This window comes from Lonchura striata, chromosome 32 (assembly GCF_046129695.1).
Source record: "Lonchura striata isolate bLonStr1 chromosome 32, bLonStr1.mat, whole genome shotgun sequence".
Lineage (NCBI taxonomy): Eukaryota > Metazoa > Chordata > Aves > Passeriformes > Estrildidae > Lonchura > Lonchura striata.
The window spans coordinates 2323630-2385566 of record NC_134634.1 but is presented as its reverse complement, the minus strand read 5'-3'; the positions used below and the strand labels follow the sequence as shown (position 1 = coordinate 2385566).

The window sequence follows — 61937 nt, the reverse complement described above, 5'->3', positions numbered from 1 at the left end:
CATATGGATTATCCTGAGGGCCCCAATCACACATAAAAAACGCATTATCAGGTGGAGACGACCTATTGTATGCTGCACTTCTTACCTTTGTGACCAGGCTGGCTCTACTCCCACATCCCCAGGGGCTCACAGGGTCTGGGGGACTCCACTCCAAGAGTCCCTCTGGGAATGACCCCAGCCCTCCCTCCACCTCGCTGTGCCCGGAGCGGCTCGTTTCGGTACCAAGCCCGGGGAATAAGCGGCAGAGGATGCCAGGATGGGCTGAGCAGAGCAGCCGGAGCCCGGCGGGCTCCGCGCCGCCCCAGCCGGGCACGGCGGTGCTGAAGGGACAGCGCCGGTGGCCGGGCCGGGACCAGCGGGGTCCCGTCTCCCCCTCGACCTCCACCCCTCTCCCTTGCCCCCATCTTCCCTCTTCCCCGTCTCCTCTGCGCTGCACCTCTCTTCGCCCTCTATCTCCGCTCTGCTCCCCACCCTCGCTCTGCCCTCATCCGCTCTCCATCCCCCATTTCCCCTTTCTCCCCCAGCCTCTCCTCGCCCCCATCTCTCCCTTCCTCCCCATCGTTCCTCGGCTCCCATCTCCCTTCTGCCCCCCTCTTCCCTTTGCCCCCCTCTGTCCCCATGTCCCCCTGGTCCCCGTCTCTCGCAGGGTCACTGTCACCCCGGGCAGGAGCACGCGGGGCTGCTCTGTCTCCTCCTCTAGAAACCTGCCCTCAGCCGTAGCCGCCTGTGGCTGCCTCTCCTCATCTCCCGCAGGGAGGAACCGGGGTCTCCTGGCACTGCGGAGGCTTAACTGACTCGCAAGGTCAAGAATTTGGGCTTCTGGAGGTAAGTCCCCGTTGCCAGCTCGTTTTTCCGCCGGTTCCCATATCCCTCTCCCATCCTTATCTCTTTTTCATCCTCTCTTCAATGCCATCCATCAGCCCCTTTCCCCCCTGAGAGGGTCTGCACCAGCGACGCCCCGAACCCCAGGAAGCTGAGTCAGCGTTCTGCTCCAACCCCCCTGACCCAGCTGCGATCCCAGCTGCTCCCGCCCTCGGCTCCGCGGCGCTGGGCAAAGTGAGGAACAATGGGATTCCCGGAGCTCTCCACCATTGCTGGGCTGGGGGAGGCAGGGAGCAGGCACAGAGGCAGAGCCCCTCGCTGCCCGGCCGGGCAGGAGGAGCGGCCGGAGCGGAGGAGGTGCTCGGACCCCATCAGCCTCTGGAGCAGCGAGATCCGCACGCCGGGGAAGGGGAGGGGGAGAGGTGGGTGTGAAGGGAGCTGTTGCTCCAACCTGATCGAGTCCATTTGCCACTTCACCATTCGCATCACTTCCGGAGCAGTCCTCAGTTTCTGCTGCAGAGTGAGCTTTTTTTTTTTTTTTTTCCCTTCTCTCTCTCTCCTTTTCCCTCCCTCCGCATCTGGATGCTGGGAACTTGAAGCCTCCTCCCTTTATTGCAGCAGGATCTGCCCCATCCTTGCTTCAACTTTGCGCTGCATCAAAGAAAGAGAGAAAGCGAGCGAGCCACAGGCTGGCGGTGCCGATGGGGGCAGGGGGCCTGCCGGGCACAGCCCTTTGCAGCTGATGTTGCCGTGTCTCTAGGACCCAGATCCGTCCTTTTTTTCCCTCCCCACCTCTTCTCTCCAAGTGTGTGTGTGTGTGTGTGCGTGTGCAGGATCCTCCTGGTTACCGCTGTTGTTATTCCCCCTTAGCAGGGAGACCACCCCAGCCATGGCAGAGAGGAAGCAGAACGGGCGGCAGGGCGAGGAAGAAGAAGTGCCAGCCTTCTTCAAAAACCTGGGCTCGGGCAGTCCCAAGCCCCGGCAGAAATTCTGTGGCATGTTCTGCCCGGTGGAAGGCTCCCTGGAGAACAAGACCATCGACTTCGACTCGCTCTCGGTGGGCCGCGGCTGTAACAAAGTGGTGGCAAAGCAGAAGGATGTTGCCCACCTGGGTCCAGATGCTCAGTCCGTCTATTGCAAGCAGAGCGGGAAGGGAGGGGAACCATCTGTTGAATTCGGGAGAAAGGTGGAGATCAGGAGTGCCACGGGGAAGGAGGCGCTGCAGAACCTGAATGACAAGGTGGGTGCATATATATAGAGATATATTTATATATATATATGTGTGTGTTGTCTGGGGAGAACTCGGGCACGCGATAGGCTGCAGAGAGGACGGATCCTCTCCACCTGCAGCCGCTGGCTTTTATGTCCCTGCATCCGTGTGGCAGCAGCATCTCTCGCAGAGCCTTCCCTCCGGAGCTGTCCGCTGCTCTCTGCAGGTGTACGAGAGGGGGGCACGAGAAGAAAGAAGATCCCTCCCCACCCCCCCGCACTCGCCAACACCCCGCCCTGCCCTCCTGTCTGGGGAGAAACAGCGACTTTTTTGTTTCTTAGGCAATTCCCCCAGCACGAAGGTAGGGAAATGCCCCACCCAGGCAGGGATGCAGCTCACGGAACAGAAAGGCGGCTGTGAGCAAAAGAGCATCAGTGAGGCTGCACCCACCGGGATCAAATCCCTGCAGGCTCCTTCCAGGGGGGACTCCTGCCCTGCTCCCAGGGGAGGACAGGAGCCGGAGCGACCCCGGCAGCTGCATTTCAGTGCCAAATTTCAGCAGGGCTGCTGGCTGCAGTGGGCATTTTTGACTCGGGAAGATCTGGGACTTTCACAGGAATGAGGCATCCTTGTAGCAACCCAGAACTCCTCCCAGGATTTTAAGACTGCTGCAGATACTTCCCATTCTCTGGCTCTGTCAGGGTGTAATAAAGCCCATTCTCTTCCAGAGGCAAAACCCACTGAACCCATAGATCTGCCTGACCATGCCCATCTGCTTTCCTCAATAGATTGATTTAAACCAGCTTGACTCAGCTGTGAGCCAGGAAATACTCAGTGCACACCTCTGACAATGCTGGCAGAGGCTGGAAGAGCAGAAATGAATGAATGAAGGACCTCCCAGCAGCCTGCTAAACTCCAGCTATAGGGCAGGAGTTCCTCTGAGCAGCCTCCCCGTGGGTACAGAGCAGCCCTTTCTTCTGGGAGCTGCTCCTAGGATTTTAATTCTGACATGGATTGTGCATGCTGGGCAGAAGTCTGCCTGGAATTCAGAATATGGGCTTGTTCACCACTTTCTCCTGCTTTCAGAAACGTGAAGTATTACAGAAGGTAATATAAAATATAAATTAATCACATGTATTAGTTATAAAATATAAACTAGAGGCTCATCCTCCCCAGATCAGACTCTGTTGCAGTGACCTGAGGGCTCTATCCAGCCAGTGCTGTTACAAAGAGCTCACAAAGACAGGCACAGATTTTCAGAATTCCCACACACCAGCCCCAGTGAGGAGGAGGATGTGCTCCACAATGCTCCAAACCTGGTTTCCCAAACCCAAACAAAAATTTGCCACTACAGATGCCTCAAGTTTGCTTGATCATGCTGGAGTGTCTATTAATGGAGTAACTTTCCATGATTAATTAGTCTTGTTGGAACAATCAAGGTGCGTTTCAAGAATAAAGGGCTTTTTCATCTCAGGGAGTCAAAGGTTCTGCAATTCATGATGTTTTAAGAGCTAATTTTGGACTATCTGATGTCCTGTGGGACATAAGTATAAGCAGGATATACATTAACTCTGAAAAGATAAATTATTTTCTGACCAGTATAATAAAAATTTAAGTGCAACATTGTGCAAAATCAGAATCCACTGAGAATATTAATAATACTTTTTAAAGTCTGTTTTTTGTTCTATTTTAAAGATTATTGCCTAAATGTTAACTGAGGGGATGAAATAATGGGATGGTACAAAATATTTGAGCTGTTTCTCATTAGCTTTACTTAACACTGATGCCAGTGGATCGTGATGAGAGGAGTGGTGAGCACTGGGGTAAGTGAAGTCTCTTGGGATAGATGTCATGCTATGGATTGGGAATTTATTGCAGGAATGTTTTAGCTTTGGTTTTCCAGCTGACTGCACCCATAGCTTGAATCAATGGTTAAATCCTCAGCAAGCAAAATTGGCTTTATGGGTTTAAAACTCAGTCATCCTTTCTGTCACATATAGAAAAATCTCATCTTAATCCCCTTTGAAATAGTTAACAAAGCAATGTGGACAAGCTATTTTTTATGTTTTTCTCTGAGGTCTCAACTGTCAAGAGGGCAAAAAAGGGGATGCAATTATTCCACATTAAATTGCAATATTTTGTTTTGTGGGGCAAGATAAGGGCAATCAAATCCCTCTGTGTCTGCCTTGCCTGGGACATTCTGTAGCCATCTATCACGTGCTGCCCCTGGGCTGTGCTGCCTCATAATTCAGGGTTAAGATCATCTCTGGAGGCACCAGGAAGGCTCAGCTCAGTTCCAGCAGCGTTTGCAGCTCCGTCTCTGGTGGCCAGTTCAACAGGTCTGCAGCTCAGCTTGGAGCCAAGCTCTGCTGCTGCCAGGAGAACTGACTGTGCTGCTGCTTCCCTTCTGAACTTTCTCCTCTCCCTCTTGGGGCTGCTCCTGGTTCTGGAGCTGCTGGTTCAGTGTCTGGGCTCAGCATGGGATGTGACAAGAACAAAACCTTCAGATCTGGGATTCCCTAAATGAGGCAAGAGGTCCTTGACCTGGCTCCCAGGAGCTGCTGAGCACCTGGAAGATCAATTTCTGCAGTGGGATTTACCCACAGAATAATCCAGGTTGGAAAAGCCCTTCAGGAGTATCGAGTCCCAGCTGTGCCCAGTCCCCACATTGTCCCCAGAGCTCTGAGTGCCACGTCCAGGAGTTCCTGGGACACCTCCAGGATGGGGATCCAACCCTCCCTGGGCAGTTCCAGTGCCTGAGCTCCCTTTCCATGGGGAAATTCCTGCTGGTTCCACCCTGAGCCTGCCCTGGCCCAGCCTGAGGCCGTTCCCTCTCCTCCTGTCCCTGGCAGGAGCTGTGCAGAGCCACAAGGTCCCCCCTGATCCCCCTTTTCTCCAGGCTGAGCCCCTTCCCATCTCCCTCAGGAACTCTCCAACCCCTTCCCAGCTCCCTCAGGAACTCTCCATTCCCTTCCCAGCTCCCTCAGGAACTCTCCATTCCCTTCCCAGCTCCCTCAGGAATTCTCCAGCCCCTTCCCAGCTCCTCAGGAATTCTCCAGTCCCTTCCCAGCTCCCTCAGGAACTCTCCATTCCCTTCCCAGCTCCCTCAGGAATTCTCCAGCCCCTTCCCAGCTCCTCAGGAACTCTCCAGCCCCTTCCCAGCTCCCTCAGGAACTCTCCATTCCCTTCCCAGCTCCCTCAGGAATTCTCCAGCCCCTTCCCAGCTCCCTCAGGAATTCTCCAGCCCCTTCCCAGCTCCCTCAGCCTCTCCTGGTGCTCCAGCTCCTTCTCCAGCTCTGTTGCCCATCAGCTCCGCTTTGTAGTCAGTGCAGAAGCTGGAAGGTTCCTGGTCCCAGAGCAGGGACTGCTGGAATGCCATCCCAATATTCCCCTTTTCCTTGCATGACAAGTCTTGAGAGAGGGGCATCCATCTGGGGTTTGAAAAACTTTGGCCATTGATTTCTTCAGCTGAGTCATTTCTCCTAGTGTATTTCTCAGATTTCCCATATCTGTACTTGCTACTCCTTCCTCCCGCATTTTTGGGAGAATGACAGTATTTTAGGAAACACCTATAGAGAAAAACAAGGTTTAATTGCAAGAGAGATCACCAGGACTTTAATCTGGTTTGCTGAGAGCCTGAGTAGCTGCTCAGACCCTACAAGGCCTGGGATCCCAGATGTCTCCTTCATTTGCCATCTCGTAGTAACTCCAGTGGTTCAGGTGTTTTCCTTGGGCACCTTTAAATTCCTTTTTTGCCTCCCTTAAAACAGTTCCTGGCCCTTTGGGAAGCACAGAGCACTATGAGTAAACTGCTGGTCTAAACCAACAAAGCCTATTGTAACAAATAACAACAACGAATAAACAGACAGTAGGAAAATGTTTTTAGTTTAGAATTGATAGGAAAGAACTCACTTGCAAAACACTGCCATGAAGCTTGTGACATGACTGGACTTTTTCCTAAAACCTCAAAGCTCTCAGGATCATGGTTGTTCATTCCTGGAGAGAAATAATGAATAACAGGATGTTGTTGAGAGCTCAAATAATCACAGACTCTGGAACATTAATGGAACTGTTGTCTAAAACAAAGGAGCTGTTCCAGACAGCTGGAAATGCAGTCCTGAGTTTAATTTGTTACAATGCCTGCAATTTTTCTAGCCTTGTTTCGACAATCATTGCTTGCAAAATAATCATAAGGGAGGATGACTTGCATATTCTTCCAATGGGTTGGAATGGTTTGTGGAAAAAAAAAACCAACAAAAAACAAGAGTGAGGAGCAAAAATGCCAAAGTCCTCTTAATTTCTTCTCAAAGCCATCATTCTGCACAGCTGCTGTTCCACACATCCAATGGGTGTCTTCTGGAGTGGTTTTACATGCAGAATTTACTAATACCACACTTCCATGCAGGAATGAACAAGGGGTTTTGATCCAGGCACAATGGATTATTTGGGTTAAAGATTTGATGGGAAAATTTAAACATTTGTGGCCAGATCTCCCTGCTCGGCTTGGAGCTGATCCAGGCTGCATCCCAAGGGATAAATGCAATTATTGGCATGTGGGAGTGGCAGTTTGCTGTGCCACCTCCCTGCACACCATTTAACAGGCCCCATCTGGTTTTTAGTAGGTGCTGAGCAGTCATTTAGGGTCTGCCTAAGGATTTTTACCTGCGGGGCCGTGTCTGACTCCTTTATCACCCATCTGCCTTGTGGCACATCAAATCTGGGTGTATCTCTTAGCGTATAAAACAACAGCATTTGGGAGCAGAAAACCACCAAAACCCAAACCTCTCTTCACTTCTGTGTGATTATTCATGTCCTGTCCTGTGACCCCCTCCTAAAGAGCAGGAATGATTCTCATGGTGGGAGAATAGAGGCCAAAATTCCATTTTTTCCCTGAGTTATGATCATCCTGCACTTCAGGGGAAGGCAAAGCTGGCTGGCACAAGCAGGGACAGCCGTGGCTGAGAGCTTGATGCTTTGCCCTCTAGGTTTTTGGGGAAGGAGAAGGGATTATAATGTTGAAAAATTGTACAATCACTAAAACCAGACATTTCTTAGCACCTACCCATGCTTCCCATGGGCCTGGGAGTGCCAGGGGATGAAAGGGAGAGGCAGTGACAGCGAGGCCTGAATGCCCCATGCCTTTATTCCAGAAATTCTGCAATTCCAGAATGTCCCATGCCTTTATTCCAGAATTTCTGCAATTCCAGAATGTCCCATACCTTTATTCCAGAAATTCTGCAATTACAGAATTTCTGTAATTCCAGAATGTCCCATGCCTTTATTCCAGAAATTCTGCAATTCCAGAATGTCCCATGCCTTTATTCCAGAAATTCTGCAATTCCAGAATGTCCCATGCCTTTATTCCAGAAATTCTGCATTTAGCTGTGGTGCAGGTCAGGGCAGGATGTGGTTTGGAGAGAATAGCAGATTTTTTCTTTGAACTGTATAACCCCTGACAGAGCAATCCCTGTCTAGAACCCTGAGGAGAGCCTGGCTCGTTGCTGGGTTCGTGATGGGGAATTGTTTAATTGCTAGGATTGTTTAAGGATAATTCACATCACGGTGCTCAGGACATTTCCTCTAAGAAACACACTCCAACACTAACAGCCTTCTTCAAATGCTATTTTTGAGCCTCCTGAAGGGGTTCTCTGGGTATTAAAAGAAAGAAAATCAATTGTAAGGTTAATTTTATTTTGCAGATCGAATGTACATTTTGATTGACCTGTTTGTGTGGCTAGAAAGTGAATCTTACCCTCAAAAAAAGTGCTAATCTGTATTAAAAAAAAAAAAATCAGGCTATTTCTCTGAGAAGCTGTATGATTTTTAACTTCTCATAGTAACATGTTTGACCCCCATGGTAATTTCTTTGCCATAATTCTTAATTTTCATTTTCTGCTCTAAGATAATAAAACAAGAGATGTCTGTTGTCAAGCACAACTCCCCTCAGTAATTTAATTTGCGATGATTAATGAAGGACAGTTATTTCATAATCTTTTGGGAAGGACAGATGTAACTCCTCCTACCATGTACCAGCCTGGATTTAATCCTCTCTGCACTTCCTAGGATGCAGGATGTTCCTGGATCCATGGAAAACTCCTTTAGAATCATTGAGAATTGGAGCAACAATTGTCATTGGCAGGATCATGGCAGCAAATCAGGGCCTGGTGGGTGAACTCCTGGAAGCTCTTTTGTCCCAGTTTATTTAAATCCATCTCTGATCCCTCTTTTCATTAAGTTTTAAAATGGATATTTCCATTTGCAGGTTTTTTAATTTCATGGCAAAACGCCATTGTGGACACACCTTTAAGTATTCAGTAGGAGTAGAAGCAATTTGAGTGTTGCAGAAATTATGTGGGCTTTGTTGCCATTACACTAAAATTCCACAGAGGAAGAAACTCTTTTTAATACTTCTTTTCCCAACCATCCAGTAACTCACAGTGGGAATAAAATTCTTTTCCAAGTGCTTTATGGTAGTTCACAGAATCCGTGAGTTAAGATTCAGAGCTGATGTAAATTGATTTCCTCTGATGCCTGTGCTGATTTATTTCAGCATGGATTTATTCTGATGATTTTAGCATAGATTATCACTGCACAGGGACTCTCATATTCCTGTGCCATTTTCCCTCTAGACATTTGCAGGATATAAATTTAGACATATATATGTTCCTTTAACATGAAGTAAGTTTTTGCAGCCAAGAGTCTCACGAGAAGTGCTGCAGCAGCTGGGCAGGAAGGGCTGATGAAAAATCCAATACTCCCCCAAATACATGAAGCCTGAGGATGGGCCAGGGACACTCTTGTATTCCCCTTTATTAGCATTGATTAGACAGTGCTCATTAATGTGACACCTTTAATTTTATCCTGTTCAGCCCCCTGTGTGCATTAAGAGACCTGTGGAAGACAAAGTGCATCAGCATTATCCAGAAATCCCATCACTTCTCCAAATATCCCAGCACTGCTGTGGGGCAGCAGGGCTGGATAACTTTCATGTTATATCCTGCCAGGATTTAACATGAAAGTTCAATTCTTGACTTTCAACAAAAGATCCAACTCCTGCCGCTGACATTTCCTGAATAGTTACTTTTCTTCATTTAACTTGTGGGGGAATTTATGCAGAAACTAGAGATTTATCAGAGGAATTACTCCGAGAATCCTGGAATGGTTTGGGTTGGAAAGAACCTCTCCTCTCCTCTCCTCTCCTCTCCTCTCCTCTCCTCTCCTCTCCTCTCCTCTCCTCTCCTCTCCTCTCCTCTCCTCTCCTCTCCTCTCCTCTCCTCTCCTCTCCTCTCCTCTCCTCTCCTCTCCTCTCCTCTCCTCTCCTCTCCTCTCCTCTCCTCTCCTCTCCTCTCCTCTCCTCTCCTCTCCTCTCCTCTCCTCTCCTCTCCTCTCCTCTCCTCTCCTCTCCTCTCCTCTCCTCTCCTCTCCTCTCCTCTCCTCTCCTCTCCTCTCCTCTCCTCTCCTCTCCTCTCCTCTCCTCTCCTCTCCTCTCCTCTCCTCTCCTCTCCTCTCCTCTCCTCCTCTCCTCTCCGAGATTATACAATAGGCAAGTTCCATTCCTCACCTTTTTTTAACAAGGCCAAATAAACCAGTTTTTACTGGTAATTTTTACTGGTAATTTAAAACTACAGTAATTTAGAAGTTACTTATTTTGACGTTTTAGCTCATCATTAAAAGCAAAGAAAATTGGGGCATATCCGTGTGCTGTAATGAAGCTAAGAGACAAGCTTAGGAGCTAAATCATGCTCCTAAATCATGGAAGTTTTAAAAATTTGGTGCTGTGTAGTTGTTGCATTTTCAGCAACTGTGGTTTTCCAGCCCTTTAATCTCTGAATTTACTTCATTCTTGTATTACTTAGGTTCTTGCAACAAGGTGATGAGAAAGACAAGCTAAGTGTCTCCTGAAGATTGGTTATTGCTTTGTGACCCTAGTCACTGCTGGATCCAAGTCATAGAATATATGATTGTGGAATACTCAATGTTCAAGAACTGCTGCTCTGAATTAAGCCCATGTGCAGTAGGATGTATTTTTAAAATAAAAAAAGAAGAAAATTTGGAATAGGTGTGTTTGGGCAGCTGAGATGGGCTCTAGGTGTGTTGGTGATCCACTGCCCAAGGCCTGGGTGCCAGCTCCCAGCCTTGGGCAGTGTGTGATTCCTCTCTGGTACTCTCCTACCTGCAAATAAAAGGCATGGAACCATTCAGACATTAAACTGAGGAGGAAAACAAGCATCAAAGAGAAAAAAATGGAACAGTTGCACTGTCTAAATTTGAGACTTGATGTAGGTTCTTGGTACCACGTTCTGAGCAAAAATATGCTAAGGTTTCAAATCTTCTTCAAGCACACATCAGAGTCTCAGGATAACTCATTCAGGGTTGTCTAGTCTAATCATTAAATCAAAATAAACCCTACAGGCTGACAAATTAATAATTTTGTCACTGTCATAATAAGCCACTTTTTCATTTGTTGCTAATTGGATATTAACTGATTGACACATCAGTTCCTTAAATGTTGTGTGATATCCTACCTATAGCCAGGAAAAAACTACTTCCCTATATTCCTTAGGGCTTCCTGTGAATAAATGAACATAAAAGGTCCGGGTAGGAGTCTGTTTGACCAGATGTTGTCTTTATCATGATTTACTGCTCTCCTAGACCAAAGGTTTCATTTCTTAGTGGCTTTGCGTGGTGTGTTTGGATATGCAGAGATCACAATTTCGTGGCAGGCAAAGATGCAGTTTGTGTGATGTGAAATTCGTGAGTGAGGGAAGGTAAGTCTTTGATCATTATTAGTTGCAACCTTCAAGCAGAAGTGAACTTGTGGCACTGAGTTCTCAAAAAATTGTCCTGTACCTTACCCCAGCACAGCTGATGTGAGAGGAACCGCCCGGCCACGGACCCCACCACCCTTCCCTGCACTGAGACAAGTGCGCTGTCAACAACGAGGAGATATTTATGCCATTTAATGCATTTCTTTCCTTGAAGTACCAGCTTATGGAGTTCAGGGACTGAGAAATTTGACTCCAAGTGTGACTGAAACATGGAACACGGAGTTGGCAGCACTGCAGTAGTAAGGAATGGCCCGGGAGACCATGGAGAGGACAACCACGGCCGGGTGCGTAGCTCTGAGCCCACATTTCCCTGGCACTCAGGTTTCAGGTTAGTGACCACAGGTGGCTGGGGGGGTTGGATCCGGGCTGGATTTTCTGGACGAGGCATGGGAGAAAGGCAGACTGGGAAAACAAAGCGTGGAAGCGGCTTCAAATCTTTATTCCCCCTACCCTCGCCTGTTTGCTAATTGGGAGCGGCAGGAAGGGCGGGGTAGGACAAAGACGATGCAAAGCAGCGAGTTCCCCGCCGGGCATCCTCCGCTTTTCCCGTGCTCGGGGGGATGGAGGCTGCCCGCACCCCGGGAACGGGGGATGGATCCCGCTTCTCCCGGGATGGGTACAGCCTCATGGGGGTGTCGGGAATAGCGGGGTCCTTCCTGCCGCTCCCGGGGGATGTCGCAGGGGAATAAAGCGGGGTGTGAGCATCCCCCGAAGGGCTCCCTTCGCACAGCCCCGCGGCTGCCCCGCCCAGCGCTGCAGCTTACTAGCGCGGGGCCCACGGGAAGCGCTGCGGTGGGAGCGGGGGGCCGGCCGGGCGGTGCTTGGCGCATCCCGATGGATTGCGGTCCGTGTATCCCGAGATATCCCGAGATAACATCCCGACATCATATCCCGACATCATATCCCGAGCTCTTATCCCGACACGTCCCGACGCCTCCCCGCCCGCGACCCCGCAGCCCCGCCCACCGCTCATTTACATTCCTCGCGTCCCCCGCTCTCCCATTGGGTGGAGGCCGCCGTTGATTTGCATCCCGGCGGGCGCTCAGCCAATGGCGCGGCGTGCCGGGCGCACCGGGCCCGGGAGCGGCGGGGGGCGCATGCGCGCTCCCGCCCCGCCGCTGCTGGGGGCCGGGCCGGGCCGGGCTGGGCTGGGCTGGGCCGGGCTTTGCCGGGGCCGGGTTGGGTTGGGCTTTGCCGGGGCTGGGCCGGGCTCCGGGCACAGGGAAGAAAGGGAGGCGCGCAGGGTTGGCTGCTTCTCCCGTTCCTGCCATTGCGGAGAGCCGATTACCTCTCGCGCCGTGCCGCGCCCTCCCCCGCGCTCCCCTTCCCTGCATCGCAGTGATTTGGCCTCGGGAGATTGATTTTTGTTCTGTTAGTTTTTTTTGGTGGTTTTTGTTTGGGTTTTTTTTTTGGTTTTTTTTTTTATTGTTTTGTTTTTTTCCTTGATCTACACACTGGTGGAGGGGGAGGTCGCGGGAGACAATAGCGGTGCAGCAGCCGCCGCGCTTCTCTTTACAAAAGAATACAACACCCTTGAATAAATACATCGGGGCTTGATTTCCCAAGATGTCTTATCAGGGGAAGAAAAATATTCCGCGGATCACGGTGAGTGGAGCGCAGGGGGGAGCAGCGGCGGGGAAGGGGGAGGGGTGCGCGGGGATGGAGCCCTTTGTGTGCCGGAGCGATGCGGGGCTGGGGCAGGATAATGGGATCAGGGATAATGCGGCGCTTCCTGTGCTGCAGCGCCGGGGGGGCCGGGGTCGGCGGAGCCGGCCCCGGGAGAACATCGGGGACCCCCGCCCGGGCGATCGGCGCCGTCGGGCCGTGCCCGGGGAGGGGTCCCGGCCCCTCGGGGTGTGCCCGGAGGGTCTCCCCCATCCCCCGGAGGGTCTCCCCCATCCCCCGGAGGGTCTCTCCCATCCCCCGGAGGGTCTCCCAGCCCCCGGAGGGTCTCTCCCAGCCCTCGGGGTGTACCCGGAGGGTCTCTCCCAGCCCCCGGAGGGTCTCTCCCAGCCCTCGGGGTGTACCCGGAGGGTCTCTCCCAGCCCCCGGAGGGTCTCCCCCAGCCCCCGGAGGGTCTCCCCCAGCCCCCGGAGGGTCTCCCCCAGCCCCCGGAGGGTCTCTCCCAGCTCTCGGGGTGTACCCGGAGGGTCTCCCCCAGCCCCCGGAGGGTCTCTCCCAGCCCCCGGAGGGTCTCTCCCAGCCCTCGGGTTGTACCCGGAGGGTCTCCCCCAGCCCCCGGAGGGTCTCCCCCAGCCCCCGGAGGGTCTCTCCAGCCCCCGGGCTGTGCCTGGCAGGGGATCGGTGCCATCCCGGGGGGCTCCATCCCCGCCCGTCCCAGCCCGGCGAAGGGCGGCGCCGGGCGAGCGCATCCCGGAGCGCCCGGTCCCCGGCGGGCTGGCGCTGGGGATTGTCCGGGATGGGCTTTGCTTGGCCGGGAAGGTTCTGGCAAGGCGCAGGTTTCGGTGCGGTCCCGGGGGACATGGAAGGAGCCGTTATATAAGCCCCTCCCTGGGTCTCCTTGTTGTGGGAGCCGATTTAGGGCAGGTATTGCAGATCCAAGGGTACCAACTTTTGGTTACGTAAGATATCCTCGCCTAACGGGCTGCTGGAGCCGCTTGTTTTCATGGACACGGGAGTTCTTCGTCCTTGGCAGCGGTTCTTCACCTTCCCCACGGACACACCCTTCCCCGTCCTCCCTCCTCATCCTCGGGGGCAGGAAAAGGAGCTCCGGAACGGGGCTTTGACGTGTCGGGTTTGGGCAGGAGTCGCCCGATTGTACAATGGCAGTGTTTTAAGGAAGGGAGAGGATGTGCAAAATGGTTATTGATAAATGGAGCATCCTTCTTTTTATAAATTATTTTTTTCTCTGGAAAGGGGAGTCAGTTTCCCTCCAAGAGTCCAATGGTAGAGAGTTTAAAAAGCTGCCTCTGTTTAAAGGGCAATGGAGGTTCCTGCTGAATCCCTGTCATGGGCCAGGAGTAGCATGACGCATTTTTTCTTCTGGCTGAACGCTCTGATTTATGTTCTGTGCACACAATCCTCCTGCAAAGGAGTAGGAAAAATCAGATTCTGCTTCTGTTTGCTGTTGTGCAAACCTGGGATTATCAACCGAGGCTAATGCTGGAAAAATGAGGATAATGGATGTGTGGCTGCCCTGATTTTGCTGCTGAATAGACACAGATTTGGTGGCAGGCCCTCGCAGGGATGTGAGCTGTGTGTGCTTTTGTCTCCAGGGTGGTTGAGATGAGCAGGAGGATTTGTCCTGATCTCGGAGCCTTCTCGAGAGCCCAGCAGCAGCCCTGGTTACTGCCAGGAGCATCATTAAAATGCTCCAGGCTGCGTTTTTGTCGCCATTTCGCATCTATTTTCCCCCTTCTTCTTCCCTAATTGATGCCCAGTGTGTGAGGACTTGGGCTGTTGGTGGCATCCATGGCCAGGTTTTCCCATTTTAATGGCACGAGGAGCCTGCAGTGGAGGTGAGCATCAACACTGCAGTATTTCTGGAAATGGTAAACATGTAGGATAGTTTGCTGGAGAGGCTGGTATTGAAAGACAAGTGGGTTTTTCACACCCCACATTTATTCGCTCAGGTTTATTGACATTTGCAGCAGCTCCTAAATTTAAATTTTGACGGTTTCTTTGTATTTGAAATCAGTAGCATTATCCAGGGGAACTCTCCATTGCAGGAGGAGGAGGAAGGAGAAGCAGAAAAGGAGGGAGATGGGCTGAACATCTCCTAGATGTTAAGCAGTGATGCAAAAGATGGATATAATGGTATAAATCAGTATCTGCTGCAATTCATTGACCTTTTTGGTGTTAAAAGAGCCGTGTCAATTGAGAATTGGGTGCTCCAACTCTTGGGTTTTATTATGATGAATTTGGGAAAATGCCTGATTGTTCCTTCAACGAGTGGAGTTGGCACTTCAAAATCGGAGCCCTCAGCACCCCCATCACTGTTTTATATGTATTTTTCTATAATTTCTTATATATATTTTCTATAAGTCCGTGGCACCTCTGAGTTAAAAGTCTAGGTTTTGATTCCCCCAGCCTTTGGCTGTGCTGGTATTGCTTTGTTCTCTTTCAAAGATGTTTCTGTGAGAAAGGAGAAAAGAATCAGAGTAAGTACAAGCGCAGATCTGAGGGCCAAAGGTGTGGTTTAAGCCAAAGATTCACAGCATGTGTGTGCTTTGCTTTAAATATTCATCTGCTGTAAAAATGCATCTGTGATGGGGGGAATGAAGGAACCGGGGGTTGTAGCAGCCAGACATTTTTAACTCTCCTCCCCATCAGGAGCTCTGCAGCGAGTTTCACTCTTATTTATGTCTACTGCAAGGAAAAAAAAAACCCTGAAAGCCAACATTTGTTTTTGACCTAAAATCTTGCAGAAGCAAGCTGTAACCTGGGCTGGGATAAAATCACACTGCCTGATAACTGCCTTTTTATAATTGCCTTCCTGTTCCTGCCAAACTGTCTTCTAATTTGAGGAAACTTTAATAACCGTTTTGTATATCCTTCCCTTAACCCTAATTTGCTAAATGCGTGCACGTATTCCATCTTGTTCTGCAGTGGTGCTCTGGATCCCCTGCACTGAAACATCACTGAAGTGGACCAAAGGAGTTTGTTTGTGTTGTGTAACCCCCAGCAACAGACTTTTGGGCCATTTCCCTGACAGCAGCTGACTCACATGGAGCCAAACAGTGACTCCACTGTGTGGATGCATATAGGAAATTCTGCGTATGACCAAAAGAAAGAAATAAGAGATGTGGTTCTGACACATCCCTCCAAGTGTTATTTAGTGCTGCTGCTGCAGGTGATGGTGGCAGGCTTCAGGTAGGAGTGAAGCTGCCAGAGTAGATAACATCACTGGAACCATTTCTTTCCTCATTCTGATTTTTATTTTGTTTTTTTGGATCATCAGTAATGAAAGGTCTTGCAGATGAAATAAAGCATTTTATCTTTCCAGTTGAAAGTGCGGCAGTTGACTGGTGTTTTGATGTGTGCTGGTGAATAATGCAGAGGTTGTTGCCTTCCCTCCTCTTTCATCTCTGGAGTGACACTGCAGACTGTCAGCTCTCCCATTGAATAATTCTGTCTTGTGCTGTGCTTCTTTTGTTGCAGAGCGATCGTCTTTTGATCAAAGGTGGTAAAATAGTTAATGACGACCAGTCCTTCTATGCAGACATTTACATGGAGGATGGCTTGATAAAGTAAGTGAAGCCTCATGGTGGGACTGGGTATGTACAGAAATGCACTGCAGATTGGCTGGAATAGCTTAATCTCTGGGAGATCTATTAAATTACAGTGAAAAATGAATATTTCCACATCTATCCTGGTGTTTAATGAAGGAGCTTTAAAAGTAGGGTATTGAATAAATAAACAACTGGGCCCAAACCCTGCTGGCTCCAAGGAGGTACTTGCATGTGCTTAATTTTAGCCATGACAGCAGCCCCATGCTGAGATGACACGTGTGTTTGAAGTTATCTGTGCTGTAAAGTTTCACTGAGTTATGACTCCAGATATTTTGAATTCAGAGTTCAGCGTCCTAACACAATTCTCTTTTAGGCTTGGAGGCTGGACTTAGGTGACCTCTGGAAATCTCTTGCAGTGCTGACTTCTCTGGGTCTGTGATGCAGAGATCACTCCAACCCCCCACAAGTAAAAAAGGACCCTGTAGTGGAAGAGGTTCAGACCTCTTTCAGGCCTGGAACATGTGTTCTGGCACATTAAATGTGTTACAGATTTCTTTGGAAAATTACTCCTAGGAAAAAACATACAAGCCAGAGGTTACAAACAAGGAATTTTCCTGTTCTGGCTAAACAGTCAGCACATGTGCTTTTTTAATCAAGGTTAAAAGTTAAAGGAGCCAGCCAGAGACAGCTAATTAATAGCATCCACTACTGCACTGCTAAAAATAGGTCTGTGAAGAGTTGGACTGGAGAGACCTCTGAGGGTCTCACCAGGAATTTATGTTTGTGTAGGGACTCTGTAATACTTCCATATGAGAGGAAGGTAGAAAATAAAGAATCAAAAATTCTTCCAGTGTTCCCAAACAATGGTAACGTGGAAGTGGCTGTTAGAGAGCTGCAACAAGTGTTGAGCTGCTGCTTTAAAAAGTCCAGCCCCAGGAAGGCTGTGTTGGGTGCAGTGAGGGGCTCCTTTTCCTTCCTTTTATGTTGTCCCAAAATCCTGAAGAAATCGCACCCTTACCTCACCGTTACACAAATGCTTCCAGGGGAAGCCTACAACACCCTCAGCCCTGTGTGTGCTGATCCTGTGCCCTGCTTTAGATGGGAAAAGACAAGTGCAGCTAGGCTAAGTAGCACAGGGGTGTTTGTTTACAGCTGCTTACCTGGCTGTGCCTGACCTGCTGCTCAAAACCTCTTCCCCAGGCAGATAGGGGAGAACTTGATCGTGCCAGGGGGAGTGAAAACCATCGAGGCCCACGGCAGGATGGTGATTCCCGGAGGGATCGACGTCCACACCCGCTTCCAGATGCCAGAGCAGGGGATGACATCTGCTGATGATTTCTTCCAAGGGACCAAAGCTGCACTGGCTGGAGGCACCACCATGATCAGTAAGTGCCTGCTTTCCTCTTCCAGCAAAGCTGGGCTTTTTTCTTTCCCAGATAAGAACAGGAGCTTTGGGAGTCACCTTGTTCTAGATCAGTGTCTGGCTGGGAGAAGCTTGTGGGAATAGGGGCAGAAAAGCAGGACTCCAGGATTACCCCATCTTGCAGTTGTCACTCATTTAATTTGTCTTCCCTTGCTGGTGGTGTGACTTCAGCAGGTTTTTGGGTCTGCTCCTGCTTGAACTAGTGTCTCTGTGACCTCTGGCTCCAGAGAGAGGAGCAGATCCCCCACATTCCTGTGCCTTGGTCCCTTGTCTGTGGAGAGATACCTATGGTGTTTGTCACACCCAGAAGCCTGACGCCAGTGTTCAGTGTGTCTTTGAAAACTGGGCCACTTACTTCAGGATCTGCTTTAGCCACCAAGATTTTTGTTAATGTAGCTCTGCTTGGGCTCATTTCCTCCTTTGGAGAAAGAGAGGAATTGTGAAGTGAAAATACCTCAAAATAAAAAAACACAGACTGACGGATGTGCTGGCAGCAGGATTAGATACTTTGGGTGTTCCCTTCTGTCTCTAAAATGCCTCAGGAATGATTTCCAGGCTATCTGTCCCTGCTTATGATGGCCACAGGATCTTAAACCACGAGCGAGTCATAACCCTGTAGCTTTGTTTGAGCCAGAATAAAAAACAAACCCCTCTGTTTGTTGCAGGATCAGGTGTAAAAATCTACCATGGTGTCCCAGGCTCTGCATGTGGGAATGAGGGATAAAGGTGTGAAGTGATCCAAAATCTGAGCATCTCACAGTCTTTCGTGTACTCTCAGGTGCTGCCATTGCACAGGACAGGAGTTCAGGTGCAGAGGAATGAAAGCAGCTGGTTCAGAACGTGTGTCAGTGTCTGTTGTTCAGTCCATGGGTACAAAGAGATCTCAGGCACAGCCAGGAGCCAGCTGAACTCTGCTCAGTTCAAGCCAAGCTCTGCACGGACTGGAGCATCCTCATCTCCCAGCCCATGACTGTGAGCAGTCCTTGATCCCTGGCCTGCTGGCTGGACTTGAATTGTTTGACAGGAGGCTGGAAGTAGCTCTGAGTCTGATGCTTCAAAGAAATAAAATAACTCGGGAAATGATTTTTCATAAAATCACCACTTCAGGGTGTGAGGTTTGTGTCTGAAGGTAACCTCACCCACACAGGGGGTGTGGCTGTGGATGGTCCCTTTGTGCACACCAATACCCAGTTCTCCTTCCAATCTTTGCTGTCAGCTTAAATCAGTAGCACTGAAATGGTTTTTTATTTCCAGTCTCACTTCATTGACTTGGTTTCATTGGTTGCTCCTTTGTTAGAGTACCTGGTTCACACTTGAATTATCATTTTGCTCTTCCTTGTTAAGTCGAATTAGATCAAAAGAACATTATCTGTCATCTGCATGTGACCTTTCAGCAGCACTGTTCCCCTCAGTAGCACTTTTTGAAAGTAGAAATTGGTTTGCAAATTTTTTTTGGAGTAGCCCTTTACTTTGGTTGCCTAATTTTACCTCAGCAGAGCTGCCTGCTTCAGAAATCCTTTATGTGTGTAAATATTTATTGCCTTTATGGCTGTAGTACCTGAATACCTCACTAATGATAAGGTAAGACTTTTCTGACTTATGGAGGTGGAAGGAGGATACCTCATTTTACAATTTCTCCTTGTGAATATGAACATAATTTGGATTATGACCATGGGCAAGCCATTTAGAGAAGGCTAGGGATTAAATTTGACCATCTTGAGTATCTCAGATTAAGACACCAAAATACAAAATCATCTCTGAACCACAAAAAATAAATCTTCCTGAGACTGCAGCAAGGACTAATTGGACTAAATAGGATGGTGGAGAGACATTTCTGCTGGGTGGGAGTCAGCAGCTGGAGCAGTGCAAAGCAGGATGAATGACCCAGAGTGGACTTCAAAGCTTCAGAGCCTCTGCCCTGTGTCAGCTCAGCTTTTCTCTGAGCAAAATCTGGACAAGTTCTTCCACAGTGAAGCTCTGGTGAACAGTCTCTTGGTGGGAGTTGTGGTGGATGGCAATATTTTTTTCTCTTTATGATTAACAGGTCAATATTTAGTCAGCTGGATTCACAATATCACCAATTGCAGCCTGAAAATGATGCTCTTATCTCATTGTGTGTTTTAAATGTTGGGATTTTGCAAAGGGAATCTGCTCCTCCCATGGACTTTTGTCTCTGTTCTTCAGTCTTTTTTAGGAAAAAAACACTTCTTTTTGGATGTGAGATTTGTGGGAAAAAAAAACCCAAACAATTTCCTCATTAGTGCTTTAAGCAAACTTTGTATGATTTATTTACAAATACCTTTACTCCATCTGTTTCTCTGCTTTATGCAAAGCCCTCACTTTGGGCACACAAACAGCTTCCTCAGCTTCATGCTTCAATTTATTTCACATTTTTCTGCTGGAGGGCACTTTAAGGCTGTTTACTTTACAATCATTTTAAGGAAATATTTGTTTTGCATGCAGTTTTTGGTGAAATTGAACCAAGAACCTTGGATAGATTCCCACTGATGGTTGGTTTATAAAAATTGTGGGTGAAATTCTGACTTTGGTGAGTTTTGGCATCAACCTGCATTGCCAGGAATTTACCTGGAGGATCTGCTTTGGTGAACCTCATTTTCAGCTCAGATCAAATTCAATGTTTGCCCCTTTAATTCCATGGCAGGCACATCCAAGGAGTGCACAGGAGTGTAAAATGTTGTTTCCAAGCCCTCATTTGCTTGTTCTCTCTAAATTCATCCCTGCAGCATCAGGGAGGGGGGATCAGATGGATGCTGGTGTCAGATGGAAGAATTGTGTTGTTTTTTTGGCACCAGGGGAGATTTATCCTGGTGGGAAGCAGCTCCAGCTCCAATCCAGGGGAAAGGGGCTGGGGGTGAGGATCCAAATCTGCCTTTTTTGTCTCTCTGCCCCTCGCTTTCCTGAGCCTCCCTAGGTTGGTCCACTCAGGAGTTAGGGCTGATTGCTTTTTCTGCTGGCTCCCCTGAGGCCATCTGAGCAGGAATTCCAGCTATGATCCTTCTGTCTCTCCCCTCTGCAGTGCCAAAGGCAAAGTTCCAGCTGACTTTGCTAAGGAGGAACAAACAAGAGTTGGTTTTTTTGCCTGAAATGACGTATTGTGATATCTTTGTTTTTCTGCAGTGGCAATTTGCACGGTCCTTTTCTTGGTCCCCACCTTAGAAAAATATTGGTGTGGGTATGTTAGCTGCAAAACCCTCCCTCTGGGTTTTAGGATAACATTGCTCTGGGAAAAAAAACTTGGATTGTCGCCCTTTTGAAATGTCAGAATGCAGTGTTTGGGCATTAAGTTGAAAGGAGAATTCCAGAATGCTCTGCAGAGAATTTTGATGGAGACAGGAGTATTGAATATGTTCCAACCTGTTCTGGTTGCTTCCCTAAACTTCCCTGTATTCCATGGAAAGGGAACAGTCCTTCCAAGAGCTTTGGAGAAGGACTCTGTCTGAGGTTGCCCTCTCCACAAGGCTAAAGTTTTGGTGAGCTAAAAATGGCATTTTTCAGAGACTGACAAACCAGCCTGAGTTGCAGGGGATAATCCCCAAGGACCACCAAAGCCCAATGCCTAGCCCTGCACAAGACACACCTATTTTTGAGCCCCTGTTTTCCCAGCCTGAGCTAGGTTAATACCCCAGGAAATAACCCAGTCCCTGGAGCTGTTAGAGGAGGAAGAATTCCTGCTAGGAACAGGGTGGCCTCTCGGAGCCTGCTGATGGTTTGGTTGCTGATTAACTGTGATGGGTGAAATCCCCATCAAAATCGGTGGAAAAACTCGCCCTGATTTGAGCAGGGATTGCCTCTCTCTGCTCCCAGCCCTGCAGGAGGGATGAGAAAGTTAAGCTCTGTGTATTTACTGGCTCTCTGATCCCTGAGCCTGTTTCTTGTCCCAGTGAGAGCTCCATCCATCCAGGCCAGCTCCCACACACATTTGAACCCCTCCTCCCAGACTCTGCCTTTTCTCTGGTATCTGCTGGCCTTGGGTGAAATCTCTTGCTGACATTGCCTCTCTTGACTCAGTCAACCACTGCTCTAGAGAGAAATTACAGTGAGAGAAATGATAGCTTTTTCTGGCCTGGTGGCTTGGAAGCCAGCAGCTTTGAACTCAGCAGCAGTTATCCTAAATGACATGGGGAGGGAAGGCTGGGGAGGGCAGCCTGTGTGTCTTGGGAAGTTCAGGAAATGAAGGGGAGCCTCACATGGGCTCCCTAATTCCTGACCCTGCTATTAAAGAGCTCCTGTGGGCAGCTTGGCAGGGCTTTGAGCGGGGTTTGAGCTGCCTAGCCACAATCAGACTCAAAGTGAGGTGACACCAGGTCTCCCAGGTCATCCTGGAGATCACCACCTTGCTGGAAGGAGGTGTTTCTAGTCATGAATGATTCCTCCCCTCTTGGGTTTTGATCTCAGCGTGACAGAGAATGGCCCAAAGGAGATCAGACTCTATGATAGTCTCAGTTTATAGTGGGGTTTAGACAGGATGAGGGTGTGGGATGGTATTTAAAAACCCACCAGTGGAGATTAAATCCTATTCTACCTGACTGCGTGCATTTATTTTGTGTTATCAGGGTTAGTCTTGTGCTGAGTAAATGGTGAGAGGAAGAGGAGGGAAGCAGAGACAGAAGGAAGTGACAGGAGTGGTCAGGCAGGGACTTTTGGCTAAACTGGAATTATAAAACCAAGTGTTTTGCATCCAAAATCAGCGACCACAGAGCTGCAGTGTCTCCCCAGGCCCCTGGCTGTGTGTACACAGCACTGCATTGTTCCACAGGCACCAGCCCCACTTTTGTTTCTCTTTGCACCCAGAGATGAAAGAGGAACTGTGCACTGGGACCAGCCCTGCAGACGGGCTGCCTTGGCTCTGCAACTCATTTCTTTTTCTGGCAGTTCTTCTGCCCCAAAGAAATCTTTAATTCTCTAGAAGCACAGTGAAAACGTCCACATATTATTGGGGATTTTTATGTGTGGGAATCCTTGCTCTCTGTGACTGGAATAATGGCATCGCCACACAGAGGTGCAGAGTCCCTCCTGCCCTGTCCCTCCTCTCTCCAGCTCCCCTTGGTCCTTTTTACACCCCCAAAAAAACAGCCTTGGCCCCGATTCACCCTAAATCTCTTTGCTTCACCAGCTTCCTGCTGCTGTGTTTGCACCTTTCATCCAGGGCAGGCTTCAAATCTGTGATGAGAAAGTGGGGCTGTAAGTAGAGCTGGGCAGTTCCCTGGTGTGAGCTCCTCTTCCTGAGCTTTTAAACCCCTCTAAGTCCATTAGGTTCTGCCTGCAGTGGATTGTGCAGCCTCTGTCTGGGGCTTGCTCTGCTCCCAGCATCCCAATAATGCTGGATGGGCTCCCCCATTGTTCTGTGGGAATTCCAGCAGGGGCTCACGGGGCTCTGGTCCTTGATGTCCCTTGCCAGAGAGCACAGGAGGAAACGGTGAAATTGAACCAAGAACCTCAGAGAGATTCCCTCTGATGTTGGTTTATAAAAATGGTGGGTGAAATTCTGACTTTGGTGAGTTTTGGCATCAATCTGCATTTGCCAGGAATTCACCTGGAGGATCTGCTTTGGTGAACCTCATTTTCAGCTCAGATCAAATCCAGTGTTGCCCCTGTGCAGACTCAGATGTGTTGTGTGTTTCTGGGTGTGCTGAGGGGGCACGTTTGGACCCTTTGGGCTGTAGCTGTTGTTTGTCAGCTCTCTGTGCTGTGAGGAGCACTCAGGAGCTGTGTGGCTGTGCCTGGGGTGATGCAGGAGACCTGTGGTGTGGTGAGGTGTTTCACAGAATCCCAGAATAACGAGGTTGGAAGAGACCTCAGAGATCATCGAGTCCAGCCCATGCCCTGACACCACAACCAGACCATAGCACCAAGTGCCAAGTCCAGCCTTTTTTTAAACTCATCCAGAGATGGTGATTCCACCACCTCCCTAGGAAGACAATTCCAGTATTTTATTATTCTTTCAGTGAAAAATGTTTTCCTAATATCCAACCTAAACCTTCCCTGACGTAACTTGAGGCTGTGTCCTCTGCTGGCTGTCACATACTCAGCTGGGCTGTCATCCCCTTCAGTGCTGAAAGGTGCAATCACCTGCCCTGCTGTTGGGCTGGATCCTGTGAAACCTCTGCAGTCTAACCTGGCTTGTTTCTGAGTCAGTCAGGAGATCTTTCTCTGTTTTCCCATTTTTCCTTCACTGCTGGGGATCCTGCTACTTGCTCCTCTCCCATCCTTCTGCCTCTTGGTAACACTGATTTTTTTAAAGAGCAGGTGAGGGGTCTCTTTCTCTGTTTTGACCTGTTCTGTTCCAGCCCCTCCTTGTGCAGGGAAGGAGGGGATGGAATCAATTCTAATTCTAATCCAATTCTAATGCTATGCATGCTGGAGCTTGGTTTAGTAATTCTATGCATGCTGGAGTGGCAGCAGTTCTGACAGTGCAGATGTGACTGACCTAGATTTTTCCATGCATCCAAAGAGAGGGATTTATTTCAGGAGAAATTAACCTGTGTTGTCTGTTGATGCAATAGCACTTAATGCCTCTTATTCCATTTAGTGCTGGGGATCATTGATGCTGCTTTTCCCACTGCGTGGGGAAGAGTTCTTTTGCTTGAAGAGCTGCTTTGAAGTGCTTTTTTTACAGAATCACAGAATGGTTTGGGTTGGAAGGGACCTTAAAAATCATTTTGTTCCACCCTCTGCCATGGGCAGGGTACCTTCCATACCCAGCTTGTTCCAAGCCCTGTCGAGCCTGACCTTAAACACTTCCAGGGATGGGGAACCTGAGCCAGGGCCTCACCACCCTTCTAATAAAGTATTTCTTCCTAATACATCATTTAAAGATGCCTTTCTTCTGCTTTAGGCCACCTCCCCTTGTCCTATGACTACATGCCCTTGTGAAAAGTCCCCAAAAATCCCCAAATTCTTGTTTTCTTTGTCCAGTGTTCTCATCCCCAAGTTCCAGGCCTTAGGGATGACACAGAAGTAAAGAGCCAGGGGATCTCTCTGATGTCCTGTTTCTCACCCAGCTCCTTACATCAATGGAAAATGATGTTTTCATGGGGGCAGGTGTAAAACTTGGCTCTTCCAGGTCTGCTGTGGATGGAAAAAAAAAATAGTAAAAAACTCAAATGAAATTATCCACCTCACTTCATGTAACATCATTAGCTGCTTGTGATAGGTTTTCAGAGCATGTGTGTTAAACCTTGCTAGATAAAAGTGCCTTAATCACCTTCAAGTCTTGACAAGGTGCTCAAGGAAGCAGCAGGAATTGGTGCCTCCAGCTCTTTTCTTGGCCTGCTTTTCTGGGCAGGGAGTTTTCACCTCCCCAGCAGTGTTGAACGCCTTGGCTGCTTTTGCCTTCCTGTGAGCTTGACTCAGCAGAAAATGTCCTGGTCAGGCAGGACCTTTCAGCTCCCCATGTCAGAAATTGGTTCTGTGTTCCGTGGGAAGTGTCAGAATCTGAGGTATTGATGATTCTGAGATTGTAAAAGTCTCTGTCTGTCAGCCCCCTGCCAAAGAAGAAGCCATAATTAATCTGTGCTGGTTTCCAGGTTGTTTATTCTGTTTTTCTCTCACATGTTCTGCTGCCCTGCCCAGCTCTGTCCTGCAGGGCAGCGTGTGGGGCTCTGCCCTCAGTGGGATGTGACAAACATTCAATACCAGAAACTCCCTGGGCTGCATTTACAAGAACGTGCCAATATCTGTCACCTACGTTGGACAGTGTGTCCCCAGCCTGAACCAACAGAAAAATGCCAACACCACAGTGAGACATGGAGGGCATGAAGGAGGAGAAAAAGGACAAGGCACACCCAATTTCCTCCAGCTTGTCCCCTTTGGACCCCTCATCTAGAATTCTAAAATTTTACTTTTGCACCCGTGCCACACTTAATTATTGCCGATATCAAACCCTCAGAGCTGGTAATTGATCCTGTGAGATTGAAAACTCTTTTCCATGGACAGAGATCACAGCCAGTGTCTCTGGGGGCTCTGTCCAGGGGGTTCCTGAGCCCTGCCAGGGTCCCAGACCTGCCAGGGCAGCCAGAGGGAAGCTCTGGATTCCCACATGGGAAGGAAGCAAGTGGAGCGTGAAAGAAGCAGAGGCTGTAACCAACTGCAGGATTCCCCACTTGGGAAGGATTTGGAGTCCTGCCTGTGCAGTGGGATTTGATGTCTTTGATCAGCAGAGCCTTTTTTCCCCTCTTTCCTTCAACCCCAGTGCCTTTAGAGTTCATAGATCCCATGTGTTTCTTAGAAACTGGATTTTTAAAAAAATCTTTCTGGTGAGAGGAAGAATTGTTTGAGGAATACAAATGAGCTTCTCCTGTCTGGCACACTTTAATCTCACTCAGGAGCTGCCAGTTGTTAGCAGCTTGGGGCTGTGCCTGTGTCTTTTCCCAGCCCTCACTGCCATGGAAGCCCTGTGCATTTCAAGGAATGCAGGGATGGACATTTACAGGTTATGGCTTCTGGGAAAACTCTTTTCTTCCCTTAGTCCCCTGCAGGTGGTGTTGGGACCCTGTCTGTGACAGTGGGAATGTCATTCCATTTCTCCATGCTGCCTGTCTATAATGGGAGATGGCTTTGTTGCTGAGGGGTTGTGGTTTTAATTCAAATTAATTAAGTTCACCTACAGCCTCATATCATAAGTAAAAAGTGATTATTTTTATGGAGAGCTACCTGAGAAGCTGGTCTGGGCAACACTGGAAGTAAGGAGATAATCCCTGTCCCTCCCACTTGGCATCTGCAGATCCAGATCTGCTCTTGGCTTCCTGTTGTAGGTAAAAGAAGGAACTTGGAGATTTCACATGCAGATATTAACTGGGAGATGCTTTGGTTGGTTTTCAGACCCACCAAAAAGGGCTCAGTTTTTGGAAGCTTCTCTTTCAGCCTCTTGTCAGAGTGCTTTTCCACCACATTGCTTTAGTCCCTAGGAGCAGCTACATGTGTGCAGCATGGATATTTTTGGAATCTGGGGGACTCGATGGTAGTGTTTTACATATGAATGAAATTCCCTGGCACAGCTTGCAGGCAGCAGGAGCTGGGGAAGGAGTTCCTGGAGAACCATCCCAAATTATTGCACAGCCCTGAGCTGTGGAGGGAAGGGGGGAAGCTCCCAAATGACAACACCCTGAGTGGTTTGTACCTCCAAATTGGGGTTCTTCATGGGCCTGGCAAGATTCCAGACTTCTTGAAAAGCCAGGCAGGGCCAGTTCAGCATCTAGGGGCTGTGGCACAGGATTCTCTATTCAAATATTCCAATATTGCTTCTAAAAAGCCCTCATTCCAGCGTGGCTGTCAGTTAATGATGCTTTCTGTCCACCAGGCTTTTCTTTACTTCAGATAAGATTTCTGAGGATTAGTATCAGTGTCTCAAGAGAAGAGTTTGGCTACTGATGGGTTACAAAGGACTTTTCAGCCTGATGGGCAGAGACTCTTTCCACTGTGAATGGAAAATGTTTGTAGTGCAGCTGAGAAAAACGTGCAGTGTGTTCTTAAAAGTAGAATCAGGCCGTGGAACCAGGAGCAGAGTCAAGGACTCTGAGGCAGTCAGTCCTCCTGCAATGCAAACATCATAAAGGGGAAGGTGGCAGCTCCCCCTGAGCCATCCTGCCCAGATCCAGGGGCAGTTGTGGCTGTTCTTGGAATCCCAGCATGATTTGTGTTGGAAGGGATTTTAAAGTCCATCCAGTCCCACCCCCTGCCATGGGCAGAGATGCCTCCCACTACCCCAGGTTGCTCCAACCCCTGTCCAGCCTGGCCTTGGGCAGGGATGGGGCAGCCACAGCTTTTCTGGGCAGCCTGTGCCAGGGCCTCCCTGCCCTTATAGTAAAGAATTTCCTTCTAATACATGTTTGAGACAGGAAATTAAGCCTAGGTGTAGAAAGCAACATTTGCCCCTAAAGACTTGGTGCATGGAAAAAACCAAAAATCAGATCTTGTGTGTAGGAGTTTCCCAAACCAGGTTGCCATAGGATGGGTGTCTCTCTTTGGGTGGGCAGCTCAAGTGCTGCCCAGGAGTGATGCTCTGTGCCCCCAACATTGGATTCTTCACAGACAGCTTGTGAGGCCAGGCTGGGCTGGCTCAGAGCTGCAGGAGGAGGTTCAGCAGCTGGGGAACGTGGCACAGGAGTCTCTGTTTAAATTGGGGATAATCTAGTTAGGACCTCCCAGAGGTTAATGATTTTAGCAAGCACAAGAGCTCAATTTGCAGGTGGAGAGAACACCTGCAGGTGTGGCCAGGAGATGGCTGTGCGAGGGGCTGATGTGGTGCTTGAGCCTTGTGGTTTGGTGGAAACCAGGTTCTGCTGCACCTCCCATCGGGATTTCTCCCTAAACAAGGAACTTTTAGGTCTGATTCAGCCCTCACTTCCTTGCCTGAAGCTGTGTGTGAGAGTCAGCAGTGGTTTGAGTGGGAGCAGGATGGGGATTGCTGATATTGTAGCAGAAGTGGCCGTGGCTTGGTGGTGATGGGTGACAGCTTCCACCTTGGAACATGATGTCACCTTGGCAGAGTCATGAGAAGAGGAAGTGTCTGGTCCTCATCCAGGCAGGGGAGACGTTTATTTGACAGATACAGGGTTTTTCTTTTCCCATTTCTTTTACAAGCTGTATTAATAAGAAGTGCTTTTCTAGAATCAGAGCTCTTCACATTTCATTTATATTTGAGGGGGAGAGGAAAACCAACTTTTCTAATCCCAAACACACAAAGCCCTCTCAGAACCACCACAAATTTCCATTGTAAAACCTGGCGTCCTGCAGTCGTGCTCCTCTTCATCTCCAACACCCTGAGACAGGCCATGAAATGCAGGTGAGAATGCAAAACTCGGTGATAAAAATGCCAATCCAGAAGTGTTCCAGCTTCCCAGCGAGTGGAAAAAGCCTGAGGGGCAGGACACATCTGCAGTGACCTGAGAGGGACACAGCTGGCTCGTGGACGTGATCTTTTGTCCTCCTGTGTCTGATCAGCTCTTGCCCCTTGGATGTGTTATTCATTCTTATGTCTTGACTTGAAAGTCATGGCTACAAACCGAGGTTTTTTCCCCATCTCAGTCCCTCCAGGTTTACAGACCAATTCATTTGGAAGCCTTTGAAGTCCTGTGTGCTCTTTTCATGGCCTTCCAGTGTGGAGTAGTGCCTAAAAGAAAGAACAACTCTTGGAACCACTTACATGTCTCTTTTGAACTTGGTTCCCCTCCCTCTCTGCCATGGTGACCTCCTGACATACAACAAATGCACAATAAGCTTTACTGGGAAGAGATGCAGCCTTTTTTTTTTTTTTTTAATCTGACCTTAATATGCTGCCATGCCAGCTGCTGGGGAGGGTTATTAATTATTGTGTGAATTCTTTATGTTTGTGTCCAGCCGGCCTCAAATTGTTAATTGTATTTTGGATGTAATCAGCCAAAAGGACAAGTGAAATATCTGTATGACATCAGAGAGGGAATAAGGGAATGGTGCAGACTGAAAATGTAATCAGTGGAGCACGGATGTGTCTGATTCTTCTGAGCCTGGTCCAGCTTCTGATTTCTCTGCATCAGGTCTTACAAACTGGATGTGAACTGACAGAAAACAACGTGTGGTGTCATTTAGGCTGCCTTTACTGTGAGTTTGGCAGGCAGGTACAGGAGAACAGTCCTTAGGTACTTGTATTAGCACTATAAATGCTGTCCTGTGCAGGGCTGTAGCTCTTCAGAATAATCTCTTTATTCCACTGTTGTAGGAATGTGCCCCTTGTTGATGGAGTAAACAAGTTACCCTTTGTCTCCTTAAAAAGGACAAAAGCCCAGAAGTTTCTCTCCTCAATTTGGTTAAAAGACACCTCATAGGACCTTGGGGACTTCACCTCAAACTTAAGGACAGCCAATTGGACAGGAGCCAAAAAGTCCCACCTAAGCAATTTCTTAGAAAAGAAGAGAACAAAATAATTAAATCTCTTCTGTGAAGTGTTTTAGCAGGATCAAGAACCTCTTGCCCTGGCTTGGTTTTTCACTGTAAAGAGCTTTTTTATTTTGCCTTTTATTAAAACTTTTTTCTTTCCAGCACTGTCAGAGGAGCCATCCTGCTTCTTTTATGCCACCTGAGGCAGCTGAGCTATCAAGGGTGCAGTGCTTGTCTATAAGCCTGGCTCGAATAGACATAACACAGATCTTTTCTTGAGGGAAAGGGGCAGTGGGGAGGGAACAAGAATAAAACACTTTGGGAATAAATCCCTGCAAATGCACAGAGCTGAAAATCTGGTTGCTGGAGGCAGGATGTGAAGAAAATCCTTGGTTTGATTTCTCTTTAGCTGAGGTGCATCAGGTCCATGGAGCTATTTCCTTCCAAGTGATTTTGGATTTTGTCGCTGTTCTTTTTCCCAGATCAAACCCTCTAAACCAGAGTGAGGTTTAGAGGAAGAATTGGGGTGGAATCAGAAAAAAGGAGGTGTGAGGCTCTTCTGGATCGCTTGATTTGGGATTTTTTGAGCTCAGAGAAGGGCTGTGGTCTCTGGATGGGGGCAGGGCTGCTGAGCTGGAAATTGAGGTTTAATGCTTAAATCAGAATTTTTGCTGCTGAAAACAGCTTTGTTACTAGATGAGGCAGCTTTTGGTAGCCCAATTCCTTGACACATAAAAGGGTCATGATGCATAAAGGCAGAAAGAATTGTGATATTTTTCCAGCTGAGAATTGGAAGCCTCTGGATCAAATAAGGTCTGTGATTATGGAATAATCTATGGGTCAGTCAAGGGCCTGACTTTCAGTTCACTGAGGTTGGTTTTATTCCTCTTGCTTTCACAGAATTATTCCCACTTCACTTCAGTGCCAGGAGAATATTCCTGCAGCCACAGCCTGACAGCTTCAGACTTCTAAGCAGGGACCTGTGCAATTACCAGGGCTGAATTTAATTACAGTCTCTCAATAAAATGGCTTGTGACTTGAATGTACAACTCAATAAATTCACCAGATTTCATCACACACAGTTGCTGTGGGGATTAAGTAGTATTAAAAAGGCAGATGTGTTTATAGTGATCAAGCTGCTATTTAAAGTTTTCGGTAGGGGAGATCTGCCTGCTTAAAATGTTAAGGATTTTCACCTTATAAACTCCTCTTAAACAATAGGCACATTAAATGCTGGTAGGAGCAGGAACTAATGTGTACAACTGCAGTCTGTAATAGCAACTGGAACCCTGAGTACATGTTTTTTATTACATACACAATTTTGGTAACATCTGACCCTAATTTATGTTTCTATTGTCCATTTCAAACAGTTTTTCTCCTTCCTGGTAGTGGCATTCATGAGCTGAAGCCCCAGAAAATTGTCATGCATGTTTTGGATGACACTTAATTAAACCAGCTGAAAAAAAATCCTCTGCAGTGGAAAGCTGGAAGCATGGGCTATTAATAGAAGCTCCAGGAGTGGGTTGTTCGCAAGCCAAGGCTTACTCAACTGAGGCAGGATGCAAAAAAGAAAAAAAAAAAATGCCCATGCCACAATGCCAGGAAGCTATAAAACCCATTAATCCCCACCCATGAGCACATCCATCCCAAAAAGCAGAGTTCTGTTTTCAAGGCAATCATTTCTCTGGAGTTTAGCAAGGGGTCAAAAATATAAAGGCATTGCTCTTCATCTGCTTTTTTTTTTTTTTTAATTCGAGAGAGATTCCAAGTGTCAGAAAGAGATGATACGGGGATTTTTCTGGCCCTGGTCTCGGGGTATCCTGCAGAACAAATTCTGCTGAGTATTCCCCAGCCTCTGTGCTGGGTCCCTCTTGCCCATCTCCCTTCTTGCTCAGGGTGCAGATGCCACCCTGCTCCAGGAGAGCTCTTCAGGAGCATTCCTGAGCTGGGAAGAGGGAGCCAAGATGTGATGCAACATTTCCTAAAGCCACCATTTAAAGCTGAGATTGGCACCATTTTCCGTGGGCTGTGGAAGTGGTTTTAAAGTTTGGGAGCAACTGGATGAAGACAAGGAGATATTTCAGGCCAGCATTAACTGTGGTTCAGCTTTTTGGCTGTCCTTTCTGGAATCAGTGGTTGGGTTTGATCTGTATGGGTCCCTTCCAGCTCAGGATATTCCATGATTCTGTGAATTGTGTAAAATGGCAGTAGGAGTGATCTGAACTCCGAAATTACGTGTGTGTGTGTGTGGGATTGTGCTGGGATCTGATTTTAGTACAGCTTTTATGCTAATATATGATAAGAATGTGTTAATAATAGGTATATAGCACTATATAAAGTGCTGCTAGCACTTCTAACCTGTGTAGATTTTTCCATGGTTATGTTAAAACAACACTGCTTTCTTTTCCCCATCCTTGGAGCATTTAATCCGTTCCCCTATTTTTAGTTTCATTTTTGCCTTCCCCTTTCATTTCATACCCAATTATCTCCCCACCAGCATCTCACCAGTTTGGCCCATGAGATACAGAATATTCCAGCGTGGCTGGGGCCAGCTTTGGTGCAGAAGAGCCACATGGATCACCCAGTGCTGGTGTCTCACTTCAACTCATTGTCTGCCTTTAATCCTGAGCTGATTAATCTGCCCAAGTGCCAGAGCTCACCCTGGGTCAGGGGTGGCTCCGTGTGGTGGAAAAGTCTCTCCTCCACCCCGAGCTTCCAAAGAAAGGCTCAGCAGTCTCTGTTGTTGGTCTCAAGGCAGTTTATTGCAAGTTATCTAAAAGATTTTCTCCTTGGGTGCTGTGGTTTGCTCAGAGCTCAGGCAGAGGCACACACACACCCTGACATCCTCTCTGTCCCCGACTGCTTCTTCCCTCCCACCCAGGGCTGCTGCTCTCTTTTATATGGTACATTACGTGTTATATGGTTACAGTTTTTCCCAATGCCTATTACCTATATTAAATGGTGATTTTCTATCTAAACCAATCTGTGAGTGCCAACATCACCAAGAACATGGAGGTGAGGAAGGAGAAAGAGGGAGGACAGGGCAGGCCCAAATCCCAAATCCATCTTAAACCCTCTGACCCCCATGTACAAAACCAAAACCCCCTGTACAGCACTCAGAAATTCTTCCCTCTACTTTGTGACTACTTCTACTCTAATATCTAAACTTTTGTGACTCCTTGTCCTTCCTGCAAGGTTGGTAACTCATTCTATGGTTCAAACCCAAAATCACAGCTGTTTGCAGCTGCCTGCCAGGGTCTCAAATGCTTCTGACCTGGGCCCAGAACATCCAAAAATGTCTGAGGGACATTTGGAGTTCTGACACCCAAGGACCCTGAGCTGAGCAGGGCAGGCAAGAAAGCAGCCCTGGCTGGTGGGGGGTGGCAGCTGGAGCACTGGGAAGCAGGAGCAGATGCACCTTGTAAATCTGTGTATAATGACAGAGAGAGAGAGCCAAACCTGGAATGGGAAGGGTAATTAAGAGTCTGGATGATTAGGGCTGGAGCATGTGTTGAAATCCCACTGCTCTCAGAGGTGAGGTGCGAGCTTGGGTTGTCTGGGAGAAAGACTATCCGGGTATTTTGGAATCCTGTCAGTGTTTAGCAAGGAGAAAAATTAGAATATTTGTAATGTATAAAATAGTTTTTCTCTTTTACAAAGGAGTTCCTTTGGTGGTGTAACAGCCTTGTTTGCTCTCAGGCCTGGGCTGCTGCATTTTGGGTTCTGCAGCTCAAAAGGTTAAAAGATAATTTACAGAATGTTTTCTGCTCTTAGCTGAGAAACCAGTGTAACCCTGAGCTTGGCTTTGCCTTGCTGAGAGTGTGTTAAATAAAGAGAAACATTAGAATTAGGCCTGAATTTCACTCAGATTCAGGGAGCCACTACAAAACCCACAAAGCTATTTTATTTCTTCTTTGAAGATTTCAGCACTGATGAAGTGATTCTTACATTATCTCTTCCTTTTTTTTTTTTTTTTTTAATCTCCGTTTTGTTTCTGTTTTTGGAACAAGCTCTGAGTTTAAAAATGAGCTGGCAACTTCCTTCTCAGACCTCAAGCAACTGAATTAACTTAAAACAACAGCAGGAAGAAAACATCTGGGCTGGGAAGCACAGCAGATCAGGGCTGTGGTGGTGGGGGGAATAGGGGGGTGACAAGAGCCTGTGTCACAGCAGTTTGTCCTCAGTGGGGCAGGACAGGGATTGAACATTCCTGGTTCCTGAGGTGATGGAAGGGAAGGTGGGGCAGTGGGATGGGATTCCCAGGGAGCAGGTTGGGATTCCCAGGGAGAAGGATGGGATTTCCAGAAAGAAGGATGGGATTCCCAGGGTGAAAAATGGGATTCCCAGGGAGAAGGAGCACCGTGGGATCAGGACATCACTGCTTTTTCCCTGGGAAGCCTCCTGGGAATTCTCCAGGAGGGAGATGTGTGTGAGCTGGGGTAGGTCAGCTCTTGTGTCCGTGGTCCTGTGACAGATCATCCCCAGGGGTCATCCTGGAAGCCTGGGGCTGTGGGAACAGAGGAAAGGAGCCTCCATCAGCTTCTTGTGCTGCTCTGGAGCACAGGGACATGAAAGAAAAAGCTTTTTGTTTTACTCTGAGCTCTTGAGCTGCGCGTGAGGGCTGGAAGGAGCTCTCTGAGCTGCAGTTCCTGGCCATCTCAACAGAAGCAGTTGGAGAGCTCAGTCCTTTTAAGAGCAGATAAAGAGTCAGCCTTGACTACTCTCCTTTCCTGGGTCTGGGCTCATTTTTACTTATTTGAGCTCCCCCAAAACCCCACTCTCATGGAGGGATGTAGGCCGTGACCTTACAATGTGTTGGGCCCCTCGCATTGCACAGGGGATGGGAGGATTTGTGTCTGAACTGCCTCCAGGCCAGGATTTGGCATTGCATCCACTTTCTCCATGGCTTTTGTGCAGCATCCACTCCTCCTGCTTGCTCTGCTCCATCCTGGCCAGGTACAGGGATGTCCCTGTCACCCTGACTGTCCCTTGGTGTGCTCTGCTGGGTCCTTCCCTGTGGGAATCCAGGAATTCCCTCTGGCTGCCCTGGGACCTGGCAGGGCTCAGGAACCCCCTGGACAGAGCCCCCAGAGACACTGGCTGTGATCTCTGTCCATGGAAAAGAGTTTTCAATCTTACAGGGTGAATTACCAGCTCTGAGGGTTTGATATATGCAATAATTAAGTGTGGCACAGGTGCCGAAATAAAATTTTAGGATTCTAAATGAGGGGTTCAAAGGGGACAAGCTGGAGGAAATTGGGTGTGTCCTGAGGGTGATGATTGAAGCAACTTTTTATTTTCCTGTGTGTTTTAATGTAGATCAAGCCAGGCCCTCTCCTCCTCCTCCGCAGTGCTTCCCAGTTTGTAACCCCTGAAATCCCACAGGCTTTTCCTATTCTCTCAGTTCAGTCCTGGAGATGCTGACTTGCTTTTTTTTTATTGCACTGTGTCATTTGAAGATCTCAGAGACTCCATGTGCTCAAATAAAAGCCAGGAACACTGACCTTCAGATCCAGGTCCCTTGCATCACCCTTTGAGGCCGTCCTGCAGCTGCAAGCTGCCTGTGAATGCAGTTGTTGCTGGATTTGGTGTGAGGACCAACCTCAGAGGCAGCAGGACCTTCTCAGTGTCAGAGAGCTCTCCCCAAGCACAAATTGTTGGTCCTGCTTCCTCCAGTCCTCTGGAAGGTGCTCCTGCCTGGGATGTGTAGCACCAACACTTGTAGTAAGCAAATTGTAGTAACAACTCGTTTTCTTTCAGTTGCTGCTCCATAATCCACTTCCCTGGCTGCATTCTCCAGAAACCACTGATCAACCACAAACTTAGAAATATCTTAAAGGGAAAGAGGATGCCTTGATTTTGCAGCAGCCTCTGCACAGCTCTGCTTGCTGTCCTGGGCACCCAGGAAAACTTCAGCACCAGCAATTTACCAGTGCTTTTTTTTGGTTGTCATTCCCAGTTGACCATGTGGTCCCCGAGCCTGGGACCAGTTTGCTGACAGCCTTCGACCAGTGGCGAGAGTGGGCAGACAGCAAATCCTGCTGTGACTACTCCCTGCACGTGGACATCACTGAGTGGCATAAAGGTGTCCAGGAGGAGATGGAAGCTCTGGTTAAAGATCATGGTAAGCTCAGGGAAGCCTTGCCCCTCCTTGTTTTTCAGGATCCCCTATTATTTAGGGCTGTTTCTCGTGCAGTGTTTTACTTTTCTATGCCAATAAAGCTGTTTTGGGCCCATTCTGGCTCTTTGAGAAGGTTTGGGCAGTTGGGATTGCAGAGGGCACACTGGTGTTGCAGCCCTGATTTTCCAGAGGTGAATCTCCTGCTTTTCCCATGCAGAGCAGCTGCTGTGCCCAGTGAAGGTCCTTTGGGTTCATCAGTGCCCTTGATGATACCTGCAGCCATTAAATGGCTGAAAACAAGGGAAATTGGAGCCCCAGAGGGCCAGTCCAGCTCTGCATGCAATAAGTGAAGAGCTGAGTGAAATTACCTCATAAGTTTTCCCCCTCTTTATTTCCTTGGCATTTCATCCTCAGGCTGGAGTGATTTTCCATCCTATTTGTACTTTCAAAATCCAGCATTTTATTTGTAATGGGGGCTTCCCACACATGCTGGGTGAGAGCTTTTCCTGGTTCCAAAGGCTGGAGAGGAAAAGCCAGCCAAGGATCAGTGGGTCAGTTTGGACACGTCACAGACTTGTATTTCACATTGTCCTCCCTGGAGGGTGAGTGGGATCAGCCATGCTTCTGTGTGAGATGCATTTTTGCTTTTCTGTGGTTACTCAAAATAAACAGCGAATTCCTGCAGTGAATTAATGGAATTATTGCTGGGGGCTGCTTTAGGGATTGTAGTCCATGGTTTTACCTGCAGTGTGCTCTCTTTCCCCCAGGTGTGAATTCCTTCTTGGTGTACATGGCTTTCAAAGATCGCTTTCAGCTCAGTGATTCTCAGGTAGGAAGGAAGGCTTCATGTTTAATTTGTCACAAATTAGTGTTTAAATTCAATATCCTGGGATCTGACACTCTTACCTGTTTCCGGTCTTCATGTGGGTAACAGTACCTAAGATCAGCAACAGCACCCATAGCTCTGGTTTGAAGATTATATTTTTAATTAAAGATAAAACCCAACCAAGAGCAAACCCTGAAAGACTTGGTTGAGGGAAGCAATAGTAAAACTCTCATTTTGAGAGGTCAGAGGTTTTTTTGTAGCTCCTTTGGGGTAGAAGCAGTGGCAGTTCTATGAATTGCTGCTTTATGCCTCTGCACAGGGCAGGACAGGGAGATCTCTGGGCTAATTATAATTATTCTGTTTAGAAGCTAAAACTGATCCTGGTCCAGGGGTGGTTTTTTGATGGTAGAATCACTGGGACCTTAGAAAAGAATTAATTACCCTCCTGTTTGCTGTTCTGGTGAGCATATTTGGGCATGTTTTGTTCAGAGGGGCAGCTGATGTTTCTGAAGGTGTGGGAGGAGAGGAATGCCTGGGAGTGTTGGTGTGAGTTATCTCTGAGGGCTCTGGAAACATTTCCATGAGGGAACATTGGTGGCACCAGCTGGGGGTTACTGGACCTGAACCCACCCAGGCTGGTTGCTGGAGTGGGAAATCACACTGCTCCTGCCTTCAGATACTGATTTCCATGGAGCACATGCCCCCAGCACTCAGATATAGGGGATGTTTTTTATGCCCGTCACCAGTAAATGAGACATCAAACAGGCACAACTCTGCGAGTCCTTTAAAATCATCCAGTGGTGGGGCTTGAGTTGTTGTTGTTTCTTCCTCCAAGGTACTCCAAACCTGCCACTGGATAATCCTTCTTTGCCACATCAGCAGCATCCAGCTGTGGAATTGGGAAATTCAGTGAAAACGGCTTGCACCTCTCCAGCAAATCACATCTTACATTGCTTAGTGCTTCTCTTTTCTCTTTTTTTCTGCAAAATCCTGTTTTCTGTGGGGATCTGGGGTGTGGCCTCCCTGACAGGTGTGTTCCTGCTGTGATGTTTGTTCTCTGGCCCCCAGATTTACGAGGTGCTGAGCGTGATCCGGGACATCGGCGCCACAGCCCAAGTGCACGCTGAGAACGGTGACATCATTGCTGAGGTATGGCCTGGCTGCTCTCGGAGTTCTTGCCTTCAAATGCTGGCAGGGCGTTAAATTCTGACTCCTTCTTTGCACACTGAGAGCCTCCCAGTCTTTTGAGAGCGTGGCAGGGCTGTGTCGAGGGTGTGAGTAGGGCTGTACAGCAGTTTTTAACCCCTCTGATGTGGGGGTCCAGAGCATCCCTCTGGCTGCCCTGGAAGGTCTGGGAGCCTGGCAGGGGTCAGGAACCCCCCTGGACAGAGCCCCACAATCCCAGAATCCCAGAATGATGAGGTTGGAAGAGACCTCTAAGATCATCAAGTCCAACCTATGCCCTAACACCACAACTGGACCATAGCACCAAGTGCCAATCCAGTCTTTTCTTAATATATCCAGAGAAGGTGATTCCACACACCTCCCTAGAAAGACAATTCCAGTATTTTATTATTCTTTCAGTAAATTTTTTTTTCCTAATATCCAACCTAAACCTTCCCTGACGTAGCTGAGGCTGTGTCCTCTTGTTCTGCCAGTTGCTGCCCGGTGGAAGAGACTGACCCCACCTAAACCTCCCAGAGACACTGTCTGTGATCTCTGTCCATGGAAAAGAGTTTTCAGTCTTACAGCATGAATTACAAGCTCTGAGTGTTTGATATAAGTAATAATTAAGTGTGGCATGGGTGCAAAAAGTAAAATTTTAGGATTCTAGATAAGGGGTCCAAAGAAGACAAAATAAAAAAATTGGGTGTGCCTTGTCCTTTTTCTCCTTCTTCATGCCCTTCATGTTTCACTGTGGTGTTGGCATTTTTCTGTTGGTTTAGGCTGGGGACACTGTTCAACATAAATGATAGATATTAACACATTATTATAAATATAGCACACGTAGTTTCTAGTATATAATATTTATAACATCCCACTGAGGGCAGAGCCCCACACGCTGCCCTGCAGGACAGAGCTGCGGCAGAGCAACAAAACATATTATATATATATTATAACATATAACATATATATTATAAATAAGCAAAAAGAAACATCCTTATAAACCAACACAAACGAATTACAACTTCTTCTTTGTCAGCGGGGCTAAAAAAACAAAGACTTTCTACAATCTCAAAATCATCAATACCACAGATTCCAACACTTTGACACTGATAAAATAGGTTTTTGTGGCAGCCTGCAGTTTGGGGTGGGTATTGGGCATTTCTGCCTCTCTCCCCAAAGGTGAAAAGCTGGGTGTGGCTGTCACTGTGCACAGCAAAATGTTCTGAAGGAAATAAGAAGTGGGGGAGTGGGAAGGGATGTAGTTTCATACAGTACATGGGATGCTGATGGTTGGGGTCTGTTTCTTCTTCAAACAACAGCAAAAGAGAAATGTTAATAACGTATCCCATTTAATCTTATCTCCAGCTCATTTTCTACATTGTGTCTCAAGCACCCAGAGGATTTTCTGGCAAGAGCCTACCCCAGTCCTTGAGCCCAGTTGCAGAATGATTTTTTCCATGAGTTATCATTCTGCCACATCTTAAAGATGATTTTATAGATGCAAATGAGTGCTGAAAGTCAAGGGGCTATGAACCCCATGTGAAGCAAATCCAAATAAAAGGTTTCCTTGACCTCCTGTGAACAAATCAGCAAGGTTTTGTGAGCTCTGGTTATTCTCAGCAAGGGGAGTTGGAGAGGATTTTCTTGCAGGGCCCTTATGCAAAGCCCCATGTGGTTTTTAGCCAGTACAGATGCTCAGGATCTCACTCATGCCCCTTTACAACAGCTGCTAGAAAAATTCCCTGTTGCTTTAAATCTCATCCCTGCTCTTTTTTCTTCTCTGCCTTAGGAGCAGCAGAGGATCCTGGAGCTGGGGATCACAGGCCCTGAAGGGCACGTGTTGAGCAGACCTGAAGAGGTGAGAACTCCCCTGCCTTTGCATTTACCCCCCTCCCCAGTTTATAACATCTCTGCATTGCCAGTAAGTCCTTCATGTTGGGATGAATGTGGCTGGAAACAGAATTTTTCTGCATTTGGGGTTATTTTGGTGGAATTCTGCCATTATCCTTTCTAGATCCAGTGGCTTGGGCTTCTCTCTTGGTTGTTATTTTGTCAGACTTCCAGTGAATAGCAGAATTTTTTAATATATGCCCAAATCGTGACATTGTTTTGGGTACTTCATAGTTTCCATTACTGTGATATTTGATATTTTGATGAAATATTACCAATGGGATGGGGGTTTTTACAGCAATGGATTAAGTGGTTTGCTGAAGGCACAGAAAATATGTACCAGAGCAGAGAGGTCATGCTCAGGCCTTAGCCCACCACTTCAGTATAGCTACCCTTCATATTTCCCCATGGATTTCTCCAGGGATGAGCACTCCAATCCCTCTAAGCTTTTGAAATAAATCCCAGAAGTGTGAAAAAGCCTTAAAACTTTGCCTTTGAGGTTAGTTCCTGTTGTATTCTTCACTCACAGTCCCTCACTCTCTCTAAGCTGGACACCTCACCGTGACATTCCAGTTTGTGGGGTTCATCTGTTCTGTACAGAACAGCTCTTTTTGTTCCTTCAAGATCCTGGGGCTTTGCTGCCTTCCAGATGTGGGAGCTGGGGCTGTGAGATCATCCACACATGCCCCTCGTGCTCACTCTCCATTTCCTCCCCTTGATTCTGACAAGCATCATCCAGAGGCTTTTCAGTAGGAACATCAATCATTCTGTTGCCTGGGGAAAAGAAAAAGCTCACAGAATCCTCACAGAACACAGAATCTGTGTGTGGCTCCCAGAGCTGGAATCTTTTGCTTCCTGAAATTGTGAGCAAGCACTTTGCACTGAGCTTTCCAGTCACCCATCCAATTTGTGGTTTTTTTTAACATATTTTTGGCCTGCATCAGGGGAGTGGGAACAGATGCTGGTGTGACACTTGAGGGAGTTCAGTTTGTGTTGTTTTCAAAGGAACGCTGCTCTTACCTTAAAGGATCTGGACATCAAACCAGCCAAGTTGTGTCTGGCTGTTTTAAAACTCATCTTTCATGGAGCAGGAGCTTTAAATGTGAGTTGTGTGGTTCCAAGGCGTGGATGGATTGTTAATCTGTGCAGGATTGGGCTCTCCCTCTGTGCAGGGAGGAAAAAGGCAGCCTGAGGACACGTGCAGGGTGGAAGAAGGCAGCCTGAGCCACAGATGAGGCTCAGTGAAGCTTCTCCCTGATCTCACACGGGGCAGCCTCTGTGCAGCTGAGCTCAGCTGTGCTCTGCCCAGGCTTGGGAAGCGTTTGCTCCAACATTCTCCTCCTTGAAAGTCATAGGAAACAGAGCAGGAAACAATGTCATCTGGTTCCCTCATCCCCGTTCTGCAGCCTGGGAGTGACTCTGTGCTTCTAAAAACATCCAGCTCCCCTTGGGATAGAGGCCAGATTCCACGGGTGGCAGCAGATCCCTGATTCCTGTTGACTTCAACAGAGTGGATGTTTGTTGTATCTCTCTGGGGTGCTGTTGACACTAGAATTGGCTTTTCCTGCTGTCCCTTAGGGAATGCAAAGCCCATCCTAAGGACAATTGGCATCTGACTGGAGAGCTCCTTAATTCAGACCTCCATCTACAGCAAACCAGCAGAAGCTGCTGAGCAAGTCTAAAATATTTATTAACTCGACACTCCTACTCATTTCAGGTGGAATAAATATTGAGGGAAGCATTCAGGACATGCACTTGTGTCTTGGAGTGCACAAATCTGAATTCCCAGGCTGGCAGGAGGCTTGCACTGAGGCTTGAGTTTCACTGCTGACTCGGGGGTTTGGCTTTGCTCACCTCAGTGTTCTGCACGTTATTCCAGCCAGAAAACAGGGCCTGAGTTAAGACAGCACCATCTCAAGTCAGCCTTACCCATCACTTTCTGGAAAACTACCCCTCACAGCTCAGTTCATTCTGTGATGACTTTTCAGAGCAATCCATCATTTTTTTTTGTATTTTTTCAGCCACAAAAATGCTGGAAGCACAAGCAGTCAAAATGCTCCAGGAAATGTCTGTCTTTTTTTGTTTTGTTTTGTTTTTTTATTTTTTCCAAGAGAACTGCTGTGCTAGGGCTTCTAATGCATCTTGGTAATTGCAAACATTCCCCTTTGGACTACTTGTTAGGTTATTGTTATATGCCTGTCACCATAGCATCTGGGCACAAGGCAGGAATTCAGCAGCCTTGTTCAGAAAATATTCTCCTGCTGCTTCACAGTTGCTCAAACGCCTTCTGCCCAAAAGTCTGGGGGTGTGTGTTGTTTTATCCCTGCTCTGCCTGCGGGGAAACTGAGGCACGGGGTGGGAACGTGGTTCCCAGGTGCTGCAGGGGCAGAGCCGTGCACAGACCCGTTCTAGCGGGGCGTTTGCAAGGGGAGGCCATGGCCTGGAAGTTGTGGCCTCTCTCAGTCCTCCCCTTGTCTCTCAGAAGGGACAGCTGAGCTTCTCTTGGCTCTTCCTTTCAGCCCTTGTGAGCGGTGCTGGCTCCGACACTTCAGGTCCAACATTCTGGAGCAAAACCCTCCCTCAGCCTTTGCCTGGGGCATCTGGGTGAGAAAATACTCCCCTGTGAGCATCCCCTGCCTGGGGCTGTAACCCTTCGTGCCCCAGAGAGCACCCTGCTGGCTCTGGGGGGCTGCTTTGCTGTTCCAACTCCTGGCTGTTGTTTTCCTGGACCATTCTGGCTGCAAACAGGGCACGGGTGGCTTTGCTGGCATGAGCAGAGCTGTTCAGGACACTTGGACAGCAGCCTGGCCCTGGTTCCCCAGGCTGGTGGTTCTTTTCCTCCAAGGACAGTGTTAGGAACCAGCAGTTACAGAAACCCAGAGTGGTTTGGCTTGGAAAGGACCTCAAAGCCCACTGATCCCACTCCTGCCATGGGCAGGGACACCTCCCCCTACTCCAGGATGCTCCAAGCTCCATCCAGCCTGGCCTGGACACTTCCAGGAATGAGACACAACCCCTCTGGGCAGAGTATTCTGGGACAGGTGGTGATGATTTGTGGCACTTGGGCTATCAGCCACTGCAGAGCAGATTTTCACAAATGCTGATTGTGTGCCAACGCCTCCAGAGTCCATGGGAGGGGTTCTGGGAGCCTCTTGCATTGGGAATCTGGTGGGGAATTGCTCTGGGTTTGTTTCCTCTGTTGTTCACTTGGAAAATGTCTGTGGCACTTCTGGCAGCAGGCACAGCTAGCATCACCCTGCTGTTCAGTCTGGCATCTGGATCCTTTGATTAGGACGTGTTTGAGCCATAAAATCAGAGCAATGCCCATCATCCTGAGGCTGCAGTTACAGCGTGACCCTCAGTTTGGCTGAGCTTAATTCTCTGTACACATGCAAGGAAAAACAGTTGATTTATGGGGTGGTTCACACTCTCTCAGATCCCAAGCCAGAGACTGGAGTGGAGGGTGCAATTTAGGAGGCTTGTTTGCAAACGTGGTTTACCAGAGTATGTGGTGCAGCATCTCCCTTCTGCGTGGGCTGCAGCAGGAGCAGTTCTGTTGAGTCAACGTTTAGTTGCTTATTTTTGTCTAGGTTTAAGAAGGGGCTTCATCATTCTGACCCTGAGCACCTGGACTGGTGTTTCAGTTCAGGCAGAGAGGCTCTGAAGCAGCCTGGGAGAAATGGTGGTAATGAAAGGGGACTGCAGCATGATGTCATTTAATTGTTGTGATTGTGCTGTGCCTTTTCAGGCTCAGAGGTGGAAAATGCCTTGGCACTCCTCATTTTTTGGAGAGCAGGGTCTGTGACTTTTGAGGATGAGCAGAGTGCTGTTTTCTGGGAGAGCAGGGTCTGTGATTTCTGAGGATGAGCAGGGTCTGTGATTTCTGAAGATGTTTTCTGGGGGAGCAGGGTCTGTGATTTCTGAGGATGAGCAGGGTCTGTGATTTCTGAGGATGAGCGGGGTGCTGCTGGGTGTCCCTGACCTCCTGCCACTCTGTTCCTCAGGTGGAGGCAGAGGCTGTGAACCGGGCAATAACCATTGCCAACCAGACCAACTGCCCCCTGTACATCACCAAGGTGATGAGCAAAAGTGCTGCTGATGTCATTGCTCAAGCCAGGAAAAAGGGTAAGTTATTTCCTCCTTAGCTCATGCACTTCAGCTCCTGCTGACACCAGCTTCCTCCCTACAGGAAAGGTTTCTTTTTCATTTCCCACACACCAGGATTCAGTGGTTGTGTCAGAGCCTGGAGCTGCTTGTTCTGTTAAGTCCTGAACTTGTCTGTTCACACTCATCCTCCTCCAGCAAGCCATGTGCCTTCATGATACCACCAAGTCATTCCATGCTCTCTCCATGTAGTAAATTCACCTGGAGGCTGCACTGGGCTCTCCTTCCAGCTGCTGTGGTTTTCCCTTGGTGCTTTCTGCTTTCTTCCCGGGGTCAGCAGTGATTCCTGACAGAGCTCTTGACTCCCAAGCCCTGTTGTAGCCAAAGAGGCCACCAGTTCCAGCTGCCTGCTGTGCTTCTTGCTTGTGGAATAGATACTTTCCATGTGGTGTAACTCATAGGGATGCAGGGCTGGGAATCAGCAGGCTGGGGTGGGTTTGGGAATTGTGACTGCCTCTGATAACTCTGCTCGGGGATGCTGCAAGAAGCAAGACTCAGACCTGTTGTGGATGCTGCTGCCCATGTCTCCTCTCTGGCTGAGGCTTGTGAGGGAGCTGAATTGCTCTGAGGGATGCAAGAGCTCCCCCAGCCCGGCCCCTGCTGCCTGGCCCTCAAGGAGTCAGGATTGCTCAGGGAGTGAGTGCTGTCTGCTGCTTTATCCTGTGACTAAACCTTCCACTTCTATTTAAAGCTGCTCAGGTTGGCTGAGTAACCAGGAGGGATGATTTATCTCCTTCTTTCCTCACAAGGCTTGGATTTAAATTTCTGCAGCCTAAGTAAGCCTGGATGGGTATACAAATGACATCACTTTCCATCTGGATGTTTGATGCGAGAGGAGCTGATTTCCAGCAAACAGATTGGTGTTTGTGCATTGGCTCAGGAGTATTTTGGTCCCATGATTCCTGTTAAAGGAGTCGGTGAGGAGGACTGATTTTCAAGGCTGTCTGTGAAAGCAGCTCAAGCCATTTGGAATAAATCTTTCTCTCCCAGCTCCATCGGAGGGGATCATCCTGAAGGAAGATGCCTTGACCCAGCAATGTGGCTGCATGCTGCATCCACAGAAAAGAGCTTGATGTCGTAGTGCAGCTGTATCCTGAGAGCCAGGGAAGATTCTGTTCCCTTTTCCAGATAAAATATCGAAGGCATGTGCCCCATAAAGGTGGAGCATCAACAGAAACACCTTCTTGCTACACTCAGTGTCCTGAGACCACCAGTTGGAAGTGGAGTGGGGCTTTGGGATGAGGGACTACACACCTGGATCACAGAAAGCCATAAAACACAATTTGGCTTGGGTGGATGTTACCCTGGCTGTGAAAGGGGCTGGGATTGTCCCAGATGAATGAGCCACAGGGCTCACTTCACTGAGCCTCTTGAGCGAGCCAGAACATGCAGTTTTTATTCAAAATGTGTTTTCTCCTTATAAAGAGAATTTGGGGTATAAATGGTGCCCCATCCTCAGTTCCTTTATTCAAATAACTCAAGTTAAATGCTGTGCAGTAACCGAGGAGGGCCACACGCACTGGCCTTGCCCTCCCAAACAATAGAGGAAACAACCAAAGACTATCCAAGGCAAAAACAAGCCAGGATTGATTTGCTAAATGGCAAAGAGCAGACGTTATTTAAAGCCAGATGTTCCCAGTGGCTTTTGCATGGAGGAGATTCCCTGCAGACTGTGTTGCTGGCAGATCTGGAACCCGAAAACATCATTCCCTGCAGAACAATATCCCCAGTGTGCTGGACCACAAGCAGCCTCCCATTAACAGCCAGCATGTGTTAGGCCTTGCTTTGATTTCAGAACCTTATTTGTGGGCAGTGATGTCAGGGAGCCTCTTCCTCTGCTCCTGGAAACTCTCACAAAGGCTGTTCCTGGAGCTCCTGTGTCAGCAGCATGGAGCTGGTTAATCATCATCCTGCCTCAGCTAGTGGGCTCTTTCCCAGCTGTTTGAGACCCCAGAGACTTAACAGTAGCTCTGGCAATAAAGTGAAAGAAATACTCTGTCTTTTCACTCTGCATGGTGAGGTGTGAGACCCTGCTGACCAGCTCTGGTCGTCCCTCTGCCCATCCTTCCTGACTGAAGTATTTAGGGTTGGCTTCTCAGCCACCCACATCTTTGGCAGGCAGATCCAAACCCATGCAGCGCTTGGGGAGGCAGGTGGGTGGGCACAGAGCACATTTTGGCAAGGCTGCATTTGGTGAGCAGATCCCTGGGACTGCCAGCTCACGCTGCTTTTGAAGCTGCAGCAGCTGCTTGGTGTGCAGATGGTGCTGGTACATTCCAGCCTGCAGAGTATCCTGGCCTTAAGGATCTGCTGCTCCTTCATGTGGTTCCAAAAACCTTAATGAAGAGGAAGGATGCACTGGTGGTGAGCGCACTGCACAGTCAGGAGATGCAGTTCCATTCCCCAGTTCTGCCACAGTTTTGCTGTTTGGGGGGGGATCAGAGTTCCCTTGTGCTGTGTTTGTGAACCAGGAACTCTGGTATTTCCCCTGTGATGGGTTTTCTTTGTATGCAGAAAAGCTTTCCTGGAAGGAGTTTTCTCCCACATGGTCCCTACTCCAAGAAACCTGGCCTTGTTGGAAAGTCTTTAACTTGTACTATAATTTACAAAAACTCTTTTTAAAATTATTTTTCTTGTACATCTCTTCTAGATCAGACTGAATCTCTTCACTCCCTTACAGTTGCTCTCAGCTTCTTCCACAAAGTTCTTGGTCAAAATAAATAAAAAATAAAATTAATCTAAACAATAAAATTAATTTTTACAGTAACCATTTCAAGGACAATTAATCGGTGCCAACCTCTGCAGTCGTGTAAAGGATTGTGCACGTTGCTGCTCCCAGGTCTGGTCAGTAGCAATATCTTTATTTAATGCTCCAGGGGAAGTACCAGGCAGCCCTGCAGCATGTGTCTATTCCTTCTGCCAGGAAGCCAGGCTGGAAGTGCACATTCCTTGTGTTCACAGAGGGGTTTCTGTGTGTCCCTGTCCCACAGGCACTGTGGTGTATGGAGAGCCCATCACAGCCAGCCTGGGCACCGATGGGTCCCATTACTGGAGCAAGAACTGGGCAAAGGCAGCAGCTTTTGTTACATCCCCACCACTGAGTCCTGACCCGACCACTCCTGATTTTCTCAACTCGTTACTGTCCTGGTAAGTAGTTTTTTTCTGTGTTCAAACAGCATGTGATTTATCATGAGGAAATGGGTGATAAAATAAGGGATGTTGCTGCCAGCAAGCAAAAAACCTTTTTACCTTCAGGAGCATTCCTGTGACAATAAAATCCCATAAATACCTTTTGTTTTTCTTCCAGTGGAGACCTCCAAGTGACTGGCAGTGCCCACTGCACCTTCAACACTGCTCAGAAAGCTGTTGGGAAGGACAACTTCACCCTGATCCCTGAAGGAACCAATGGCACTGAGGAGAGGATGTCCATCATCTGGGATAAGGCTGTGGTAGGTGACACCTGTCACGGGATTGTGTTTCAGCTGGACATTCAGAGTGCAAAATGCCACAATGCTCTGCAGTCTCATGCAGCAGCATCCTTTTTATTGTCCTAGCAGCAGCACTTCTTGGTGACAAGGCTTTTGCTCTGGTTTAGGTATAAGAGCTGGCAATTGTAGTGCAAACTGCTCATTTATTTTCATCATGATTTGTAAATACTATGGAAACAGTCTGTTCCTTGACTTCAGGTATAACTGTCATTGATTTCAGCAGAGCCTGTGGCAAATGCAGTGAGTGTGTTTCAGGCAAAATAACATCCTCTGCTTGATGAACTGGCCAAATGACAGAGGAGATCTCTCACACTCTACAAACCTGACTTTGCTGTGAGGGGACTTGCAGCTATAGTCTGAACACAACAGCCAAATCCTAGACATGTAGTTTGTGAATGAATTATGTTTTGGATGTCACGTGATGGCTGTATTATATTGGAGCCACTATTATCAGTCTTCCAGAATGCCAGAAATGTGTTGTTTTCTTGTCACAGTCCTTCCACTTGGTGTTTTTACCCCTGTGGAGATCCTTGGGTGTGGGAATCCAGAGCTTCCCTCTGGCTGCCCTGGCAGGTCTGGGACCCTGGCAGGGCTCAGGAACCCCCTGGACAGAGCCCCCAGAGACACTGGCTGTGATCTCTGCCCATGGAAAAGAGTTTTCAATCTTACAGGATCAATTACCAGCTCTGAGTGTTTGATATCAGTAATAATTAAGTGTGGCATGGGTGCAAAAGTAAAATTTTAGGATTCTAGATGAGGGGTCCAAAGGGGACAAGCTGGAGGAAATTGGGTGTACCTTGTCCTTTTTCTCCTTCTTCATGCCCTCCATGTCTCACTGTGGTGTTGGCATTTTTCTGTTGGTTCAGGCTGGGGACACACTGTCCAACGGAGGTGACAGATATTGGCACGTTCTTGTAAATCCAGCCCAGGGAGTTTCTGGTATTTAATGTTTGTAACATCCCACTGAGGGCAGAGCCCCACACGCTGCCCTGCAGGACAGAGCTGGGCAGGGCAGCAGAACATGTGAGAGTAAAACAGAATAAACAACCTGGAAACCAGCACAGACCAATTATGGCTTCTGCTTTGGCAGTGGGGCTGACAGACAGAGACTTTCTACAGTCTCAGGATCATCAATAGCTCAGATTCTGACACTGGGAATCTGCTGCACTGCCAGCTCGTAGGTGGCTCATGCAGTGACTCCCGTGCTGTTCCCACAGGTGACTGGCAAGATGGATGAGAACCAGTTTGTGGCTGTGACCAGCACGAATGCAGCCAAAATCTTCAACCTGTACCCACGGAAGGGTCGCATCGCCGTGGGCTCCGATGCCGACCTGGTGATCTGGGATCCTGACAGCGTCAAGACAATCTCTGCCAAGACTCACAACATAGTAAGGATGTTCCCTAATATTCCCTGCTTCCTTTCCCCCTCTCTTCCAGTGCCAGGCTGTGCTGTCAGCAACAGGAGCTTGTGACAGCTCAGCTCAATCTCCCTGCCTGAAGCCCTCTCTGGTCTCACTCTGGAGCTCAGCTGTGGGAGCACTCCCACGTGTTCTGGGCTCAGTCCTTGGCTGTCTCTAGAGAGGGCAGATCATGGAATCCTGGAATGGTTTAGGTGGGAAGAGACCTTAAAACCCATTCAGTCTCACCTCCTGCCACGGGCAGGGACATCTTCCACTATCCCAGGCTGCTCCAAGCTGCATCTAACCTGCCTTTGACACTTGCAGGCATGGAGCAGCCACAGCTCCTCTGCGAATTTCATCCCAGCTCCTCTCCACCCTCAGAGGGAGGAATTTCTTCCCAGTGTCTCATCTAACTCTGCCCTCTTTCAGCTTAAGACCATGCCAACTGTGTTTAGAAATGGGAATTTTCTGGTTTTAAGGGGCTCTAGCAAAAAACCCTTTTTCTTTTAAGATGACACACTGTGCCAGCTGAGAGCAGCTGTGGATCTGGGATGTGGGAGGTTTGATTTCTCAGCTGGTGTTGCAGTTGCAAGAAGGGCAGACTATAGAAAGGGATAGGAGAGCTGGCTAAGGGATAATCATTCATCCAGCTCTTGCTGTGCAGGGCTTGGTGCTTCAGGTGCTCAGGGCAGAGATGTTATTAATGCAGAACAGATTCCAGCAGATTTCAGGCAATGTGGGCCAGTGAAGGCTTTTCCTCCAAAGACAGAATCACAGAATGGTCCAGGCTGGAAAAGCCCTCTGAGAGCAAATGCAGCCATTAAGGCAGCATCAAAGTCCATCTGAAATCAAGTGGATTTCCCCTGGAGCAGAGAGCCTGTCTGCTCCTTCTGAGTGTTGGGTACATAGATCTGAGCTCACCAAAAGCTCTTTAAATCCTCTAAAATATGCAAAGACCTCTTAGGACAATGTGTTTATAACATCCAGGCTTGCCAGCTGCCCCTTTTCACTGAAGTGTTATCAGCTTGCACACACTTTTTCTGGAAATCTGGCCCAGATCTGAATGGATTTATACCACCCACTGATCTGGCACATGTGTGTGGAGTCAGGATTTTCCTGGTGGTCACACCCACGTTAGCAAAGGGCAGTACCCAAACCAACCAGACCTTCCCCTTAGCTCTTCTGCAGCTTGTGGCTGTCAGCCCCTGCACTGGTGGCACTCTCAGGGACATTTGCTGGGTCCCTTGCCTTACACCTGGCCCCTGCAGTGGCCAGGCTGTCTCAGCCTGTGGGAATCTGCAGAGTGGTTCCAGTGCAGGGGCCTGGCTGGAGTTTTCCTGTGACATTCAAGCCCTGTCTCAGACAAAGCAGCCACTGTTGGCATTTGTTGACAACTTGTTTCGCTGTTGACCATGAACCTATGGAATCTTTCCTTGGCGAAAAAAAAACCTGCTTGTTCTTTCTTCACATGAATGCTTTCATTCACTCTGGAGCTGAAGGAGCAAAATTTTCTTCCACACTTGGATCCCCGGGCACATTCACAGGAAACATAATTTTTTTTTTAAAGGTTTGGTTCACTTCCCTGTGACTTAACTCTTTGCCAGAATTGATCACAAATGGTTTTGCTTCATCCTGCCACTGCTTAGGCTTCTGACAGAGGAATTCCAGGAGTCTGGTCACTTCAGTCACCTCAGAGGTGCTTCCAGACTCCTTCCAATCTGGAGAGGAATGACTTAAGAAGAGGGAACCCAGGGACTCACTGCTTTTAGGTGCTACAATTCATGATCTGAACCTGGGCTTGTACTTGAAAATGGCTCAGAGAGCTGGAAGTAGTTTGGGTGGAGTGCTTGAAAGTAATTTCTATTTAGTGGCTGTTGTCTTTGGGAAATGAACGGGGCTTTTTCAATTTCCTGACACAGAATTCATAGACTTTCTCTTTTGGGGATATGCTCTAGTGCAGTCAGGATTGGTTCTGTGATTTTGCCATGGATCTGGGCAAGGCAAAGGAGGACCAGCTCCATTCACAAATGTTTTTGTCTGCTGAGAGCTGCAGATCCCCCAAAACCCTGACAGTGTGTAAGAGGCTCCAGCACTCAGCTGTGGCCAAAGGCTGCATCCTTAAGCTGTGCCAAGAGCATGAAGGACCAAGGGCCCTCATTCCCAAGAGTTTGAAAAGCCGGGCAGTCACAGCTTGTTTGCTTACAAACACATCTCTGGCCTTGTCCCCTGTCACCGCTTTGCCTGTTGCACCTGGTGCCACACCTGAAGCTACACCAGGAGGAATTTCTCCATGGCAAGGGTGATTAGACATTGGAAGGGGCTGCCCAGGGAGGTTTGGAGTCCCCTGTCCCTGGAGGTGTCCAATGAAGGCAGCCTGGACATGGCACTCAGTGCTTTGGGCCAGTGACAAGGTGGGAATCAGGCACAGCTTGGACTCAGTGACCTCAGAGCTCTTTTCCAACCTTAATGATTCTGAAATTCTGTAATTTTATGGGTTTTACACTGCACAATGCCTTGTGTTAGAGGAGAAACTGATACAAGTGATGCCCTTGGAGTGCAGACATCCTGGTTTGGCCAAGCAGAAAACAAAAGGCCCCTTGACAGTCAGGCACAGGGACACCCTCTGATTATGTGGCCTTGGACGATTGCTAGTTTTTGAAATGTTTGAGCAACTTAGGGATATTTTCCAAGAATTCACACTGCTCTTGCCACTCTCTGGCAAGGAAGCATCAGGAGCTGGAGAGGGAGGCTGCTGTTGTTCTTGGAAGCAGCCCAATCCATAAGCTCCTGACCCAGCCTCCTCCTTTACCACCCCGTTTTTTTTCAGGCTGGACATAGTTCAGACTCAGTTTAACCACTGGTCTGGCTAATTGCAAAGCTGCACTCAGGCCTGCCCATACTTAAAACATACTTCAAGGGCAAACTCCATCATTAACTTGGTAAAAAAGACCTGCATTTGACTCAGAGATGGTCACTGGAGTAACAGTCCCCAAGTAACATGATTGCAGTGCATCTCATTCCAGGATGTTTCACATTTGCAGTGATTTCTTTCAAACTCGCCTTTTTTTTCAGTGGTGTGATGTTTCAAATCCAGTTAATTGAGGATCAGCAATCCCATTAAAATAAAATAAGATTGTCCTGGTCCCTGACCCATCAACCAAAACACTGGTTTGAAAGACAGATTTTTCCCCAAATTATTCTTTTTAGTAGGAAACTCACATAAAGCTTCCTGTGGCTCCTAAATATTCCCCCAGCTCAGCAGAGATAGGTGCCTAAATATATTTAAACTGGGAGGCTCTCATTTGAAACTGTTTTTTCTCTTCCTCAGAGAAGCTGTGGCTGCTCCATCCCTGGAAGTGTCCAAGGCCAGGTTGGACAGGGCTTGGAGCAACCTGGGATAATGGAAAGTGTCCCAACCCATGGCAGGGCTTGGAATGGGATGAACTTTAAGGTCCCTCACAGCCCAAACCATTCTGGGATTCTTTATGAACCTTATTTCAAAGGAAATTTTGCATTAATAAACCCCTAAACTTAGACTGATAATTAAAAGCAGCCTTTATTTAAATCACAGCAAATACAGCTCAGGTAAGCACTGTTGAGTTTGCTTCAATCTGTGCTTAAAATTTTGGCAATTAGCATGCCCAGTGATTGCTAATTAAAGCCCTGCTGTGTGAATATGTTTGCTTCATGTGCTGTTTTTGCTCACTGCAGTCTCTGGAGTACAACATCTTCGAGGGCATGGAGTGCCGTGGGTCTCCCCTGGTGGTGATCAGCCAGGGCAAGATCGTGCTGGAGGATGGGAATCTGCACGTCACCGAGGGCTCTGGGAGGTACATCCCCAGGAAACCCTTCCCTGACTTCGTTTACAAACGCATCAAAGCCAGGAGCAGGGTGAGTGGCAGTGCTTGGCTGCACATTTGTTCTCGGCTGGAAAACAGATGCTGTCCCCTGGCTCGGGCAACACTGCTGTTCCCTGGATGGCAGCCACATTTATTTCATTCCTCTCTCACTTTTGCTCTTCACTCAAGTCATTACAGGAATATACTTTGGGTTGAGCTTGGGTTTTTTGCAGGTTTAATTTTTCTCTGTCTGGGGACAGCCAAACTGAAAATGTGTCCAGGAACCCTCGAATTTGAGTCAGACTACCCAGAACCCACCAGGTTTCTCCTGTCACAGGAAAACCTGTGTTTTCTTTCCCAGAGGTCCCAGGAAAAGTTAGCGTTAGCATTTATATATCAAAGTTCTCAACAGCAATTTAGAATTGTAATTTATTGTTACAGATATGCTGCTTTCCCTTCTGCCAGATACAATCAGATGCTCTTGTCTGGTGACTAATGAGTCACAGGCACAGCCTACAGACTGCTTAAAAGGAGCAGTGTTCTATTTTTAAGAGGCTAAAATAGTTGGAAAGTGATTCTGTAAAATGCACCCCTTCAAAACTGAACCTGTCTTCTGATATGCCTGAATTTGCCTGACAGGGGAGATGACACTGAACTCAGTTTCTGAGAAATGAAGAAGCTTATTTACAGATGAAATAATTTCTGAGAAAAAATTATTTTGGTGTTTGAAGTGTTGCCCTCTCCTGGACAACTCCTGAGCTGTGTTGGTTCTGCTGGCCACAAGTTGGTTCTGCTGGCCCACTCCTTGCAATTATCTTTCTTTGATTGTTCTTTTGAAGAAATTGCAAGTTATCAAAATTACAACCTGGCATAATTTAGCCCCATGGAGAACACATCCCTGGTTTCTGCTGTGTCCTCCAACAGAAATACATGTCTGACCCATAAATCAAAGTGGGCAGCATCTCAGCTGGAGTAATTGCATTTTTCCCAATCGGCAGCCCCAGGGCTGGCAGCTGAAGCCAGCCTGGCTCCTCTGGGCTGCCCTGCTGGTCTCAGCACTGCTCGACTTTTTGGGGATGAGTAATCAGGTGCATTTGAGACCTGTCAGGAGCCTTTAATCCAGTGGCAGGTAGGTTAGGATCATTAAAGGACAGCACCCTTGGGCCAGGGGACAGACTGGCTGGAGCCACAGCACATTCCATAGCACACACTAATTATCAGGCCTCTTGTCCTGCACAAAAATCTAAATCCAAAATAGGAATGCAACCTGTTCCAAACTCACAGTACCACACAGCAAGGATGATCCAAAAGGGTTTTTGGGAGTGCAGAGCCGCCAAGTCCATATTGCAAAGGACCTTGGGGTGCCCACGGACTCAGGGCCCCTCAACTCTCCCATCGTGGAAGGGGTTGAGCTGCACAAACACTGGTTTTGGCTTGTAGGAAAATAGTTGTTTGCTGCAAAACTGTTTGGGTTGGACAGAGACACAGATGTGTTTTGTATAGATAGATTTATATAGATACGGATATAAAATAGAACTAGATGTAGATGCAGATATAGAATGTTTAAATCTATATCTCTAGAATACAGATATAGATATAAAAATATAGCTATATAAATATGATATAATATAGGTAGAGATATAGGATAGATATAGATATAATGCAGATATAGAGCTAGATATTAAATAGAAATAGACATTATATAGATGTAGGTATAATACAGATATAATTATGTTACAGATAGATATAGATATATAAATATAGATATGGATATAATATAGCTATAAAATAGATACAGATACAAAATAAATACAGATAGAGAGCAGCTCCCCAGGGATGAGTACAGAGGGGATGCTGTGTACTTTCAAATTCTCTTACCAACAACCAATCCTGAAATGTGTATCCCTGGCTGAGCCACATCTGGGCAGGTGTTGGGCAGTGTTGTGGCTGTATTTTAAGGCAGTGTTGTGGCTGTTTTTGAAGGTTGTGTTGTGGCTGTATTTGAAGGTTGTGTTGTGGCTGTGTTTAAGGCAGTGTTGTGGCTGTGTTTAAGGCAGTGTTGTGGCTGTTTTTAAGGCAGTGTTGTGGCTGTTTTAAGGCAGTGTTGTGGCTGTATTTTAAGGCAGTGTTGTGGCTGTGTTTAAGGCAGTGTTGTGGCTGTGTTTGAAGGTTGTGTTGTGGCTGTGTTTGAAGGTTGTGTTGTGGCTGTATTTAAGGCAGTGTTGTGGCTGTTTTAAGGCAGTGTTGTGGCTGTATTTTAAGGCAGTGTTGTGGCTGTGTTTAAGGCAGTGTTGTGGCTGTGTTTAAGGCAGTGTTGTGGCTGTGTTTAAGGCAGTGTTGTGGCTGTTTTTAAGGCAGTGTTGTGGCTGTTTTAAGGCAGTGTTGTGGCTGTATTTTAAGGCAGTGTTGTGGCTGTGTTTAAGGCAGTGTTGTGGCTGTTTTAAGGCAGTGTTGTGGCTGTGTTTAAGGCAGTGTTGTGGCTGTGTTTAAGGCAGTGTTGTGGCTGTGTTTAAGGCAGTGTAGTGGCTGTATTTTAAGGCAGTGTTGTGGCTGTGTTTAAGGCAGTGTTGTGGCTGTATTTTAAGGCAGTGTTGTGGCTGTGTTTAAGGCAGTGTTGTGGCTGTGTTTAAGGCAGTGTTGTGGCTGTGTTTAAGGCAGTGTTGTGGCTGTTTTAAGGCAGTGTTGTGGCTGTATTTTAAAGCAGTGTTTCTCTCTCTCCCTGCAGCTGGCTGAGCTGAGGGGGGTGCCCCGAGGCCTCTATGATGGCCCCGTCTGTGAGGTGTCGGTGACACCCAAAACCGTCACACCAGCGTCCTCAGCCAAGACCTCTCCTGCCAAACAGCAGGCACCCCCCGTGAGGAACCTGCACCAGTCCGGGTTCAGCTTGTCTGGTATGTGATTTTGGGAATGATTTATTGCTGAGTGATTTACTGTTCTGAAATCGTGGCTGGTTTGTGGTCCCATGTTCTGAGCTGGGATAGGGGTGGAATCAGAGATGCTGTGGGGAGCTGGGAGCTTTTCCCTTTAGGGAGGGAGAAGAGTAGTACAGGAGCTGTCCTAAATTCCTGCTTCTTCTCATAATGTCCTATGAATGCTGAGCACTCCCACGTGTTCTGGGCTCAGCCCTTGGCTGTCTCTAGAGAGGGCAGATCATGGAATCCTGGAATGGTTTGGGTGGGAGGAGACCTTAAAGCCCATTCAGTCCCACCTCCTGCCATGGGCAGGGACATCTTCCACTATCCCAGGCTGCTCCAAGCTGCATCTAACCTGCCTTTGACACTTGCAGGCATGGAGCAGCCACAGCTCCTCTGCGAATTTCATCCCAGCTCCTCTCCACCCTCAGAGGGAGGAATTTCTTCCCAGTATCTCATCTAACTCTGCCCTCTTTCAGCTTAAGACCATGCCAACTGTGTTTAGAAATGGGAATTTTCTGGTTTTAAGGGGCTCTAGCAAAAAACCCTTTTTCTTTTAAGATGACACACTGTGCCAGCTGAGAGCAGCTGTGGATCTGGGATGTGGGAGGTTTGATTTCTCAGCTGGTGTTGCAGTTGCAAGAAGGGCAGACTATAGAAAGGGATAGGAGAGCTGGCTAAGGGATAATCATTCATCCAGCTCTTGCTGTGCAGGGCTTGCTGCTTCAGGTGCTCAGGGCAGAGATGTTATTAATGCAGAACAGATTCCAGCAGATTTCAGGCAATGTGGGCCAGTGAAGGCTTTTCCTCCAAAGACAGAATCACAGAATGGTCCAGGCTGGAAAAGCCCTCTGAGAGCAAATGCAGCCCTTAAGGGGCTCAAAGTGCCACACCCACATGGATTTTAAACCTGGCAGAGTTGGTGACTCCTCCTCTCTCTCCCACAGGGGCACAGATCGATGACAACATCCCACGCCGCACCACCCAGCGCATCGTGGCCCCGCCGGGCGGCCGTGCCAACATCACCAGCTTGGGCTAAGGAAAGAACCCTCCTGTGCCCGCTGGGTACACCTGGGGGGGACCTGGAGACCCTTTTTGATTCTTTTAGAGCCTGTGACGGTTACTGCGGGCACCCAGTGTGGGGAGGGGCTGAAGTAAAAGCGCCTCTTTTCAGTCCCCTCAGGTTCCTTCCTCATCTTCACCAACCCCTCACACTTCCTCCCCCCTCAGCCCCTTACACATTTAAAGAAATAAACCCTGTTTTGACACCTCTGACATGAAAAGAGTAAATGTAAAGAGGGTATTTGAGATACATGGTCTCTGTCCTATTCAGCATCTTTCTTTTAGTAAAGGAAGGATAAAGTGAATTTCCCAGGAGCTGCCTTCAAGACACACACACACACAAAAAAAGAAAGAAATAAAAAGAAATGCACATAAAAGCTTTTTTTTTTTTTTTTAATGTCAAGCAGAAGAGTAGTTCAAGGGTTTTAAACTGGATATTCTGTAGGGCTCTGTGTTCCAGCAGAATTAGCTAGGCAAGCACGGAGGGACAGGAATCCCAGCCTGTCCATGACCATTCTCCACCACCAGCTCTGAGGTCACTCACTAGATGCTGCCAGGAGAGAGAAACACGAGGCAGCACTAGGAATGGCAGAGAACATCACCCCAGCCAGCGAGTGAGCCAGAATCCTTGGGGACTTCCGTTCTGTTCACTTGGTTTTTCCTTGGTTTCTTTATTTCTTCTGGATTTTTGCTGCAGATTAGGTCCTTGAGGAAACTTCTTTTTAAATGTTTGTGTGTGTGTTTTTAATATGTTTGTATCATTGTGTTTACGAAGCCTTATCTGAGAACTGGGAGTCTCCCTGTTCTTCCCAAACCTCATCCAAGTAAGAGACTCCTGCCAGTGTCACTGCCACTGCCACCCTGGTACTTCAGGTGTCCCTTAGTTGCATTTTCCAGCCATTTCTTGTCACGTAGCTGCAGTAAGGGCATGGAGCAGGTCCATAGGATCTTCAGTCCATCATGTCTTGAGCTGGTGCAAACAGATGAGCTGGACACCATCTGAAGCTGCTGGGATGGAGTATCTGGAAGAGTTTGTAGCAGTCAGTTTTTCTTCTGCCCCTGAAGGTGGGTATGGATGGTCAGGGAGCTGTGGGCAAAGAGCAACATGTTGCTTGAAAGGTTTTTGTAGCAGAAACCCCCTCCCTGGCCATCAAGGAGAGGTTATTTAAAGCTTTGAGGGTTTATCTTTAGCTCTCAAAGGGCAGTCAGGGAGTGTGTGCTGAGCACCTGTGGCAATTCCAGTCCAAGTCCAGCTGCTGTAACTGAGAGCTGGCTGGGTCCCCAGCAGCTGAGAATCTCTTGTTCGAATGTCACAGCTACTCAGCCCTGCAGGAATCCTGCACATCCCCCTGGGAAGGTCTGGCTGTTCCCCACCCAGCATTTGAGACCCTCAGTGGTCCTTAAAGGAATGCCTCAGCTCTGGGGTCTGGGTGTTTAACCACCCTCTGGGCTTGAAGGTCTGGTAGCTCTGGGACTGGAGGCTTCTTGTTTTTGGGACATGGAGGATCAACCTGCACTGTCAGATCCCTGCTTAGGCATAGCTGGAGGGCTCAGCAGTCCCAAGGACTCGTCTTGGCACAGAGAGCTTTTATTACCACAGCACTGCCTCCACTGTCTGCCTGCCCTGCCACTTGGCTGCATCTTCTGCTCCCTCTTCTCTTTATGCTTTGCCATCTCCATCAACCTTGTTTTTCCATACTTGTATTTTCTTAAATGGTGTTTACAGGTTCTTTGAGGAAAAAAACCCTATATATATATCTATATATATATATATATGAAGGCTTTCAAGAAACAAATACCGAATTTGTTGTTATGAGGTATCAATGCTGGGATTTGCAAAGTGTCTGGAAGCTACTTAGCTACCAAACCTTCCCAGCTGCAGCACCTAAACTCTTTAGGCCCCTTTGAACATGAAAGTTAAGAAAAACTTTGCCATATTCCTCCACGCATTTTGCATTTAGGTTCAACTCCTGGGTCTTCTAGTTTTGCATAAAGAGTTTGCACTTTGTTAAGTAATCCATGAACTTAATATATATATTGCAGCTATTTTCATTTTTAATTTTTTTTCTTTGTCACCTGTATGTTAAAATCAATTTGAACGAGTTGGGGAGAAAAAAAAAGAATTGTGGATCCGTTTCAATTCTACGAAACACTTGCGGCTCTTCAGTATTCACTTAAGTCTTCCTTTTTTTTTTTTCCTTCACTGACTCATGATTACTTGTTAAATTTTAATTTGTTCTTGAAAAGGAAAGGAAAAAAAAATCACAAAAAAAAGTTTTTTGCAGGCTATGTAAGCATGTTTTTTTCTGTGAGAGCTCGTTCGCTTTGTGTCTGTTTAATGAATGTCATATGTAAATGCTAAAAAAAAAAAAAGACGATGACTTAGTTAATTAATTAACCGCAGTGACTTGAAGCTCTAAAAATAATAAAAAGAAAAAAGTAGGATTTAATACTAGCTGGATTTAACCCTTGGATTTGTGATTGTGAACCATGAGTGGAGGAGCTGTAAGTGCTAAAGCTGATCATGTGTGTAGACAAAGAGGAGTACTGATATTTGATCATTGTCTCAATGGCAAAAACAACCCCCCATCCCAGCCCCAAGTCTTGTGTTTTATTCCTTAAGAACTCTGTGTTATATTACCATGGGAACTCCTAATAAAGAAGAAATGTTGTTGTTTCAGTTTGTGTACCTGCGCGTTGTGTGCCGCTGCATTCTGGGCTGTTGCCTTCAGCACGGGCAACCAGCCCTGAAAACCAGGCTGAGGTGGAGCTGTGCAGGGGCAGAGCTGGGGAGGAGCTCCCGTGGTGATGCTGAAGATGAATTGATGGGCCCTGGAGTAGTTTCCTCTGGAGAAAGTGAGCTGTGACTGAGGGTACTTCGTTTAAAACAGCTTTTGGCAAAGCTGAGACAGTTGGCTGAAATATCCTGCATTGCACGGATCACTGACGGATTGTGAGCAAAAGCCCCTAAAAGTGTTGGCCTTGCTCTCAGCCCCGCAGTGTGGATCTGCTTAGACCCTCTGCCAGCCAAGGAATGGTGAAAAAAGCACAGCTGTAAATAGGAGCCACAGGCAGCAGCTGAGTGGGGAGAATTGGAGCTGGCTGGAACAGCTCCCGTGGAACTTGGGGTGGTGGTGCTTGGGATTTGCAGGAAAAACACCAGTGGAACTTGGGGTGGTGATGTTTGGGTTTTAGAGGGAAAACACCAGTGGAACTTGGGGGAATAGTTGTTGGGTTTTACAGGAAAAACACCAGTGGAGCTTCCTGTGGTGGTCGTTGGGTTTTACAGGAAAGCCACCAGCAGAACTTGGGGTGGTGGTTGGATTCCACTGTCACAGGGTCAAGCTTCCCTGTCAGCTGCTCAGAATGTTGGATGTTGCATCCCTAGACCCACCAGCTCAACCCTCTGGGGGACCTTCCCCCTACTCTGAGGACAGTTGAAGTTTGTGACTGACTTTGTGAGGAGTTTTAGCTCTTGTTCCTCATCTGAACAAACCCAGATGTTGGGGTGCTCTGTGAAATGTACTGAGCTTCCTCCACACAGCTTTAAACTTGGCACCCCACAGAGTGGTTTTTCCTTATCACCTGCTGTGAAGGGGTCAGTGGTCATCCCCTGGTGAAGAGACCTCTGGTTAACATGAGGATCCTGGCTCTGGCACCAGTGACAGGCTGTTATTTGGCTACTCACATCTTAAATTAAGTATTAGTATCTGTGCAATCAGATGACATGAAGCAGGGTTGGTGGGTAGCTCTATATAAGATTTATCAGCTAATCCCAACCATAATATCCCAGTGAAAGATGCATTCAGCCTGAAGCACTGTTGCTCAGTTAACAAACATATGCAGAGCCTCTGCTTGGTTTTATTCTATCATTAATTTTTTCCTCCAGTACCTGAACTGAAATGGAAGAAACCTCTTCCTGAGGAAATAAATGTCAGGGACTCAGAAAGCTGTTGGAACTGGCAGAGTAGAGAAGGTTTTAAGGTCAGGAAGGATTGCCAGCAGCCAGATCTAAACCAAATATGTGCTGTGGGATCAAGGCAGGGAGAAAGCTCAGGAGGTTATTTGGGTCAGTGGGACAGCCCTGGTTTGCTGCTTCACAGGAGCACAGGAATAGTTTTATTTGGGCAGCCCCTTAATCCAGGTAATTCCTGATCTGGCAGCCCACAGCTCGTTAATTGGTGTTAATTTGATTCTCTGCCGGCCCACTGTGTAAAGTCCAAATTAGATTTAATCTGACCTTAACATCAGTGGAGTGTTCTGTGGCTGAAAGGAATAGAAATAAAGGAGGTGATGAATGTGACTCTGACCTGGAACAGGAGCTGTCAGTTATCAGAGATGGGGACAATGCAGCCTGATTTATCCCTTGGTGGCAGAGCAGGAAATGTCACTGTGCTATAGAAGCTTTAGGATCCGTTTTCCTCCTTTTTTTTTTAGCCCCACATTTGCTGGTTTTGCTCAGCACCATCAGCAGCAGGACATGGGGGAAGGTAAAGGTTCAGCCATGGGCAAGGACACCTCCCACTGTCCCAGGCTGCTCAAACCTGGCCTTGGACACTTCCAGGGATCAGGGGCAGCCACAGCTTCTCTGATAAACCCATCCTAGCCCCTCACCGCCCTCACAGAGAGCAATTTCTTCCTAAAATCCCACCTAGCCCTGCTCTCTGGCAGTGGGAATCCATTCCGTGTCCTTTCCCTCCATCCTTGTCCCCAGTCCCACTCCAGCTTTCCTGGAGCCCCTTCGGGCACTGGAAGGGCTCTGAGCTCTCCCTGCATCCTTCTCCTCTTCAGGTGAACAGCCTCAGCTCTCCCAGCCTGGCTCCAGAGCAGAGAAGGATCTGCTCATTAAATCCACTCGGGATTTGCTCCTCTCGTTTCCACAGGAGGGCACCAGATACCCGCGTTTAAATCGAGTTTTTATTCTTTTCCTGAGGCTCTTGTGTCCCTTCATGTTCACATCACTTCTTTCCAAAGCATAAAGGCCTTGGCATTTTTGTATGATGCTTTTCAAGACCAAAAGCCACCATATTTAGCATTATCCTGAATAATGGTGTAATGAAATATCCCACATGTGTGCTTTAATCCAGTTTTATTTTGTCTTTTCCTCTAACAAGTCAGAGCAGCCTTGCTGCTTGGGTGCAGGGGGGACCCTGGGGGACGTGACCAGGGTTTAGCAGACAATTTAAAATCTTGTGGCAAGCATGTTTCTCTCCCTCTCAGGATTTTTCATAGAGGTGCACAGAGAGAAATGAAAGAGAAAACAATTTCTAGTTCTGCTCCTTGTTTTTCCCATGTGGAATGTGTTTGGAGAATTGCTTACCTGGGGTGAGTGCTTAATTAAATTCTGGTAAGGATTGTTTGAGCCTGATGGCCAATCCAACCCACCTGGGGCTGGACTCTGGAGAGGGTCACGAGTTGTGTTAGAGAAAGTAGTGTGTAGTTTTAGTAACTTTCTTTTTCTATAGTATTTTAATGTATTTTAGCATAGTTATAATAAAGAAATCATTCAGCCTTCTGAATTGAGGCAGACATCGTCATTTCTTCCCATTGGCTTTGCCTGCATTTACAATAAAATCTCCTGGGAATTTTATACTGTAAGAAACAGAGTGAAAAAACTCTCCCAAATCAGGCATGGGGATGAGCCCTTCTAGCACAGGAGGCTTGGAGGGATCACCATTAATTTTCCAACCTCCCTCCTCTAATTCGGGACACCATCCCA

The 61937-nt window shown here is 47.9% G+C and overlaps 1 protein-coding gene across 2 annotated transcripts; it reads left to right on the top strand.

Moving 5' to 3' along the window:
- The first annotated feature begins 1696 nt into the window (after positions 1-1696).
- On the top strand, positions 1697-58898 carry DPYSL2 (dihydropyrimidinase like 2). 2 transcript variants are annotated; one of them, XM_021546272.2, is made up of 14 exons: positions 1697-2062; positions 15982-16070; positions 17253-17437; positions 35309-35473; positions 36238-36299; positions 37365-37445; positions 39253-39321; positions 43358-43478; positions 46508-46664; positions 46825-46966; positions 48223-48393; positions 52117-52296; positions 54970-55135; positions 56104-58898. In XM_021546272.2, exons 1-14 carry the CDS (start codon positions 1712-1714, stop codon positions 56193-56195), a joined length of 2031 nt encoding a protein of 676 aa, XP_021401947.1. In that variant the 5' UTR covers positions 1697-1711; the 3' UTR covers positions 56196-58898. The 2 variants fall into 2 exon arrangements, with proteins under 2 accessions (XP_021401947.1, XP_021401948.1); XM_021546273.3 differs by lacking the exon at positions 1697-2062 and adding an exon at positions 12059-12465.
- Positions 58899-61937: the final 3039 nt, after the last annotated feature.

Excerpts from the sequence above, each read along its gene's own strand:
- DPYSL2 (XM_021546272.2), top strand. The coding sequence starts at position 1,712 with ATGGCAGAGAGGAAGCAGAACGGGCGGCAGGGCGAGGAAGAAGAAGTG. Across the intron at positions 35,474-36,237 it reads AGCTCTGGTTAAAGATCATG|GTGTGAATTCCTTCTTGGTG; the intron begins GTAAGCTCAGGG and ends TCTTTCCCCCAG. Across the intron at positions 52,297-54,969 it reads GCATCAAAGCCAGGAGCAGG|CTGGCTGAGCTGAGGGGGGT; the intron begins GTGAGTGGCAGT and ends CTCTCCCTGCAG.